The sequence below is a fragment of the Spea bombifrons genome, chromosome 5, assembly GCF_027358695.1.
Source record: "Spea bombifrons isolate aSpeBom1 chromosome 5, aSpeBom1.2.pri, whole genome shotgun sequence".
Classification (NCBI taxonomy): domain Eukaryota; kingdom Metazoa; phylum Chordata; class Amphibia; order Anura; family Pelobatidae; genus Spea; species Spea bombifrons.
The window spans coordinates 104,158,081-104,219,028 of record NC_071091.1 but is presented as its reverse complement, the minus strand read 5'-3'; the positions used below and the strand labels follow the sequence as shown (position 1 = coordinate 104,219,028).

General features: G+C 40.4%; 2 protein-coding genes across 5 annotated transcripts in view; both read right to left on the bottom strand.

The window, feature by feature from the left end:
* Window positions 1-259: 259 nt before the first annotated feature.
* PHF20L1 (PHD finger protein 20 like 1) lies at window positions 260-34,400 on the bottom strand. Of its 3 annotated transcripts, XM_053466209.1 has the most exons (21): window positions 34,243-34,400; window positions 32,841-32,952; window positions 29,486-29,657; window positions 28,300-28,384; window positions 27,122-27,210; window positions 26,291-26,489; window positions 25,349-25,474; window positions 23,402-23,484; window positions 14,803-15,004; window positions 13,464-13,610; window positions 12,298-12,492; window positions 8,862-9,071; window positions 7,507-7,557; window positions 7,080-7,178; window positions 6,027-6,191; window positions 5,390-5,571; window positions 4,649-4,748; window positions 3,244-3,439; window positions 2,590-2,935; window positions 1,921-2,074; window positions 260-1,244 (listed from the first exon to the last, which is right to left on the bottom strand). In XM_053466209.1, the coding sequence occupies exons 2-21, from the start codon at window positions 32,921-32,923 to the stop codon at window positions 1,102-1,104; spliced, it is 3,027 nt and encodes a 1,008-aa protein (XP_053322184.1). In that variant the 5' UTR covers window positions 32,924-32,952; window positions 34,243-34,400; the 3' UTR covers window positions 260-1,101. The 3 variants fall into 3 exon arrangements, with proteins under 3 accessions (XP_053322184.1, XP_053322185.1, XP_053322186.1); XM_053466210.1 differs by lacking the exons at window positions 260-1,244; window positions 1,921-2,074; window positions 2,590-2,935; ... (2 more) ...; window positions 5,390-5,571; window positions 6,027-6,191 and having other exon boundaries at window positions 7,100-7,178; window positions 8,866-9,071; XM_053466211.1 differs by lacking the exons at window positions 260-1,244; window positions 1,921-2,074; window positions 2,590-2,935; ... (8 more) ...; window positions 13,464-13,610; window positions 14,803-15,004 and having other exon boundaries at window positions 23,396-23,484.
* Window positions 34,401-47,747: 13,347 nt separating this feature from the next.
* The window catches only part of TMEM71 (transmembrane protein 71), a 14,297-nt gene continuing 1,096 nt past the window's right edge, over window positions 47,748-60,948 (bottom strand). Inside the window, exons 2-10 of one of the 2 annotated variants that reach the window (XM_053467191.1) lie at window positions 59,192-59,261; window positions 58,104-58,161; window positions 57,226-57,438; window positions 49,876-50,000; window positions 49,674-49,787; window positions 49,132-49,207; window positions 48,780-48,841; window positions 47,975-48,027; window positions 47,748-47,898 (exon numbers count right to left, since the gene is read on the bottom strand). In XM_053467191.1, the coding sequence (XP_053323166.1) occupies window positions 47,818-47,898; window positions 47,975-48,027; window positions 48,780-48,841; window positions 49,132-49,207; window positions 49,674-49,787; window positions 49,876-50,000; window positions 57,226-57,438; window positions 58,104-58,161; window positions 59,192-59,237 (828 nt within the window). In that variant the 5' untranslated portion in view covers window positions 59,238-59,261 and the 3' untranslated portion in view covers window positions 47,748-47,817. The remainder of the gene's footprint in view (window positions 47,899-47,974; window positions 48,028-48,779; window positions 48,842-49,131; window positions 49,208-49,673; window positions 49,788-49,875; window positions 50,001-57,225; window positions 57,439-58,103; window positions 58,162-59,191; window positions 59,262-60,948) is intronic. The other variant, XM_053467192.1, reaches the window with a different exon arrangement.

Sequence of the window (60,948 nt, the reverse complement as noted above, 5' to 3'; positions counted from 1 at the left end):
TATATACCAATAGGGAAATTACAAGAAAAAGTACAAAAAAAATACCAATAAACAATCAAAACTCTATTTTCATGGCTAAAAGGTTAGTGGTTGCACGGTTAGAATGTCCGTCTTCCTCATACCTGCTGAGGTTGCTACACGCGCACATGAAAAGTGAGGATCCCGTGCTGAATTACTGCGGGCAAATTAACAAACACATATATACACGTCTATTTAAACACTGCAAAGTGGCTATAAAAACAAAAAATATATATATATATTTTTAAAGATCAGCCAGTATTTTGGGTGCGCTGAAAGCACCGTAGCAGGGGATATTTCGGTTGCCTACAGTAGTCCATTTGGCACATTCATTTTCTATACCACATGCCTCCATATTAAAATATAAATGCTCCATAAAGCAGTTTTATTTCAGCTGCATCGAGTCTACAATATTTATATATTTCTTTAAGTTCGTGTCCTTTTGTGCAGTAGAGACAATATGCATTTTTTGGTGTTTGCAGGTAAAATACTCAGGAATACGCCGACTTCAGGTATACGGAGAACACTTTTTTTTTTGTTGCATCAATTGAATGAAAAAAAAAAAGAAAAGAAAAAAAAATACCTTGTGTTGCCCGACTTTTTTTAAAAAGCTGGTAATCCGAATATAATTAATGTCACCTCTTTCTGTTTTAAAAAACTTACTTCTTTTTATTGGTTGCAAAAGAATTCTAGAAACATTAACAGGGTTTCTCTGCGGTGTCGCTTTAATATGGTTTTATTAGCATATGGTTTGTTACAAAGGGAAGCTGGTGTGTTCTGGAGAGAGTATCAGTGTCAGTAGATGCGTTTAAGGAGTTGCTTCAGGAATCGCGGCTGTCCTCTGTCCGGAGCGTGTGTACTTCTACCGGCTAAAAGGTCACGATCTACTAAACCTGGCTTCACCAAGTAACAGAGGCCTCATATTCTCTTCAATGGTTTGAAGGATTTATTAATAATCCTTTCAAAGGATCAATGCTAATAATATATATATTATATATATATATATATACACATAAAACCTGTACATATGTTCTTTTCTTTGTATCCTAAGTAACAAAATATTGCCGCCAATCTTCTTTTTTGTCATACGGAGCACAGGGTAGCTATTTGCTGCACTTTGCCCATGTCCACTAAAAGCTGTTTGATCCGTCTCTTAAGCTGGGGCAATCGCGCAAGGGGGTCTGGGGGCTCCAGTTCTCCTGTGAAATCCAGCCAGCTCTCTAGGACTTGGGAAGAGACAAATAATAAAAAAAAATATTAGAAGAAAAAAATATATATATAATATTTCAATAAAATGAACAGATTTACAATAACGTGGGACTAAGGAAGCCAATAATTAATCATCAAGCGTATAGGTCCCTTAGGTCTGTGTGGCAAAATAGAATAAGTCGGTAAAACCTTAAATATAGATTTACACGTTACCCTTGTCAAATTCTAGGCTCTTGTGACTACTGGAGCGATACTACAGAAAGAATGCATTCGTTTGACTTTTTGGTCTCTTCTGATCTCACCAGTGCACATCGTAGCTTTAATTACACTGTTACAAATGTTTAAATTTTCCTTCAAATAAGGGTAAAAAATAATAAGACAAAAAAAAAAATTTGAGTTACTTTCTTGTGTCCTGAACCTGCAGTATTTTGGTAGGAGGTAACAAAATTGATATTGGCACATTGCAGTCTTGCGCTCTCCACCTAATGTATCGGTTTGTCTTAGTCTGTCAATTCCCGTCTTGTCAGACCCCTTGAATATATGTATTGTATTAAGCACCGCATACATTGTTGGCGCTATATAAATAACAAATAATAATAAAATTGCAAAGTAAGACCACTGAAACAGCTTCCGCTGGCGTCAAGAGTTTTCGGAACCCAACAACAGGTACATGATTGGATAATGTTGCCATACCATCGACTTCCTTTTCGATGAGGTCCATCCTGCTGGTCACTTCGTTTTGGACATTCTCTACATGGGTCAGGAGATTTAGCTGCCATTGTAGATGAGGCTCCATCTGCTCTTCGGTCCCGATTTTCTCGTGGATTGGATTCTCTTCCACTGGATTCTAAGACAAAAGACAAGATATATAATGAAAAAAAGTACAAGGGCAGTGTTAGGCATAATACAAGGAGAATTTACGGACAGAAAATCATTTAAAGTTCTATCGTAAGCCACCAATCACTTAAGCTTTTCTTATAAAAAGTGAAAATATATGTCACTTGTAGGCATCCTGGAAATCTCTGAGGAGTCCAGTTCGTTAAGAAATCTTTGTCTAACAGATTAGAAGTATCACAGAAACACGATGATAGCCGTCTTACGTTTTCCAACGCAAAAAACGTACTTGAACATTGTCTATATTCTAGACATTTGAGATGCTCCTTCAATATATTTAAGGTATAGCTGAGTGCCTGCCATGTACTTTACTGTACAAGAACAGAAATCATTAGTCCGTATTCATATACTTTATATAAAAATGAAGTATGACACTGGAAATGAAGGTTTGAAGGGATGAAGTCTACTCCGTCCACTAACCAGTTGCTTTGTACAGTAATAATGAGGCCATACAGTAATTCGGCTCACCTGCTCGTTCCTCCGAACCATGCTTGCTGGATCCAATGCGCTTTTCCTACTGACCGTCTGGAGTTCATGTTTCCCAGTGTCGACGCACATGCCATCGTCGTCGTCTGAGACAGCGGCGTTGTTTAACAACCTGCATCCACTTTCGTAGGCCTGGGGTTTCTGGTAACTGTGCTCACTAGTTATGTACGTGTCTTCTGTCTTACCAGGGACATTAGCAGGAGCTTTGTTTTTCACACATGGTCTCTCGGATGGATTCACAGAGTCGCCCGAAGGCAGTGCTCGCTTGTCCACTTCTTTTGGCATCCCTGAACGCGCCCACAGAGGAAGGTCTGGGTGGTCTTTGTTCCTTCAAATTACAGAAAAACAGTGTTAAAAATAAATAAAAAGGTGTAAGTAGGAACTCATGGGGTTCACTTACAAAGAACGTGTCTGTCCATAATCAGTTGGTGGACCGTCATAATTGTATTATAATCAAGTGCTGTGTAAGCAAAATAAATAGTATGGCTAAGCTGAAATAGTAAAGGTCTATATAGCCATTGAAGAGATCTGAAACAAGAAGCATCCCCCTAAAGCATCTCTTAGCTTATCAAGCAGTCCGATTTTTTTTAACGCACACTTTAGTAAATAAATTACTAACTGGAAATATCGGCTTACTTTAAAATGCCGATCTTGAGCTGAAGTCCGTGCAGAATTTCCGTCACCCCGTACACATCGGCTAGTAGATGGTGAGTGGATACAATCTTTTTGGCGTTAATATAAGAGTAGTTTTCGTTTATAAAGGACAGACCACACAAGTGGCCCTTATTAAACCAATCTTTATCATATCTGTACTTTGCGCTCCACCTCTGACCTGTAAAAGGTAAACCAGTACATTAACAACAATGGAGCAGACCCTGGTGTAATAAGTAAAATAAACTGGCTGGGCGAACCCTTCCCAATTGTAGTGTGAGCGGTCGGCATCCGTTCCAAGCCGGAAAACAAACTAAAGCTGAGGAAAACCTCAGATGACCAGAATCACACGTGCCAGGGTTTAAATCCATTCCAAGAGTCCTTCTTCATTCATTCATGAGTAAGAGCTAAGGCTCGAGATGCCTACTTGTATACTATTTCCCCAAACTTAGCATGGAGTTATTACACAATAAATGGAATTAATGAAGGTCTCTTGGATTTGATTTAAACAATGGGAAGTGTGAGTAAAAACGGATGCTTACACACACTTTGAAATCCGGTTTGGACTACATCACCCATAGTGCTCACCGGTTTGCAGCTAGTGTGCCAGATATCGGCCAGCCGTGTGTTCCATTTTCATTAAGAATAGATATACCGTATTTCCCCATGAGTAAATTAATATGTGTGTGTGTGATATTGAATGGATGTGTAAGTAGGAGGGGGGGCAGGGCACAGGGAGGCTGAAAGTGATGTGCATGTACTGGCTGTCTGGGCATGATATGAGTGTGATTGATGTTAGCTGCTAGCAATTGTTAGCAATCACACTCCTATCATGCTCAGGCAGCCAGTACATGCTAGACTCTGGGCATGATAGGAGCGTTCTGTTCATGAACCTTTCTTGGAAGCTCTAGATTGCTTCTGGGATAGGATCACCCTCCTATCATGCCCAGGTTGCAGCATGTACTGATTGCCTGAGCATGATAGGAGTGTAATTGCTAACAATTGCTAGCAGCTAACACCAATCACACTCATATCATGCCCAGGAAGCCAGTACAATAACTTTATGCAATACAAATTTAAAGTGCGTCTTATACATGGGGAAATACGGTATATCATAGTGCACCACCTTCTGTGTTGCAAGGTACGAAATCTTAACACTTTGTCATTGATTTCTAAAAAACATGACGGCTGTCCCTTTAATTCACTTATTTTGCAATTCTAACATTGTATTTTACAGATCTGCCAATTAACATATCAGCCTCAGCCCCCTAATGAAAGTCCTGGCATTCTCTTTCCAGAAAGACAAGAGTTTAAGCACTAAGAGGACCTTTAAGATACCTGCTCATGGTAAGTACACATAACACAGCTTCATTCTGCAGTCTGTGCTCACCTGGTGGGTTGCTGCAGACATAGCAGATATACTGCTCGGGGATACTGTCTTCCACAAGGCCCATACACGCACTGTGTTGCCAGCACAGACACTCTTCACACTGAAACACCAGAGAATTCAGCATCAGTATACACCATGAAAGCGAAAAGATGGAAAACACATTGACAAAAACCTGGTTTTCTCTCATTTTGTTCCAATAAACTCCCTTTATCTGCAGACCTGGAGGCCGCTATTGTTGTCAGTCATGTGATATTTTGGGTGACTTTCCCGGCTCAAACACCACACTGAGCTGATGTTTTACAGCAATGCTAATGAAGTCCACTCCTCCATAGACTTTCATTAGTCCATCTGGGATTAAGACTGAGTCATTCTATTGTTTCCCACAGGCAGTATGATAAGGAGTCGGGGTGTTTGTCTAGTAGATTGGGGATCAGATAACTCATACAAATGGCTACTACGCAGCTGCCTGAAAACATCATATTATTGGGCAAAAACTAAAGCTCCAGAACATTTTTGAAAACTACCAATAAACAAATGCAGATATTCCCCTTTAAAGCATCATATATTGATACACAAAGATAGTTTCTGGGCTACATTCTGAAGAGAATTCTTCAGGCAACAATAAAAAAAAAAACCAAAACCAAATATAAAACTTTGTGTGACATCAACAATATGATACATTAGTACTTATATTACTACAAGAGAGAATGAACATTCAAAACCCAAACTTGCGTCCCTCACCTGAATCATGAAACCATTCTCCTCATCCATTTCACAAATACATCTCACAATTTCATTGATGGCTTCTTCCTCATCCTGAGAGTCGTCAAAATTAATCGAATCAAAGTCCTGATGGTACTCATCGCCGCTAAGGATCAAACTTTCGGTTGAAGAGTCGCCTAGAAACTCCATGTCGGAAAGATCTAGACGAAGCAGGAACAGTAATAGGTTAGAGAAACCTGCCTTTTACTCACCCATCATGTTCCCTTCTGATCACTCAAGCTCTTAAACTGGCAAATACAGCTCCCACTGTGTTGCCATGGTTACCTACGTCCCACAACTAACGCACGTTATAGAGGGACACGTTTACTAAACACAACTTGTAAAGCTCTAGAAGGCTGAGTACATCAGGAGCCGTCTTTTGTCCTCAAAACCAAATGGACGGCTCTAGACAAATCCAGAGCTTAAAGCCTTATGTAAGGAGGCACCATGACACCTTTAAGTAGGGCTGAGCTCGTCCTGTTTAACGCATAGTAAATATTGGGAGATTTCTTGAATTGGGTAATGCTTAATAAAGCCAAGGAAGCTCCCACTGCTTTAGTGAATAAACTGGTTGGTATATTCTTAGTGTAGAAAAAAGACGTAGAATCACACTTACTTTCTCCAGTCAAATCGATAGACAGGATGGCGCAGGGGAATTGGAACGTGCTATTTTTTACGGTTAGCGGATTCCGCAAAGATAAAGCGCCAGAGGACGACCGCGTTGACGGAGAGGTCCCATGATCCGGAAAGTCCAATGAGCTGTCTTCGTAATCTGAATAGTCTACAAGCCACATAAAGAAAGGATATTTGCAAAAGTTAATCAAAAATGTAAAAAAACAAAAAACAAAGATCACCCGTGCATTATTTATTCTGGTGGATTAACCCCTTAGCATTTAATCCATGCTACCAAGATGACCGGAGGGGAGTATTGGATGCAGGTAGAAGTACTCGACCAGGCACATCTCCTGCAAGGCATTTAGCTAAGGGGTTCGGAAAAGGACAAATGCATATGGAGCGCTTCCGCAGAACCCCTCTATGCGTTTGGTCCCTGGAAATGTTCATGTTATCCGGTTACACACAGCTATCATGTGTGTTAAAGATCATGTGATGGCCAGAGAGTCCCTTTAAGGCTATGAACATGTGTGCAAATTTCTGCCAGAGCGCATCTAATGAGATCCCCTGGGTTGTCTGCTATACACACATTATATATATATGCACACTTTTGATAAGTTTTTATTTATGATTTTATATTTTTAAAGCATTTTGTATACTCTTGCAACTTTGTAGGTATTTTTAACGTTCTATCGGTGGGTACAAAATTTACTGATAGAGTCTGATTAAGTGAATGAGGAGATTTAGGAAGCCGTGAAAGACTTGAGAAGGTATTACTTTGGTCTGTTATTGCACGGAGCTCATTATGTATTTGTATCTTGATACGCAGCACTTAGAAATGGAACTGTTTAGCTCATCTAAGGAAATGGGCCACATTGGGCCCTCTTTATTTTGTTTGTTAGTCCAAATTGTTGTGTCCCAGTTACCCATTGCACAGCACTGACGAATATGATGGTGCTATATGAACCAAGAAAATTGAGGGTCGATACAAATAACATTCTGCTCTATTCTCAAGCCAGACACGTAGGAGAAAGCCAACAACTTATGAACACATTACCTTGCTGTCTGCTCTTCTTCTTTTTCTTCTTCTTCTTTTTTTGCTTGGCTTTGGAGTGGTCTTTCTCTTTTCGATCTTTATCCCGTTCTTTCTTCTTGCCTAGGAATAAATCTGACGATTTCATTTTTGCTCCCAGTAAAACATAAAAGTAGCTATTGTTATTTAATAAAGTCTTAGCGCCAGATAAAGACATTGCAATATGGTTTACTCTACAATATAGGCAGTGTTCCTCGAGTGCCCTGCTTTAGCAGGTACCTTAGAATGTATCCCACGTTGCCTTGTGGTTAATTCTAGTACAGCAATCAGGTATTAGGGGGGATGAATACACTTGCGCTTCCCAAAGACACTTGTCTAAAACCCCCCAACCCCCCCCACCAAAAAAACCAACACAAAGTGAACTCCACTTCTCAGGAATTCCTTTCCATACCCAAAGATGATGTTTTCTCTTCCTTTATTTTCTTTTCTGGTTTTACAACTCCTGTTAATTATAAAGAAAAAGAAAAAAGAAACAATAAATCTTTTATCACAGAGATATCATGGCTCCCATACACTACACCAGCTACTTTTAATAATACCGCATGTGCTCGATTATAAGACGACCCCCCAAAATGTGAACATTAATTTAGGGGAAAAAAAAGAAAAAGCCTGTACATAAGAATACTCTTATGGAAAATAGGAAAATAGTTTTATTAGTAAATATGAATTCACATGTAAAATTTTTTTTATATTTAATAAAAACTATTATTGACAAAAAAATTTTTTGGTTTTTATTTCCTTTTATTTGCCATCTTGCCCCCATTTATGCACATCTGCCCCCCAGATATGCCTTATACCCCCCTATACACCACCCTGCCTTCCCCCCCCGATGTGCCACTCTGCCTCTCTGATATGCCTTTTAACCCCCTATATGCCACTCTGCCTCCAGAAATCCCTTATATCCCCCATATGCCACTCTTACCACCTCCCCCAGACTTACCAGTGCTTCTCTAGACTTGTGTCCCCTGTGCTTCAGATTCCTTGGTATCTAGTGGGGGCAGCCGGTGGAGGTCTACGCGATGCACACAGACAACCTCCGCTGCTGCTGGCCGGTACTTCCACCGGGCTTCTAAGACTGACCACCGGAAGGTCACGTGCCGGCAGCAGCGGAGGTCGTCTGTACACATCCTGCAAACGTTCACTGGCTGCCAGAGAGGAGGATCCAGGTCCCCTGCGGCGCTGCAGGGATCTGGATCTTAGTCCTGTAGTCAGGATTTTTTTGTCCCTCCCCCACATGGCTTTATCATTCCGTTGAGCACAACACTGAAGGGCATGCTAGACTTTATACTTTACTCAAAACCCAAACTTCTAAGCAGTTTTATTTCGAGGGGTAGTACACCCAGTGCAGCCAGCATGGCCCCTGTTGGGGTGGTACAGCACAGAAACATGGAATTTGCCAGCAGATAATACCCATTCGGCCCGCTTCTCCTGCTCAAAGCTCAATCAATCATTAGTCGCGTGTTTAGATGCCCTCACTGTAGGCTTTGCCACTTCCGCGGGGAGGTTGTTCCACTTATCTGCCACCCCCGGAAGCTGGGCTGTTATGTGAGGTAGCACCCTGCCTGCGCGTAATGAAGAGCATGCACAACAAAACAGTGAACGGAAGCTGGGCCAAGCGAGCGCCAATGTGAGAAGCTGGGAAAGCATACAGATTGCTAGGACTGGGCGAGAAACACACTGCCATCGGCAGCTGCTGGTCGGGAGTCACAAACAGCAGAGAAAGGAAAAAAAAGCAAGGTAGTTTACCAACTTCTGAATGCTTGTCCTTCTCATTGACTTTCTGTATTATTTTTTCCTGCACATTATCAGAGAGTCTGTCTATTCCTAATACAGGAGGCAACGTCTCTGTCCCTTCTGAACTTAAAGAAACAGAAGATTTCTTCTTTTTACTCCCCTTAGCCATCTTCTGGCTGTTTGGCAGCGCCATGTCCACGGGTAAGGCATGGGTCAATGGAGCTGTAACGAGAAGGCAGAGAACCCATTAACACATTACAGGAAATCGTGTTAAGATAACTAGTTCTTTTTTAATTTTTTTTGTATTTTTTTTTATTTCAATACAACCAATGTTAAATCAATTGTTAGTTTGTATGTAAACAAAAAAAAAGTAATCAATACTGTATGATTTTTGTTTTTGCCACATCCAAAACCGTTGATTCGCATGTAACCCACAGTATTAAAAAAAAAAAAAAAAAAAAAAAAAAAAGAAGCAGCACACACCCTCAAACACTAATCTGCAAAAAAAAACCATCTAAAAAAAAATCAGATATGACCCAGAAAAAAAAAAATAAAAAATACTGTTTCATCATAAGTGTCCACATAACAGATAAAAAAAAAAAAAACGATTTACATTAGGAATGACATCATTTCTTGTTTCTAATGGTTTAACTCGGCCCTGGAGAAGCACACAGATTTGTACCTGAAGAAGCAATGTCCTGTGATCTGGGGCGGGTGATCTCCAGAAATACTCCATGGGGATACTTGCTACTCAAAAGGCTGCCTGGATTGTCAGGGTCTATGAAGCCCGAGGTACCCCCCACATATTCCCCATGCTCCTAATGGATTTCACTTTGCCTGGTATAAGAACACCGCAGCGATCGCTTGTATTCCTCCTCCGCTCCGGCATATCCAGGCAACAGCCGACCGCAGTCATCGCCCCTCCTCACCATTTGCTATGAAGCTCAGTTGGAATAAGAGCTATGATTTTAAACGGTCACCGACAAATCATAAAAGGACATTATGTTTCCCTTCGATAACCATTTGTTTGGAAATCTTTGCATTACACGGAATACATCTGCTGCGAAACTACAACTTCCATCACTCCCTAGTTTGATCCAACAAGATAAAGCGTGAGGATAGGGCTAGCCAGGCTTCATGGGGGTTTTCACAATAACAGATAGCGGGCCGACGTGGCTCTGAAAGAGGTTCAGTGGAACCCCAGCGCCAAGAAATCGCCGCACAGCCCTTTCCACAAGGACTTCGTGTATTAAGTCAGAAATGCCTTTCGAACGTCCCTTTGGAGCCTCGGGTGCTCCGACTTCAATCTGATGGCAAAGATCAAAAGCTTAGCAGAGCTGGCCCAAATCACACAAACTGCCCCACCAAAAAATAAAGGCCTTATTACCGACATCATCACGTAGCCAGCCTGTACACTGAATAAACCTACATGGGGGAAACTGGTCATTATTTAGTAGACCTCCCATATTACTCCATGAAGGCCCTGCATCTGATATGTTTAAGAATAAACGATTGCAGCGCTGTACAAACACAGCTCTAAACAATTTTGTGACTTTCGTCATATGCTTTCATATGGTTGACCCTTTAAAAGCGCTCTTGGCACATGAAACGTGGGGGGGGGCAGCAGTGACATCACTACAGGGGAAGAATGGGCACATTTACAATACCACTGGAACTGTGGGTCTTGGAAGAGCAAAGTAAACTTGTCAGGCACATAACAGGTTAACCATCTGGCCACCGATCACTTTGTTGCTAAGCTATTTGTTTCCAAGCAGCCAATAAGATTTCTGGGAGCTGCGTGTCTCATAATTCCATGAATACCCTAGCAACCGGCAGGTAAGGACATTACTTTCTTTCTCTGCATAGGGGGGGGGGGATTAATAATAATAAATACACAGGAAAATAATTTAATATATTAAATGAGGGAGGGGGCAACATGAAATACTATATTTAAATGTACATCAAAATAAATTCAGCTAAGGGATCACAACAATCGGCAGCGAGACGTGTTACAGCAGGACACGTTTATAAGGCCCTAAAGAGGAACTCGCACCATACTTTCACCTCCTTTTGTTATTTCTCTATTGTTGTAAAGAATACATATGTAATATTTCTCACAAAATGTCATATGGTGCTGTTGAAAAAGTATTTGCCCCTTACTGATTTCTTCTATTTTTGCACACTTGCCATATTTAAATATTTCAACTCATTTTAAAAAACAGGACAACAAAAACACAAAATTAAGTTTTTAAACGTAGAGAGAACCCCCCCCAAAAAAACACTATCCAACCCTACCTGGCCCCTATGTGGAAAAAAATATTGCCCCCTTAGTTTATAAGTCAACAAATTAACCAAATGTAATTGATCATCAGGGTAAATTTCAGTAGACGCACCCAGGCCCTGCTGAATCTAAACATCAGTTAAATAGAACGCGTCTCACAGAGAGAAACAGGCCAAAATGTCTCAAAAAGCAGCGCATGATGCCGCGATCTAAAGAAATTCAAGAACAGACGAGAAACAAACTCATTAATATCTATCAGTCTGGAAAGGGTTACAGAGACATTTCTACGGCTCTGGGGCGCCAGCGAGCCGCAGTTATCTACAAATAGAGAAGACGTGGAGACCCTTCCGAGGGGGAACCAAAATTCCTCCCAGAGCGAATAGACGACTCATCCAGGAGGTCACAAAAGAATCCCAGACCAACATGTAAGGAACTTTAAAAGCCTCACTCGCCTCGCTTCAGGTCACTGTTAAGATGAGAGACTGCGCAAAAATGGCATCCATGGGAGAGCCGCAAAACAAATACCACTTTTGGGATAATATTCTAGGAACTGATGAGTCAGAACCTTATGGAAGACACGGGTCCCGTCTCATCTGGCATAAAACCAACACAGCATTCCACAATAAGAACATCATACCAACAGTCACACACGGCGGCGCTGCTCGCGGGATGGTCTGGGGCTGTTTTGCTGCTTCAGGATCTGGGCGATTTGCCATAATTGACGGAACCATAAAGTCCGTAATGGTTGAAAACTAACAGGAATCACAGGGGAAGAAACTGCTCCAATGCCAGAAGCACATGGGTTGTAGCGGCCTAATGGAAGGAAAGCGGGTGTCCCTTGTACTATAGAAGTGACTGAGGATGTCATCATACCCCGAGGATGACATCATATCCTGGAATATTTAACAGCCTCAAGGATGAGAAGGAGACAGATCTCCTTGCTACCTTCTTATCCAAGGAGTCGCAGCCAGTCCCACAGCGAGCTAACCAGCAGCCTAATGGATGCAACCCTCACGCAATGAATGTTACTGTCTGGAAGAAGCCAAAACGACCACTTACAGCACTCGCCTTGCTACGGAAGCATTAAGTAACTACATTTAATTTGTGAGACCTGAGACAAGGGTCAAACTGGGTACCAAAGCAAAACCACAGCTTGTGTTTTTTTACCTGCAGACGTTGAAGCCGTTCTGCCGTCAGCTATGGCTTTGGAAGAATAGGTTATCGTTTGTATGTTTTCCTTCTCTTTACTGGGACAGTCGACGGGGACAGAGGGTTCTGGGATTAAAGGTACTGTCCGTTCCGCGCCGTGACTTAGGTCAAGAGGTTCATGCTTCTCTGGAGACGTATAGGCAACAGCGGGTACTAAACAAAACGGGAGAAACATTACAACGTCACGTTCAGGAGACCAGACACAGAAGACATTTATCTGTTTATGTGGCAACGTTAGGTCAACTAACCAGGGTTTCCTCGGAATCAAAAGGTCAGTCCCTGCTTAACTAAAATCAACAAAATAACCAGATATTTACACACTTCTAAGTATACTCATTGGGTGCAACAGTTTTTATCTCTAAAATTTAAAACAAAATTCTGTCTATAAACAAACCTTTAAGTATGCTTGTTTTCCCCTTAAATAGTTAAAATACAGAGATTAATATTATCGTGAATAATCATGTAAACATGATTGTTTTGAGCTTCTAAGGAGATTGAATACAGGCCGTGGGTGTCGGGTCGATGGTGTTCAGTCATAACATTAGCAGGATTCTTGTTCAGGGTGGGGTGGGGGGGCTAACTTCTAGCTGTAACATAATTGCAAAATGGTTTTCTAACCATCAGTTAGCCTTTTAAACTTAAACTTGGATCAGCGAACACAACGTGCCATTGGAAACACAGGAGTGATGGGAGTGATAAAGGGCCATTGGAACACAGGAGTGATGGGAGTGATAAAGGGCCATTGGAACACAGGAGTGATGGGAGTGATAAAGGGCCTCTGTACGCCTATGAAGAGATTCCATTCAAAATCAGCAGTTTCCAGCTACAATAGTCATTTATAGCATTAACCCCGTGTGTGCTGGATTTCGGATCCATATCATGTTATTTTAATGGACAAAACGTGCCTTTCTTTCAAAAAACGAATTCCCAAGCGACCCTAAACTTTTGAACTGTTAATGCGCGATGCAGCTAGCCACTAGGGTTTGGGTTTATAAGGTGAAACTAGTCGATAGAATATTAATGTGGTCACTGCACAAAATCCAATTGCATCGAGCTCACATCTGGAAGTATTTGGGTTAAGCGGAGACTCCTCCATGTGCCAGACAGGAAGCTCATTTACCTACCCTTGGCTACTGTTACGTCTTGCTCCGGATAGATTTGCATTCCTTTCCCATCACTCAGCGAAGAACAAGGGATCTCGAGACGTTGGGATCTTCTTCGTCGATGATTACGCCCAACAGATCTAGAGGGATTATCGAGGGGCGCCGTACCTATAAAAGAAGATCTTTCAATGATTAAAAAAAAAAAACGCAGCACGCGATTGGCTAAAACGTTAAACCCTTATAGAACGCAAGGGATCGAGTACGAGGAGACAAAATACCTTTTAATGCGTAAATAAACGCAGAACTGGTTGTGTAATTCAGAACCCGGTGTAGTAAAAATCACATTGACCCCCCCCGGCCTAAATTATAATTACCATTCCAAGGTAACTAAATTAAGTGTGGTTAAAGTTAAATAAATCTGGCAGGATTTGGCACTCGGACTGAAGTTGACGTTTTCTAGTAAAACCAGCCAATTACATTCAGACGGATCTTCATTAGGTCGGTGATACTATGGCAACGGGGCTGTTTGGAAATAATATAGTAGGCCTAATGAGCCTGGAAGAACCAAGCGACCCCATTATACATTGATCATTCATTATTATTGCTTGAAAAGTCCCCGTTATACATTATTATTATTATAATTGATTGAAATGGTTCAAATGTTTTTAGATAGGGACCTACTTACCAGCATTGGAGTATTAATGTTACTACCAACACCACTTAATCCTAGCTGGTCGCTCAACTCTAATACGAATGTGTCTAACAGGTTAAGGGGAAAAAGTGGAGCACTAGAATTAAGAATAAGCTGTTGAACTAAAAAGGCATAACGTTTAAAATGTATTAATTATCTTTAAAAACTAGTTAAATTAATTCTAGGATTTCAGCCCACAAAAAGAAAATTTGTTTTACAAGATAATTAATCTTCTTACAGACATCGCATAAAAAGAAAAGAAAGAAAAACGAAAAAAGAAAAGAAAAAGAATGGTTCGCGTTGATTGGTTAGCCAGTTTCTCACTCTCGCTAAAATTATTTTTTGATTGGTGTTAAATCCAGGAAGATTGGAGCGGGAAGGGTGAATATCCAGAAAGTCAGAACACGTGTTTACAAGATTATGAATATTTTGCTGAACCATTCGTAAAAATCACATAAAATACAGAACATTGTATGAAGTGTACCCCCCCTCCCCCGACAGAAGATAGGATCTCAAATTGTGTCGTTCTGAAATTAATTTGGATTTGTTTTGGGTTTCATTTTGGTAATATTACAGATTAGAATACATATCTCATTTTTATTCCCAAAGCCTCACTATATCTACTGATCAGAGGAGAAATAAAACTGGGCACAAGCGTCCGATCCTCGCCTTGCATTAAGTCTGGAGACACACGGGGTATGGGGGGTTTTTTACACCCTGGGACGTCTCCAGGTTCGCGTCTGTCTTTCTTGCTGCGAGCCTTCCCTGACGAGGGCAGCGCTGTCGGGAACAGCGTGGGTTTCAGTGTGATGCCAGAACGGCACATGTCAGCTTCATTGTGTTTCTGACTCTGAGGTTTGGGAGAAATCGCCTGAATGAAAGAAAATAATTTTATTGGCATTATTCCGCTTTTCTGCAAAAAAAAAAAAAAAAAAAAAAAAAAAACAGAACATGATTTCCTTTGAAGCACACAGATTAAATTTAAGGGGGTCAATATGGTTCATGTCAGGACACTTAATAACGATCTTAAAGAAAAGACCCCCGTTTGTATTTGTATAGTGTATTCGTACAAGAATGGTAACAATGGTTCCCTCTCAATGAATGTAACCATCTGAGAGGGAAGGGTCATCAATCTGAACTCTGAATTAAATCACTGGAACATAAAAAAAAATATTTCTATATTATATAGTCACATTTTAAACAGTTGAAAATGTATATAATGGATATACAGGAGAAAATGCAAAGCAATAAAAAAAATATAAAATTAAGCTAATCATCCTTCAAGATATTTTTAGTTATTGTAACACAATACTTTCCACTGAATAATGTAAAATTAGAAAAGTTTCCAAACGAGTCTTCTGAAGATTTTTGTGAAATAGGGTGACCCCAGCAACCATGTTTTCCAGGACATACAGTTTTCACATTTTGCTGAAAAGTTTAAGTGCTTCCCTGAAAAATACGGTGGACGTGATCACCCTAATTGGATAAAATAGATAAATAAAAGCAGAAGCAACGGATCAATATTTCTCTAACGGTATGTACTGGATTTTCTAAATAAGGCTTAATAACGGATAACCCGAGATTCCTGCTGTAATAGAAAAACACATCTGGATTTGATATTTTATATAGTTTAACTGAATTAGTTTAAGACTACCACACACTTTTGTGTTAATTCACTCTGGTCACAATCCTCCATTGTACAACTCTATACACCGTTCAAAGGTTTAGGGTCACTATTTCTGTCTGTCACATAATTGCAGTTTTCTAACCATCAATTGGCCTTTCATGAATAAACTCGGATAAGCAAACACAACGAGCCGTTGGAACACAAGAGTGATGGGTGGGATAAAGGCCCATTGGAACACAGGAGTGATGGGCGGGATAAAGGCCCATTGGAACACAGGAGTGATGGGCGGGATAAAGGCCCATTGGAACACAGGAGTGATGGGCAGGATAAAGGCCCATTGGAACACAGGAGTGATGGGAGGGATAAAGGCCCATTGGAACATAGGAGTGATGGGAGGGATAAAGGCCCATTGGAACACAGGAGTGATGGGAGGGATAAAGGCCCATTGGAACACAGGAGTGATGGGAGGGATAAAGGCCCACTGGAACACAGGAGTGATGGGAGGGATAAAGGCCCACTGGAACACAGGAGTGATGGGAGGGATAAAGGCCCACTGGAATACAGGAGTGATGGGAGTGATAAAGGGCCATTGGAAAACAGGAGTGATAAAGGCCCATTGGAAAACAGGAGTGATGGGAGGGATAAAGGCCCATTGGAACACAGGAGTGATGGGAGGGATAAAGGCCCATTGGAACACAGGAGTGATGGGAGGGATAAAGGCCCATTGGAACACAGGAGTGATGGGAGTGATAAAGGCCCATTGGAAAACAGGAGTGATGGGCGGGATAAAGGCCCATTGGAACACAGGAGTGATGGGAGGGATAAAGGCCCATTGGAACACAGGAGTGATGGGAGGGATAAAGGCCCACTGGAACACAGGAGTGATGGGAGGGATAAAGGCCCACTGGAACACAGGAGTGATGGGAGGGATAAAGGCCCACTGGAACACAGGAGTGATGGGAGGGATAAAGGCCCATTGGAACACAGGAGTGATGGGAGGGATAAAGGCCCACTGGAAACACAGGAGTGATAAAGGCCCATTGGAACACAGGAGTGATGGGAGGGATAAAGGCCCATTGGAACACAGGAGCGATGGGAGGGATAAAGGCCCATTGGAACACAGGAGTGATGGGAGGGATAAAGGCCCATTGGAACACAGGAGTGATGGGAGGGATAAAGGCCCATTGGAACACAGGAGTGATGGGAGGGATAAAGGCCCATTGGAACACAGGAGTGATGGGAGGGATAAAGGCCCATTGGAACACAGGAGTGATGGGAGGGATAAAGGCCCATTGGAACACAGGAGTGATGGGAGGGATAAAGGCCCATTGGAACACAGGAGTGATAAAGGCCCATTGGAAAACAGGAGTGATGGGAGGGATAAAGGCCCATTGGAACACAGGAGTGATGGGAGGGATAAAGGGCCTCTGTCCACCTATGAAGATATTCTATTAAAAATCAAATGTTTCCAGCTACAATAGTCATTTACAACATTAACCTCATCTGTGCTGGATTTCTGATCCACTTCATGTTATTTTCTTTCAAAAACTAGGATATTTCTAAGCCACCCCAAACTTTTGAACGGTACATAGCATCATCATGTTCTGCAGAGATGTACAATGGAGAAGAGTATAACAACTATAAAAAGCAGCTTGAGTGAAATTATGTAAATAAACTGGAAAAAATTTGTTTCCAAAGTGGATGCTGTATTTCAGTGGTAAATCTATCAGTAAAATAATCAAATTTTGAACTAACAAAACAAAAAATCCTAATAGTAAGAGTTGGTGGTGTTGGAAATCCATTATTTGTGCCGTAGTAGCTAATAAAAGAAGAAAAAAAACACGGATGCTGGCTTTTGAAGGGCAACTTGGCGGTATGAAGTAGCAACGGCTAAAAGAAAGGAGTTCAGGCATCCTGAGCACTAAAATTAAATACAGATACATATGGTGCATACATGTTCCGTCCACATGCCCACATGCTTTTATATTCTGAATGGCCACCGATACTTGTAGTCTATACGTTCGTGATGTATACTGTTACTTTAACAAAAAAAAAATTAGTAGCGGAACACCAAACTTTAAAGGGGGGGAATTTTTTTTTTTTTTTTTTTTTTTGGTAATTTTTTTTGTAGAATGAATTACAAAAAAGATATAAAAAGATCAGCATATTTAAAATAAAAATAAATAAATATGCCTTTGTAAAAAAAAAAAAAAAAAAAAAAACATTTAAATGAGAATATAAAAATAAAGAATAAAATAGAATTTTATGTTATAATCACATTCTAAATATGGAAAGTTGGCCAAACCTCTGAATTATAGGCGACTATACTGATAACAATAAAGTAATTCAAGTTGAAATGGTACAACATATTATACAAAAAGGCAGCGAAAAAAAAACCCAAAAACGTAGTATTTCACCCCAAAAAAACTGGTGTATTATGCGCGTGAGTGATCGAAATCTTCAGTACAGATAAGTTTGGAAACTTGGCACGTAACTTTCTGGCCTCCTCCGAGTAAGGCATTCTTCTATACACAGCGCAGCAAGTCTGTTCCCATTCCATCATGACTTCCAGCCGACCATAAAGTTTATCGATTTCCCAAGGAAACATCCGGCACGTTGATTATCGACTTTAAGTATCGTAGAAAACGATTGCACTCGCGAGGCGGATTTAAAGCTATAAGCTCACAAAAATTATAGCCACAACTCTTATACAAATTCATTTTATTGCACGTTTTCACACTAGTGAAAGGCATTAACTACAACAACTCAATCGCTGCTTACATTTTCAGCTCCATTATTGTTTCAGACAGAAAAACAGAACCAAAAGTCATTTTTTCCTTACGTCAGACGACACTCACAAGAAATATCCACCGGTTAACCACATATGCAGGTTAGCTCCCCCCAACCCCCCCCAATAAAAAAAAACAACACAGAATGCACATTGAGTGACCCTGTTTACAGTATGTTACAAATTTGTATTAAATGGGAAACATTAACCACAATAGAATAGTAATTGCGGTCTCTAAAAAGGAATTTAAAAAATGTGATTTTTAAAATTATTATTTTTTTCCATCCCATCACAATTTTTTTTTTTTTTTTTAAATAATAATAATAAAAAATGAACGAGACGTAACTGAGTCAGCGGCAAAGTGATTTCTCGCAGGAACCCGTGTCCCATTTTACAAAATAAAAATAGGAAAAGTGCAGTTTTGTTTAAAAATCAGTAAAAAGAGACAAATGGCTTGAGTCGTTGGTTTGTACGCATTGTGTTTGGATTACTGACCCACAGGTTTCTCTGTATATCACGAAAGCCGTGTCAAGTCCTTCAACGACTTGAAAGCTGAGGTTTGTGTTGCAAAGTTCCCTTTTTTTTGTAAGAAACACAATTTTTTTTATTTTATTACTTTTTAGCCCTACACGAGTTCCCATGTAAAACAATCACAATACTAATCAGCACATACAGAAACATTACATATGGCTCAAAGGGCACGGCAGGATTGGGATCCTGCCGGTAGATACCTGATGTTTCTTTTTTTTTTTCCCCCTTGCACAAGTTTGTTTTAAAAACTCACATAAAACTTCTCTGCTTATACAGCCGGGAAAGGAGGGGGGAGGGGCACGAATAAATCCCAGGGTTAGCAGACGGACATCTTGTAAGAGAGGCAAAACAACAAAACGAGGCAATATGTTGGCATTCTCTAGCAGATGTAATAACCAAGGAACCCGGTCATATAAAAACGACACAGTCCCAACAGAACGATTTCCCAAATATATACACCGTGCAAGAAAAGAATAACGGAAAACGGGAACGGGCTCTAATTTATACAGGAGCCCATATAATATGTTCATGTAAACATCAGTATATGTCACTGGCATGACACAGAATGGTCCGTGATAGTCACAATCACAAAGACACTGGATGTCCTGAACGCTTGTGTGATTTTACATTGTTTTTTCTACATTGTCCCCAAATAAAAAACGTTATAACCGTGAAGACTCCATCCTCTATATATCAGATAGATTGACAAATCCCGGGGGCCAGAAATCACCCCCAGTGCCCAGGAGGTATGCCTGGTAGGGCACCTAGGAACCCAATAACCAAGGCAGCCAGCGAGGTCACGTAACCGGCCTCATGTGACCCCATGATAGGGGGGCAGCGGTAGCAAGAGACAGGTCTCTGAGGTAAGAGGGATGGGGGTGTAGTGTGTGTGATTTAGTGTTAGAGTCAGTGTGCGTGTGTATAGTGTTAGAGTCAGTGTGTGAGTGTGTGCATGTATGTTTATGTGCATAAGTGTGGTGGAAATATGTGACTAAGGTGCTCGTGTGTTACTGTATCGTGTTAGAGTGTGTGAGTATGTTAAATATTAAAATTTAACACACGCTTATTATAAATTAACTTATTTAACTTACCAATTTATTAAATAGATGATATATATATGCCAAATATTGAATCTCATGATCAATATCAATTGAAAAAAAACATATGATAGGACATATTTAATATTTATAATATATTATATATAGGGACATAGGATGTTGGACCATCATTTAGAAGAGAGAGGGGAGATGTGAGCAAAATATTAAAATATGAAAGTAAGCATGAATGTGGGAAAGGAAAAATTGTCCCATACTTTTGAAGCTGGGCTCCTGAACCCAAACCAAATGTGTCAATCCCTGGCAGAGGCCATCCTAGTCATGCCAGTGTGCTCTTTGAGGGTAGAAGAGGAAAAGGTACTTAATATACACTATACATCACATATACGGGAACACACATACAAAAACGTCCTACCTACTTAAACACAGTGCACAGACCATTGTAGGAAATCATCTGTATAGGACTGTGTCTTCTTCGCATTACAGAGCACCTAGGTCAGGTTCCTACTGCTCCTATATGAATCCCAGACGCGACCAAGCTCTAGAATTAGTAAGACTGGAGTATGTCGAACGTTGTTTGTCCAACAATTAAACATGGAAAGAGCTATATTTCGATAAGTAGCTTGACCCTAAAGATCAAGGATTTAAATTAGTTGTTGGATCTTGGGCAATGATTTGGCCATCTATGTACCAGCGAGCTTCTGCCGGTGGGAGAGAAGGCCGTGTATAATGTATAATTAAAATCAGTGAGATTTCTCCAGTCTCCTCATAAATTGAACTTTACTCAATACAGGGCCAGCTCAGTTTTTCTTTGCTGGAGAAACCTGCTAGCATTGGTCCTTCATAATGAATAGCGAAGCGAAGGAGTTAAAGCACAACTCTCCAGTTGCAATAGTTTTATACAGTAGGACGTAAAAAGTTCCGCTGGCCATTGGGTTTGTTCCCAATGCCAGCACTAAACATGTCTACCTTCTAAGTGGTGCAAAATGAAGGTATTGAGAACCACTGTATACGATACTTTCATACCAAACCCCCGTGGGCTAAAATGAGTCTAGCCGTGTACAATGCCCTTTGCCTTGAAAGGGGCATTGGGAGCGACACCTTGGCAACCTATAGCATCAATCTGTTGATCAAATACAGATGTTATTGTCTATCGGTGGAGTCCACATCCCCACCAAGACTAATAGTTTAGAGACCGTCTGTCATTCCTTTTAGAGACCATTTTACCAGAGGAAAGACTGTTACTAATTTGTATTATGTAGAAGCCATTAGAGGAAAGGAGTTTGAAGTGTGAATCTGATGAAGGGAAAAAACAGTTTTTTTTTTCCCTGAGCTAGCCACATGCACATATATTGAAGAATAAATAAGATTTAAATTATGTTCTTCTACACAGTGATTTATTCTGGCACAGGCGGCTTGGGGCGGCTGCTCAAGGACCTTTAACAGGGGAGATCTTTGATCTTCTCAACCGGCTCAATTACACTACGGAGGCCGTGCCGGCTCATAGTCTGGATCCTTTAAGAAACTGAGCGCCTGGATGAGGTCATATCCCTGCGCTCTGTGTCTTAAAGGCACGGCGTGCCTTTTAAGGCAGTACAGACGAGGAGATGGCAGCTGGGGACACTGTCCTAGAGCAGGGCAGAGGGGTAAATGCATTGCTGCTCCTACATATTCTGATAAATATAGAATCATAGAAAGTGCCCCCATCTAGTCTGCCTGTTTCTCCAGATATAAATACTGTATTAACCTCTACCATTTTCTTGGGGGCAGTTTCCTTTATTTACCTCTCGGTAATGTAAAACGTCCATACATCAAACCGACCCTCTACACTAAACAAAGAGTTAAAAGGAACAGATAAGTAATTCTTCCATCTCTGAATCAAACAGAACTCCCCCTCCACCAGAGTCGCAATGTAGAGCAAAGGGGTGATAGAATTGGGTGCTTGGCTCGGCCACCTTAGACTTGATGCTGTGTTAGCCTGCTTAATAAGCAGCAGGGATCAGAACGCGTGCGTGTGCATGTGCATCTTCATGCCGACCCGGTCAGTACCCTGAATTTACAAAGCTTGTTGTATCCTGCATTGTGCACGTAGGTTTACTGAAGTCTATTCTGTAAGCTCTGTACAGCAGCACGCGTCTTATAGAGATATGTGAAAGTTATTAGTACATTAAACAATTTTTAATATCGTTACTAGGGATTTCAATGAATCTGACCCCGGAAAGGGGAGAGCTTGGAGACGTCCAGGCTCCATATGGGAGCACAAGCCATAAATTAAAGTCTGGCATCCCGCATTCACTAAGATCTGTCACAGATATGAGGACAGAGCAATTAAATAAATCACACCAATAAACCAGCATCTTACCCACGCTACACAGAATTCACTGGACACACCGGTTACTCTACAATGCAAACCTAAAGAGATCAAACACGTTTTTGCCTTTGCATGATGTCAGACACGTTGGGTTTTAAAAATCCAATTCACTCATTTTTTTTGTGACATAAGATCACAATTCACATTTCAAGCATAAAAGGTATAGGATGGAGAGCATTTTTCGACTTGTTTAAAATAATTAGCATATTAGAAATCAGCACAGATAAAGGTGACAGTGTTAAACAGACTCATAAAGGCCTGCTCAGAAGAGCTTACAATCTAATTTTGGTGCCAAGAGCATATCACAATAAAAACTTGTCAAAGTTCACAAGAGGACACTCACCGACAATGGGTTTTTCCCTCAGACCCTGAAGCTACTCATCAAAAGAAGCCGTTTGCTTAAAACATATTATACCTCTGATATTCTCAGTTTTATTATTAGTAGTATTATACTAATATGGGTTTAACCCCCGAGTCCCTGCCACAGTGAGTTTGACAGCATGATCCCAATGGGTTAAAAAAAAAAAAACCCAGATAATGTCAAAACTCATCAACAGGCACTACAATGGTAAGAAACTAGCTGGAGGATTACAGGATGAGTAACCTGCCTCCATGTTGCTGGAGACTAAATCCACTCCGTGTTTTCCCACTGCTGGTCCATGGCGCGTACCAAGTTCCAGCAGCTTGGAAAACCAGGAGCGGATTCCAGCCCCGACAAGATGGAGGGCGGTCGGCAACAGCAAAAGTGTAAACCAGGCTTACGACATCTGCAGCTTGAAAGCTTTGCACCAGAATCAGGCACTGACTTTAGGGATCTGCGATTAGGTGGAGTAAGTTACAGCCCTGTCCAGGGTCCCTGCTGAGATCTTGCAAAAGAATCACACCCCATTTCATACCTCCTCCAGCCTCGATGCCTTTTCAGTGGGGTGTTCCTTCTTTTCTGTGTCATCCAACACAACTGCTTTAGATGCCAACAAACCTTAAACAGAAGAAAAAAAGGGGCAACTACGTAAAGAGGAAAAAAAAAAAGAAAAAGCCTCCAGGCTACAAGGGCATTTGAATTCAGTTTTAAATAAAAATATAGGACCATTACATAATATTTATAAAGCACCATAATACTTCAGAAGCTCTGTTCGAGAGAGTAGAAATTTTTATTAAAAAGCGACAACTCAAATTATATGTAAATTATGAAAAATAAAAGGGACAATACTTAATTAAATGATAAATTGTATACAGGGCCGGCCCGACAATGGAGCCAAGTGGGGCAACCGCTCCAGGCGGCACTTTGCCGCCCCAAGCCCTTTTTTTTTTTTATTTATTTTTTTTTAAAGCGAAAGAGAGGGGCGCTGAGTGGTTTTTGCTTACCAAGCTGTCAGTAACTGCTCGGCGCCCCTCTCTCCTCTGCGGCGAGTCTCCCTGTTCGTTCTCGGTGCCGGCTTGTAATGCTGAGTGCCGGAAGATTTCCGGCGCTCAGCATTACAAGCCGGCACCGAGAACTGCTGAAAGGTAAGTACAAGGGGGCGGGGGGGCGGCAGGGACGGAGGGAGAGGAAGGGTAGATAAGGGAAGGGGGGGGGCGGCATTTTAAAATTCGCCCCAGGCGGCATTTTGCCTTGGGCCGGCCCTGATTGTATAGCATAATTAAAAAAGCATTAATACAAATTAAGACATGGAGTACAGAAGAAGATGGTTCTAAATAAACCAGTATTTGGGAACACATTTAAAGATGAATACAAAAAAAAAAAAAATAGTCTCCCAGTTAAACCAGTCTATAAAGTTAAGCAATTATTTAGAATGCTAATAAAGCTAAGTTAAAGAGGAAATGGTTAAAACAAGTATGAAGTGAGAAAACAGGTTCTTATCTGCTGACTGTTTCAATCATTATATAGGTTTAGGGAAAAACATACCAGCTTATTGTATTAACCTTTAAATGTGTCTTAAGAGTCCAATCGGACGCGTTCATATCAAAGCCGCGCAACTCCGGCCCTCAAGGGCCCCAAACAGGCCACACATTTTGGATACCCCAGCTTCAGCTGAAACATCTCAATTCAAAGTCAGTCCGGGATACACAGAATTCCTGTTTGTTGTCCCCCGAAGGCTAGAGTTGTTTCAAGCGCTTTAATTGGAAAGCCATATATTGCAGGGATGCACAAGAAGACCGAATACAACTAAAACCACGATACGGACTAAAGCGGATTGGACCCGGCGTTCAAAGAGGTTGGAGGAGCATCCTTTGAGGGCCACCAGCTGGACAAGACTGCATAGAACAGGCATTGAGAGTGGCACTAAACACAAAGCACCATGTGTGAAGATGGAACCAAGTTCGAGGGTATTAAAATATAGAAATTATTTTTAATACAAATTTAATATTGCTTAATTCCATGGCTAGTACTCAACTAGTAGCGGTAAAAGCCGTTTTAAAGGATTAACTGTACATACGGTGTTCTTAAAGTGTGACCAAGTATCCCTAATAGGGGCACTCAGTCATGGTTGTAATACTTGCTGTGTTCCAGCCACAAAATAAAGTTCTAAGATTCAATTCATGAATGATTTCTTAAGATATTATACTTTTTATAGCTCTGTAACTAGAATTTTCAGGGTATTTTCTCCTCTCGGGACACGCTCCTGACTCTCCTTGCAAGAGCATCTACATACAACATATACATTATTATTATTGATTGTTTTATATAGCACCATCTAATTCCATAGCGCTGTACTACACATAAGCATGCAGAGAGAAGGACTTGAAAGTAATGCGCTCTTAATGCTTTAAACTACGTGTAGGTGCCGTTGTACCGGAGGCAGAACGCAGTGACAGACCGGGCCGGATGGATTTCCCGTTACCTGTAATTTTGTTCAGACGGGCCCGCTTTGCTTGGAAAGAACTTGCTTGACTAATTTTCCTCTTTAATAAAATTTCATCGTCTTGCTGCTGTTGAGGAGTCATTGGAACTTCATCCACCGCAATTTCTAGTTTGAACCAAAAAATAAATAAATATATAATTATATATAAAATTAAATTCACAAAACTGAATCACATCAGTTTGACGATTTATTCAACAGCAATTTGGAATTATTTCTCTACTTCCAATAAAGTACACATTCTGCACATGCTCAGTAGCGCCCCAATCACAGGCAATCACGTTAGCGGAAAAATGATACGAGTATAAGTAGAATGCATAGGATTGGCTGCTGATACTCCCACTTCCTGGTTTCCGCAGAGGCAGCTGGGGAGGAGGAAAACCAGACAAAAGTCTAATTTTCATTCTCCAACAAGTAAAGAACACCTGCACCAATATCCACTGAAATCCCTTCAAAATGAACTCCAGTATGCATTAAAAACTGACTTTTGGAGACCTTACTGTCCCTTTAGGAGTGATATAAATTGCCTCTGTTGTGCTGTATGTGAGCCGCTCTATCATGTTTTACTAGGCTTGCCCCAAGATACTGTACAGGTATTTACAGGGATGCTAATATCCCCGGTACTAGACAATCATGTGCAAGTAGAATTGATAGAGGTTATATCAACAGTGGGATCGTGGGAAAGAATTGTGCATAAAAAACGCCCTGGCTAGGTCTTTGATGGTTGTCAGGGCAACAAAACGGAACTTTGAAGAACTTGATCGCTAACCATTAAATAAATATAAAATTCCGTAACCGATATATTTAAGCAGACCCAGAGCTGTGTGTATCGGATAGTACAATTATTTCAAAGAGCTGTAATCCACAGACCATGCATGTGGCAGCAGCTACCTGAACCAAAGAGATGGGAGAAGGATTTCATACCGAGGTTTCTACTGGAGGTTGGTTCTTCCTCGTGGAAAAGGTCGATGGATTTACTTGGGTAAGGTTCTTCTTTCTTGGATGACATTCTACTCCACTTTCTTTCCTCCTTGTCTTTATTGCTGTTTGCGCTTGTCCTGGGTTTGTTGGCAGGTTTATTCTTCGCAGCAGCCGCTGCAGCTTTTACCAGCGCTATCCAATCCTTAAAAAAAAAAAACATGTATGTAGAACTAAACAACATTTCTCACCAAGGTTAACTATTTGGGCAAAAAAAAAATGCATTCTTTGTTCAGTGGTCATAACGTAAAAAAACAAACAAACAAAAAAAACAGGGTCAGAGACTAAGACATAATAGCAAGGAAGTTTTACTTTGCTGAGAGACTGCTAGATAAGTAGAACAGCCTCCCAGCAGAAGTGGTATCAGAGTGAGGGGAAGTTAAACATGCATGATATAAATGTTTGACTCCTGAATCTAAGACGAGACAAACGACTGCTTAAGGTCCAAGTCTTTCACGGCAAAATAAAATGATGCTTCTTATCTGCCATGAAATTCTGTCATACACACAGATATCTGTGTGAATGTATGTGTGTGAATGTATGTGTGTGAATGTATGTGTGTGAATGTATATATATGCTTGCCTTTCCGCATCAATACTAACCCAGCAAAGTCAAGCTTAAAACCGATTTTGGAATGAAGAATATTTTGCCCGTTGTATCGAACATTTACCACCTTATGGTTTTCGTTGTCGCATTAACGGGGTTATGCATCGGAATGAATTTCATGGACATGCCAGCCAGCAAGACTTATGAATTGCGCCCCTTGTCTTTTCTTACCTGGCCTTTTGCATCTTCCGGCATGTATTTGATGTGCGTTTTTTTCAGGCACCTTATGACTCCGTCGTAAAACTGCACAGTGTACGTTCCTGAAAGGGACCGAAGCACGAACACTGAATAAATAATACACAGGCGGTACGGAGGAGACATGTCATGGATTAAACACCGATGGTTTCATGTATAATCGTTAACTACATTAAGATTGTTTATCACTTTAACGTGAAAATGTTGACCGTCCTCAATACACAATGCGAAACACCTATGACCTAAAAAGTCAAATCAACCATATATATATAGCCAGCAAGTCGCCTTACAACTAAAAAGATTTGATTATTTGCACTGCTGTCCTGGTAAAAAGAAACCTATTTTTTTTCTTTACCAAATGTTCTCTTTTTAAGGCTCACCAATTACCGTTCTGACACACGGTGGCCTTAAAAGTCATCACTATGTTGTTTTAAAAATCTTATAGTCGTACTGTCATACGCACCTTGTCTACCATCATCACCACCGATAAGAGGAAATACCAGTTGTATAGCGTTACTGCGTACGACCCGACTGGTTTTGCTATAGTAATTCTGCTGTCTGTGATTGGATTTAAACTATTGAAAACATAGCATTTCATCTTCTATGGGTTTTTATGCTCACGTGCGATTCCGTCACCTAAAATAGGCTTTCAGAGTTTCTGTGGAATATCGTGCCCCCCCAACTGTCCCGCTTTGTGCAGGACAGTCCTAACTTTGCCACTTTATCCTCTGAGCTCCGTGGGACAGCCGTATTTGGGACCAATCTCATGCATAATTGTGCCCTCTACCCCCGACACCACGGTTTGCTTGGGTGGAAGCGCATTTCCTCCCCGAGGCGTATCGGATGGATATATATATCTATATGTTGTATATTGTTCTTCTTCTAGCTTTTGTTGAATCACACTTTTCAACCCCAAATATGCAGAGCTTGAAAACTGAACAGCTTAGGGGCTCTATTCACTTAGACTGAAGCTGGCCAAAGCGAACCCAAAAGGGTATCGTTTGGGCACAGACTAGATGGGCTACAAAAAAAAAAAAAAAAACTTTTTATAGGCTGACAAATTCTGTTTCTATAGGAACTGCATAAAATTTAAGAGCAAGAAACATAAAGCTCAGACTTTTCCCAGGAAATGAAACGACCGAGCAGACGCATACCTTCATTGTTTATAGCCTCTATCTTAGCAGGATAATAACGGCAGTCAGTCCAACGAGCCAGCACCTCCTCTCCTTCCTTGAAATCCTGTTCCCCAAAAAAAGATTCAAAAAAATATATATATTGAAACCGATTAATAAATAATAATACATACATAATAATAAATACATAAATATCTACGTATATGGCACAGTTTGATTCATTTTGCGGCATTACCGATACCATTAAAAACAATACATGGATGTAGATGGTGTCGCCTATTGACCTTTTAATCTCTATTTGTAAAAAGTCAGGTATCAACAAATTGTTGGTCTATTGAACTCAATAAAAAAAAATGATTTTCAGCAAAAAAAAAAGTTTATTAAATATATAAATATTAATAACAGTCTGTTCCCAAGAACATTTATACTGGCGCCCCAGGTAATCTTCAGCTATTTCTGGGTTCATAATTCAACATGTTGAGAAAGCAAGAAGGAGATGAAATGGTCGAAGTGGACCACAGACCATACTGGCAGATACCGAGATATCTCAGGAGGAACTTGACCCGAACCTGTTCCAGTGAGGATCGCCCTGCTCTGACACAGGTGAGTTTACTCAATCCCGTGATCATTCGTATCACAAAGTGTGTGCAAGCAGCATCAGTTTAGCCACAAAGTTATACAAATGTATCATTATGCATCTCCTCCCAAGAAATACAATTTGAATATAACCGTGTAAAAGTGTAATTGGAAGAAAAACAAAACAAAAAAACAAACAAAAACACTATCGAATTATAGACTGACGAAGAAACTAATGATATCGCACTTAGAAACCCAGAGATGTGAATGGCGTCAAGTCCTTTTTAACATAGCAGCCGGTGTTCTGGGTCAGCGGATGTAAGCACTATATAAGATTGTAAATATGCTATATAATCAAAATGCCGACTAAATGTCCTCTCATGCTTGCCTAAGAAGTTAATATCTAAAAGAAAAAAAGCTTAATTATACTAGGAAAATGTTTGTTAGCAACCAGGTGACCTCATTTATTATGCAAGATCCATTTAATTTACATACAGGAACCGCTAATGACTTTAATCCAAAGACGTTCCACCAGCCAATGGGTTTCTTTAGACACCATAGCGGTCTTGCGCATCCCAACTGAGGACTTTGCTCACGCGCTAAGTAATAACCGATTTGGTAACAGACTCACATATATTTCTTCGTCTTCATTCGGGGCTTCTTTCCTTAACGCAGGCTTCTCTAAAGGACGGATCCGGGTGCTGTCCCAGGGTATCCACTCGTCGTAACGACTACTCCATCGCTCAAAATGGATTAGTATTTTCCCTTCTTCATAATCAATCTTCTCTATCTTTGATGGATACCTGCATTCAGAAACCACAGAGACGATTAGAACGCACATTCAGCCATCGCGTGGGTCCGACATTCAAAACATAAAACATTATTCGCTGACTGGGGAGAACGGTTTTAAGGATAAAACATACTATAATAAAACACTTAAAGGTGCTGTTCCATCTACTCAGCTGAATTTACCATTTTAATAACTAAATGCATTATAAGTAACATAATTCTTCATTTATGATTTTTGCTGTGGATTTTTCACACAAAGTTGGGTACTACCAGGCCCCTGCCATAGAAACCAAAGGTTAGATCAGTGCTCTTTTAACAAACATTTAAGAGAGAAAAAAAAATGGTTTTGTTTGCATGTCTATTTATCAAGCGCTTTTTAAAATGTATTTATTTTAAACCACATTAAGGATCACGGCTAAAAACACTTTTTGATTACTGGAATTACCCTGAAAACCACAAAAAAAAATATTACTTGTAAAACACGACCAGAAATATTACCAGGAACAAAAGAAAGGCACAGAGTCAGTGTTTTGCGTATAAGGATGTTTAAATTAACGCATTAAGCGCCCGGCTTTCTGGGCCAAACCATTACAGCGACTTCGTGGAAGCAGAAACTTAGAACCATTCCACAGTCCTTAATTTTAATAGAGGGTCACATAATTCATTTTGTAGGACCAAAGAAAATCTGTCACGTTAATGAGTAATTTCTACTAATGAATTGCTTCTAAAGATTAAAGTGTATTTAGCCACCGGTTCTAGCTAAAGAAGCGGACGTGTTAATTGTTAAGCCACGCTGCACGTTTATTTGTAGTACGCAATCATTTAAAGCCAGTAAATGTCTTTAGATGTTTTTTACATTTACAGGAGGACTAATTTCTCTACAATCTATAAGAAGTAGAGCAATGTTTGACATCTCCCTGGTCTGCTGCTCCTAACCTCTATACTGCGCCCAATAGTTACTGCGCTTCAGTCTGTCACAAGGAAACATCAATTAGCCTTATAAATGTAAACTTGGATCAGCGAACACCACGTGCCATTGGAACACAGGAGTGATGGGAGTGATAAGGGGCCATTGGAACACAGGAGTGATGGGAGTGATAAAGGGCCATTGGAACACAGGAGTGATGAGTGATAAAGGGCCATTGGAACACAGGAGTGATGGGAGTGATAAAGGGCCATTGGAACACAGGAGTGATGGGAGTGATAAAGGGCCTCTGTACGCCTATGAAGAGATTCCATTAAAAATCCGGCTACAATAGTCACTTACAACATTAACCCCGTCTGCCCTGTATTCCGGATCCATTCCATGGCATTTTAATAGACAAAATGTGCTTTTCCTTTTAAAAACCAGACAAACCAGTCACCCTAGATGTTTGAACAGTATATATATATTCTTTCCATCAAGAAAAAACAAATACAATACAGTACTGTGGCAGTTGTAGTCTACGAAAGCTGCGACGGAACACACACATGGAACACAATGCACACGGATCATGTATAACTCAATGATCAAAACACCCAGTGCATGGGATAGCAGGGAGCGGGAATTATTATTTTTCTATCACACGGTGACGGGATATATGGGTTTCGGACTGCGCCGCCTTAGTGTTAGGGTTGCCTCATTTTTACGTTAAATAGAAATGACCTGCAGACCCGAGATTTGGTGAAAGCAACGTTAAAATCCAGGTACAAGTGCATTTTTGTGATCTTGCTTCTAGGTTTGGTGAAGCTGAGCTGCCGTGGCTAACCTAAAACCCATTATTGGATCCAGCACTGAATACTATGTTATCAGTCTAATGTCCCAGCTTTAGGTTATTCATAATGTATATTTCTGAGCTATGACAGTACATCAGACATCCTCCGAAGGCATAGCTAAGAAATATGATGCAAGGATTGCTTAATTTCCTTAGATCATTCAGTAAAAGTTGGACTGGAAGTTCAAGTACGATGGTGTAACTCGGCTTGCATGACTGGAAGAGCATCTGGTGATAATCACATAACATCTTAGGACAAGGCAGCAGTTAAAAATGTGATGTAGCACGAGTTGATGTTTTAGCTCAAACTTCACTAAGAAAATAAAAAATGTAGTCCAGGGTAACAAGTTGGTGGGGGGGATTAGGAACGCAGCAACCCAAGAATAAAGCGAGGATGAGATAGGGGTAGACTCGCGGTATTAATGAGCTTCGCCTATAGTGTTATGAGGCATATGCTCAGAAACGAAAACGGTGTTTTCTCCAGTTTTCTAGCGTTTCTCCTACGAGATGCATGTAATATAGCTGCATTCTAACATGGTTAACAGAAGGCCAAAACTAGTCATACTAACTGTCCTGCGTCGTCATCGCGGAACTCGTCTGGCCTAATATAAAAAGTGGAAAGGAATGAGCAGACCTAGAGCGCAAATAAAAATAACAGCATAAACGAAAGGAAAAAAGCGAGAGAAAGCGCTAGTACAAAATAAAACAAAAAAAACAAGGAAACATATTATTGATACCAAATGTTTGGTCCTTTTTAGGCATATATTGAATTCCAATACCAAAATTGTATTAATGAGCAATGAAAGTGAAAATATAATTGCTTTTTAAACTTCTGCTGAAAATCTAATGACCATTATTAACCCCTTAAGGACAATGGGCAGTGCCAAAACCCATTGAAAACAATGCATTTTGAGCCCGTACATGTACAGGCTTTGTCATTAAGGGGTTAATTTTCTTTTGGATATTCAGGATAATAGCCACATGTTCACTGCTAAATGCAAGTACTTAAATAAAAATGACCCTTGCTATTTGTAGTTGCTGCTTTAGTATGTTTCAGTCTGCTGTCTCGGTCTTAGGTATTTGTGATAGTAGCTTTATAGATAAAATGCAGAGTTGCAGATGATCTTTAGCACTACAGATTCACGTACATTCGGCTAAAAGAATGCATATAGAGCTTAGAAGGTAGGTTACGTCTTGTGCCGAGTAGGATTCTTATAAGGGGGGGCATTAACATTAAACGTCCTGGCTGTGCTTCTGGAGTAAGTCTGAACTGAAAAATATCAATCAGATGGGTTTAAAATGAAAAAAAACAGATGTGACAGTTGGTTCTCAGTGCTGGTCCAGTTGCGCTTTTGTCTTAGGACAGACGCATGAAATCCAGTAGTATGTAAACGGTTTATTTAATGTGACACGTAAAAAAAAATAATCGATTAACATGAATACCATTTCTGTAAGTAATCTTGTGCTTCCAACCGTGCGCCAATCTCAAAAGCAATTCCAGGGCGATTCGGAGGCTTCTTACTCATCGTAGCCCCTTTCTCTAGGATTCAACTTCCTAGGGCATAAAAACACAAGTATTTACATGTTTGTAATGTAGGGAACACAATAAACATGACACGTAATGGTAACATTTTGAGGAGCATGTGCTCTACCAGCTCATTAATAAAAATGCACACAAAAAAAAAAGTGTCAGAATAAACCTTTGATCACAAATGTTCTAGATGTTATTGGAAAGGTTTTCGCCTCCAGCCAAGGACGCTCAATGGACGGAAACCTCGTTTGCACTGAAATCACGGTGTGCCGGGTACTCATCTGAGAGTTTACTGAGCCTACTGCACACCCCTTTCCAAGGTCGCTCGGTCACGGCGTTCTATGTAGACGTAGCAGCGGTCTGAGCCCTTTTCTAGCCCAGACATCCACGGCCCACAAATTCAGCAGTCTTCACGTTGCAATACAAGCCTTTGGTCAACATCGTTTTGGGGGAGGGGGGTCACTCGCCACGCAATAACTATGAATAGCTGCTCCCAACCGACCAATAAACATCCAAGCGGGACTTTGCTAAAGCAGCCTTTTTGGATTCCCCCAAATACAGACACTTACTCGTAGAAGACGAGTCGCCCCCTAGAATCGCAAATTACAGAAGGCTTAACTTGTAACAGCGCAGATCAGACAGCCTCCCTTAACGTTCCAGGATATTACCAGGTGTAACTATTGTATTTTATGAATGGGCAGAGGTTGCCTGCCAGACACCTTGGGAATAGGTTCTTGCTGTCATCATTATCCTTGGTGACAGTTATATCAGTTATATAACGATATATTTACCGTTTAACACTTTAAGACTCTCCGCTTGGAGAGAAGCACTGGCACCTGCAAATTAACCCTTTGCTTACTGCCTTGTATTTAATATTGATGTTACTTGTTTTGTGTCAAAGTACTTAATGATCCCAGTAAACAATCGGAGCTCAGACTGGACATATATACTTAACAGCCATCAATGGTTCTATACATAGAGATATAGGAAGCACTGAAGGGTATGGACGTGCGTTAAAAGTGAGTTAGTGCCGGGGCTGGACTTCCCAAACTAACACAGAGAGACCCCCAACTCATCCTCCCAGTCCAGATGCCAGAGACCCCTCCCTTCTGCGCTCATCGCCCGAGTTGCCCCAGCCTCTCCAGTAAAGGCCACAGATAAATGTGCCCCTGCGGCCCTGTCATATCTTATTACCAGTTCAAGCCAACTGCGGACCCATGCTGTCCCTAGCAAAACCTGCACCTTTCCCACGTCTCCCGTTACAGGCTCCGTGTCCCGTTTCTCGCTCGCAAAGCCCCTTCTACTTGTTCTCACCCCGGCTCTGCTGTGCTCCCGACCCCGGGACTGCTTGCTCCCCGCAGGGTACTCTTTGGTCCCCAGTCTCGGTTCGGGGGGGACGGCTTAATCTCCAGAGAACCTCATCCTTCCAGGAGCGCCTCAGTCTTACCCCCGTAGCTCCCAGAGATCCCTCTGACCACCCGCTAGCCAATCACATACTGAAACGTCACTGCGCGGGGACCCAAAACTTCCGGGTTAGCGAGTCAAATACAGACACACATCGCCGTCGCCTAGGTGAGTGTCACGTGACTTCCTGATGACACAGCCCCGCCCACATAGGGGCGGAATGTCGGTCATGTGACGCATTACGTATGGTGGAGACGTTTTATAGGCGGCTTGTACCAGTCGCGGCGAGTAACGGTCTGTGGAGGCTCGCGGACTGTGTGTAATTTCTGCGCTTGTGGGGTTTCAAAAAAGTTTTCGTGATTCAAAATATACGGATTTAGATTTAACAGGCCTGGCTTTAGGCTGATTTATAAACTGTAACTGGGGTCTGACCCGGGAAATCTATCGGGTTACTTCACGGTGCTGACGCTTTCGTTCTCAGTAGTAAATATTACGGAATATGCGCTTTAGAATAGTTTTGTGAGAGAAACTCCGCAGTTCTGCCTTAAACGCCACTCGAAGGGTAGCAGTGCTATGGAATATGCTGGCGCTATGAAAAGCAATCGATTTGTGAGGCGAGCATTGTGTACTTCAGAAAGGGAGGTTACTAGCGAGAAGTTAACCCTTCCTCTACCCTAATGCCATGCCTAGAATATCCCCTGAATCTTTAAAAGGGAGAATATCGTATGGGCTCAGCTAAACCAATTTCAGAATACAATGATGCTATATAAGTCAATAAAATGTGAGGTAAACAGTAATTACCCCCCAAGGGGGTAAAACTAAGATGAAGTAGTTCCTTGTTGCTCTATCCAAAGCTTGTTTCTAAGTTGTTGCGGCTTCTGCTGTCTAAAATTAAGTTTAGACATACTAGAAAAGACTTAAAGGCAGGTGTTTAATCTTCTGAAAGCCAATATACGAGAACTTTATAACCTGAAGGCTAGCCTGCTACGTTACCCCACTGCGAGAAACGACAATAAAACAAACTGCAGATTTGAAAACCGAATTTTGTATAAATTTAATTTTTTAAATTGCAAATAAATGACCGACCGACAAATGTGAGGAAAATCGTAGGGAAGATAATTCTGTGAAAAATGAGGCGTCGAAAATAGTGCTAAAAATGCAAACAAATTCAACAAAATCAAATCACTGCAGTGCAAAGCATGAAACTTAACCCCAAAATAATAGTCTCAACGTTATTGGTTATTCGCACACAATGAAGAATTCCCTGAATCTTAGAGATGCTAAACTAATTACAGAATATGGTGGTGCTATATAAATCTACAATCTGTGCGGTATAATGGTAATTACCCCAAAAAGGGGTATATCCAAGCTGTTTCAATTACCGATACTATTCCCTTAGATTGTAAACTCACGACTGGGGCCCTCAAAAGCCAGGACCTTTAGGTAAAAGCACCATACGGCTAGCTGGTAGCTTATGGGCAGGCTTCTCAACTCCTGATGTCTGTATAGATTAGTGTATATTTGTAAAATTTTGTAGTAGTTTCTTGTTATTTATGCCCTGCTTGGCATATTTTCACAAAAATAAGTCCTTATTAGGAACCGATTGCTACGATGCTGGTTTTAAAAAGAAAAGAAATAAGATGTAGAGGCTTGTGTTTAATGTTAAGAGTCTACTTTTTTACTCATTATACTTAAGCTTCAAATGATGTACAAAAACACTAGCCTGCAGAAACAGAATTGTGCAAAGCATATTTAATTATGTATTAAGTTATAAATTTTCAAATGGACAATGACCCTGTGGGACAGACTATAGGCCTGTTGTTGGATTGCATGGAACACGGAATAGGTCTCTAGAATATGGGACTTTTCCTGGCAATATTAAAGGGAAACTCACTGGGACTAACACCCGTAATACATAATGAAATCATGAAATGTTCACCTCCCCTTGAAACTTTAGTATGCACACTGGAATAGTAGCTGTATACATAATACGCATAAATAAAAAGTATGAGGTCCCAAACCCCATTACCATTTGTCCCCACGGAGTTAAGGGATCTAAAAGTGAGTTCTTTCCCTCGTAAACCCAGAGTGAAAGTGTCCCCTGTGTAACTTTCACAATGCTTGGAAAGTTTATACTGCCTAAAAATTAGCCTTCATTTGTGCTTCATGGCATCGCCCACTGATGCAGTTATTCTACTGTAGGGGGTAGACCTCCCTGAATGTTAGTAAGTTGGCCTATTTTATTAAGCCTTTCATATGAATGGTCAGGTCTATCAGAGCACACGTTTTGAGAGAAATGGGGAAAAAACTGTTCAAAATTAAAAAAAATCTATCGCTATTCATTACTGCAGGCAACATAGAGGTGGCCAGTGTGTAGGTTTTACTCCTTCTTATCAGGAAGTTCAAACCGAAAAATCTATTACTATTCCTTAATGCCGGGAAAAAATATAGGTGGTCAGGGTGAAGGATTTTCTCCTACTTAATAGGAGGTTTAGGGCAATATATTTAATTTCTCCCTGGTCAGTGGGATTCCATGAATGGCTCTTGGCATAACATGAGCCTGCATGTTCTAGATACTGACTGGCAAACACATTTCTTGTGAGCTACTAGTGCCAACAAGCAGTGTGTAAGAGATTAAAAAATGCTGTGGCTCACGAAATGCATCAGTATCAAATGACGTTGCTGTAAAAGGTGGTAAATCTAGTACCGCCATGTTGGCAGGAACCTACAGGACTTACGCATTTTGTGGCCACATAAAAAGAATATAATGCAAAGCATGTTTTTTTTTGGAGGGGGGGGCAAATTTTTATACCCTTCTGGACTATTGGTAACAATGTTTTTACTACCTGTAAAATGTGAGGTTTTTTTTAAGAATTGTATCTTGTAAAAGTCTGAACAATAGCTTGTCACAAACATCTATTCCTGGGCCTGTTTCTAATGACATGGTGAGGGTGATTGCCATTGGCATGTAAAATTGTGCTGCCAGCAATTTACTTATGAAACCGTTACTATGGATTTATTGTCTAATACAATTCTTAAGGATAACTCAAGAAAGGTAATAGTCTAACATTGTACCTCATGTGAACCATCAAGTCATTAATGTTAATATATGAAAAAAATGCGATCAAGCCTTTGGCTACTGATAGAGAGAATCAAGTTAGAGGGTTTGAGAATTAACTCACTGGAATGTAAGATTTGCTTACACGCGGACGATGTCCTATGTTCCTAGAACAACCCAAGTCCAAGAGGTATATAAAAACTAATTTTGCCTCGGCTAAGGAAGATATTTTTTACCTTTATTAAAATTTATATATAAATCTCTGAGAGACTGGGAAAGAAGAGATCTTTTGGACTGGCAGGATAAACACTGTTAGGATGATGTTACCCAAGTGGAATTACCTGTTCCAAATGATACCTATGCAAGTCCCCAAAGTGTGGCTGCGCATGATCCCGATGGCTACCAATAAGTTTATCTGGCAGTGAAAGAAACCAAGGATAAGCTTGACTCTCCTATCTAGGAAAACCAGAGAAAGGGGTCTTGGGGTTCCAAGTATAATTGAGTATCACAATGCATGCTTGCACATGTAATGGCTTCCCAGACAAAGGAAGCAAGGAAAGAATTATGGTATCGGAAAAATTATTGGATGTGCAGACTTGGCATCCCTACCATGGCTTATACGAGGTGGGAGCAGGGATTGGGCTGGTAAAGATGGATCTCTGGGGTTGAGTATTTTGGGGGCATGGGATAAGGCCAGGAAAAGGCTGGGTATATGTAATAGGATGTGATTTTCTCCCATTGGAAGTAATTCAATTTAATATAGATAATTTGAATTTAAAGCCCTGGAAATTCAAACTATACAAGATTTTTTTTTGTTGACACGGAACTTAAGCCTTTTCTCCAGTTGCAGGAAGAATTTTTACTCCCTTCTAAAGAGATGTTTTCCTATTTAAGCATTAAATGGTTTCTGTGGAAATACCAATTATTGAGTGAGGGTGAAGGGCTGAAACAACTCAAAACGGTACATAGTATGGGAAATACTAAGGGAATGATTACTAGATGCTTTGCCTGTATAAGAAATGACAATGGCCATATGCCTTTTCGGGTGATCGAGACTTGGGGGAGCTAAAGAGGACTTTTTTTTTTTTTTTTTGGAAAATTGGATTGCAGATTTGTTTGGGTCAGCCATCTCCAGACTCATCCCGAGGTGTGTAAATGTTTGCACTGTAATTTGAGTCGTTTATTTGTATTTTATGCAACAATAGGTTTGAAATATTGATATAAAAAAAACAGACCCCCGGCAAATCATCAATATAACCAAAATAAACTTTTTTTTTAAAGGAATTAGATTCCATAAATATAATGTTATTGCCAAAAGGCCCATATACAAATTTGCATTCCCCATGGCAGTCCAACGGATTTGCAGGTAAATTCACTTCCTCAAACGTAAACTACATCAGTCAGTAAAAGGTCTATGACCAAAACCAAAAATTGTGCTAGTGTGCAATTACTAGACTTGTGCATTCATATTTGGAAGAACATGAAAACTAACACAAAATTTTAGCCTAGTAGTAGAAGAGACTGATAGATCAGTCTTGCTCTTAGGCCCGTGTAAATTTAATATATAAAATGCTAGTAGTTTTTTATTATAGTTATCAGATTTTTAAATGTATATACTACTTACCCTGGTAACCTACTTTTAAACGCAACACACACGATAAAATGTGTAATGGATCCTGCTTTTGGAACTTAGAAAAAGGAAGGAGGGGATAGGCTCCATCTACCACCACTACCAACATTTCTTATACGGCGCAGCCTTTGAGACAGTCTAGTTGGACAAGAAGGCCAAGCTCTCAGATGTTGAGGAATCTTTGAAGGATCACTGTCATCCAATAGAGCAGTGGTTCTCAACCCGTGTATCCTCAGGACCCACATTTGTCTTTGGTCATTAAGTTGCGACCCAAAAATAATTTCATTTCCGAAACATATTTTATTCCATAAAACTTGTGCAGTTTAATATATATATCTCACAGCATTAGTGAAAATTAATTGTGCAATAATCACAGTGCTAGTGAAAATTAATTGTGCAATAATCACAGCGCTAGTGAATTGAGTGCCATTTAGGCAAAAACCCAATAAATAAACAAGCAGTCATTGAAACATATGAGGTAGAACTAATGGGATGCTTTTTGGTTTTGAGGAGTGTCTCAAAGTCTGGGGTGATGGTAGACAAAGCAACTCTGAGGTCATGTTCAATGTCCATTCTGTTTCAATGCTTTGTCTTTAACTGAACCAGAGTTGCGAAAGCTACTCTCACAAAGATAAATTGTGCTGAATGGTAGTAAAACTTTGATGGCATGGGTTGAGATGGAAGGCTATTCAGCCATAACATTACACCAAAACTGGGAGAGGGTTAGCTCGGTAAAAAAAAAAAAATTTGCATCTAATCGCATGAAAGCTCTACAAGCTGACTCTTCCTTGCTTGGCAACATGACGCTTTCCAAATCAGTTCCAAATGGATTGCGTATCCAGCTGTCATCCCTGTGCTGCTCTGGGAAGTAGTCTTTAAAACGTTCCTGCAGCTTTGTGAGATGTGCTACTATAGTGTTCTTCAGTTCATTTCTGCTCGTGAAGTCCAGGTGTGTAGGCTCATGACTAGCATTGGGGAACATATCAAATATCTCTTTGGAAACATGACTTGTCCACAATGCCATTTTCTTTTTAAAAGCCTTGATTTTTTTCTGTGCAAAAATATTGTCCCTTTCCTTGCATAGACACATTTTGAATTCTCTTCACCACCCCTGAGTGTTTTCCAGTCATGCAGGCTGCACCATCGGTTGTGATTCCGACACGCATATCCCATATCAGGCACACAGAACCCAAGTATGAATCCAAAGTGTGGGCTTTCTTGCATTTTACAATACGATGAGCTATGTGGTAAGATGCTCGGAGTGCCTGCTCTTGCTTTGAGCAAGAAGATGTTAGGCACTTTTGTGATGCCCTCAGCTCTTGTAGCTTTCGTTGAAAATACTCAACAGGTTTTTCTGCAAAGGCCGGGTGTTTTGTGTCTAAATGGCACTTTAGCTTTGATGGCTTCATGCTTTCGTTAGCCAATGTTTCGCTACACAAAACATGGTTTCTGTTCATCACGTCTATCTTCAACATATGAAAAGCTAAATTTAATATAATTTGTATCATATTTATGTTTTGAAGCCATGTTGACTGAGGAGCAATGCTTTCGGTGTACTTCAGCAAACTTAGATAAAATCCTGTAAGGATATCCAATTTACTCCTCCAGAGATGGTGTATTCTCCATAGCGTTCGAATTCCTGAATGTAATGGGAAGTATCCAGTGACAGTGAGGGGATAGGGGAAGTAGTGAGGGCAGTGGTGGGGTATATGGGCTGTAATGGGGGGTAAGATTTATGGTGAGGGGATATGGGCAGTGGTGGGGAACAGTGGTTGTGGTGATGGAAACAAAGGCTCTAGTGAGGGAAACTAGCTGCAATGCTGGACAGGAGCTGTGGTGGGGATAGTGGTTATGATGGAGAATAGGGGCTGTAATAGAGTTCAGTGGCTGTAATGGGGGGAGCAGGGATTATGGTGGGGGATAGGGGCTGTAGTGGGGAGACGGGTTGTGGTGGGGGTAACTGGCGCTGTGGTGGGGAATAGGGCTGAGATGGTGCATAAGGGCTGAAGTGGGGTAACGGGCTGTGGTGGGGGACGGGTTGTGTCTGGGTAACGGGCTGAGATGGTGCATAGGGGCTGTGGTGGGGAGTAGGGGACGGGGACTGGTGGTGGTAACTGGGGCTGTAGTGGGGGCAATAAGGGATTTGGTGGGGTAACGGGCTGTGTCCTAGTGGAGGACAGGGGCAATAGGGACAGCAGGGCAGGATATATATATATATATATATATATATATATATATATATATATATATATATATATATATATATATATATATATATATATATATATATATATATATATATATATATATATATATATATATATATATTATAGTTAATCGCGACCCATGAGTTGAGAACCACTGCAATAAAGGAAGGGCTCTAATAGTAAACAGTATTGCTAGACCCAACAGCACTATGGTTTTCTACAGAGCTTGAAAGCATAAGAACCAGCTTCAAAGTTAAAGGATAACACAACTAGTACTGCTACTAGTGCTAGCCCAGTGAGTAAAAAGTACCTGTTGCCCCCAGCAGCATCTTCTTCTTCCACAAGCAGCGATGCAAGGTGCAAAGCATGTTAGGCCAAATGTTTAGCAGAGAGTCTAGAGACGGAGAGTGTAACTAACGTCCCAGCGTTCGCAGCACTAGTACCGCTGCTGCTCATCCACCCAGAGCAGTAGAAGCAGCACCCAAAAGGGAAGTCCAAGGCTCTCTACACACCAATTTGGGAAGACTTTGAAAGTGTAGAAGGGCGCTATGGAAAGTACAAACATGAAAGCAAATCAACACAGGGAAACCGTCCAGACGTTTTACCGGTGCTGTGATGAATGACCTCATCACAATGCTGTGTTATTGGGGAAAGAGGAAATCGTAGAGCAGGCACATAGCTGATGGTACTACAACAACTAGTACCATCTCAACAAAGAGTGGAAAAAAAAAACCCAACAGCTGTTTCGGAGCCAATAGGAGCCACAGCTACTGCTGGCAGCCCAAGACCAAGGCAGGCTGGGGCACTGCAATACGTCCAGCCAATGCAAAATGAAGATGTGGAGAAAATAATCCAACGCTGCAAAACAGAGACCCCAAACCAAATTCATATTAAAATAACTCCACCAAAATCTATACTTAAGCACCTTTATTAGGTAGCTATAAACATGGGGGGGGCAAGAGTCAAGGAATAGGAAATTAGAATGTGTTTCAAGCCTTATGGCTTTTAATCATAGGCCTGGAAGAATTTTGGGCATACCACTCCAGGAGGTCAATGTCCAAAGAGCAGGCCAATAAAATAACCTGACTTATTGTGCAATTCATTGCTGTTGGAGGTACATCCTTTTCCATGATTGAAGGGGGGAGCCTTTCAAACAATTTATGGCGGCTGTGGCCTCACAATATGCCTAACGGGCAGCATGCCTTTCTTTCCTTGACAGCACACTGGTGGCAGCTGCTGCAGCAGGCTTTCGATCATTCCTTCACCATGCAGAAGTGATAAATGATAAGCACACTTCACAAAATATACTGCATGCAATAAGGAAAATGTTGCCTTTGGGTGGAAGCAGAGGCAGGCACCAATGTGGAAGTGTGGTTTGTGGTAACTGACGGAGATGCAAACATGGTGAAAGCGCTGCGAGATGTTTATATTTGTCCGCTGTGCAGCACATCCAACTTTTATTAAAGGCAGCAGTGGCAGAAGGAAATTTAGTGGCAATAGTTCTGTCACGTTACATGATGATTGTTGGGTACGTCCACCACAGTGTGAAGGCTAACCAACTTTTGAGGGAGGAGCAAGACAGGGGAGCTCTTCCCATACACTGTTACATCTTACAAGATGTGAGTACGCGATAGAACTCCACTTTAGAAATGCTCGAGAGGATTTTGGAGCAACAGAAAGCAAACCATAATCTTGCATCAGATCACAATATTGGGTTTACATCTCTCGTGAAAAGGGAGGATTGGACAGGGATTGCTCAGCTAGTGGCAGTCCATAAAACATTTAGGGATGCCACTGAAAATGTAAGATCGAACACTGCCAGTCTGAGCCAGGTAATCCCAGTTTCCCCCCCCATCCAGGCAGCAAGATGGATGTTTTCCTTGAAAACCTTGACGCTGTTCAAGGTGGCATTCTACATCCTTACATAGCAGCTGTAGTCAGGAAGTTGAAGTATTTGTTTAAATTTTTCACCTTCGCAAACGAATGGGGGAAAAATCCTGAAATTATACTAGCGTGCCTTTGTGATCCAAGGATTAAGGGAAAGCTGGCACTTACATTGAATGTTCTTGGCTACTGTGAGCAATTGATACAAAGTGTGACTGGCAGCAGAAAAGGGGAATGCTGTCCAAGGAAGAAGTGATGTCTGCTACTCCTAGCATCACCAACAGTGCCTCAAGCAGCACCAGACAGCTGAGTGAAGGAGCTGCATTTTAGGAAAAGGCGCTTCAGAGTACAGTTGGACCCACTGATAGAGCCAGCAGTATGGTGCTGCTGAATGGCCTGCCCCCTGCTGGCAACTAATAGTCGCACTCTTCATGTTCGCTTTCATGTTTGCCTGAAGACGAAGGCAAAAGCAGTAAATTTTTACACAATCATACATTTTTGTCTCTCAGATCGCAGTATAAAAGGCAAGGTCTACCAATACACTAACCGTAATCAGTTTATTTTTTGAATTTCAAAAGAAAATTAATCATTTAACCCCTTAAGGACCGGGCTTTTTTATTTTTGTACCCTGTGTGACTGAGGCTGTTAACACTTTTGCGGTGCTTGTGTTAAGCTGTAATTTTCTCCTCACCCATTTAGTGTACCCACACGTTGGTTTTTTTTTTTTTCAGCACAAGATGGACTTTCTTCAGATACCATTATTTTGATCATATCTTATTTACTATAAAAATAATAATGTGAAAAATTGAAGAAAAAATCTTTTACTTGCCTACAATAGCAAGTAAAACAAAAAACTAGCTAAATAGATCCTACTATTTGTCCTGAGTTTAGAAATACCCAATGTTTTTGTTTTTTTGCTGTTTTTTTTTGTTATAGAGCAATAAGTACAAGCAGAGTTTTATGATTTCCAAACCTTTTTTTCCGAATCTGGTCATTCTGCCTCCATCTCCTCTTTTTGGAATATCTTTGAAGCCGGTTAACTCAATTTAACCCATTCAAACCATATATTTTGGAAAATTAGACACCCCAGGGTATTTCAAATGCTGTTATTTTAACCCTTTCCATGCACCAATTATACAACCACACTTTGTCAAACTAGTAATAGTAAAACTAAATTGTACTTTAGTTATAAATATACAGGTCCTGGTATGTCACTGTCAAACACCCCAATATGCATGGGTTTGGCAGGTTGTGTGGGGGCTAAACTGTAACATTTGTGACATACGTAAGGCACTGTTTCAATTTGGAATTTTGACATCCAGTCAGATGGCGCAGGATACGGGAGAGCCTGGCCTTTCTCCAAGAAGGGATTTGATATAGCACTGTTAAGCGAACCCTTAGCCACAGAATAGACACCGGGGACACTTTAGTGCAAATAGGGGCTTATAAAAATGGTGCAGCATAAAACATCTAAAAATAAGTAAATGGAAAAAAAAATACAAAAGTGGAGCAGGAACAAAAAAAAAATAAAAAAATGGACAGCTGTGTGGTACAGCTTAAAGCAGTTACCAACGCAGAGTGTATGTTCTCCAGGGCAATCTGGACAGTAGAATGGGGTGTCCTTTCTTTGTCCCCTGCTGTAGCATACCCTGTATGTTTTGGGGGGGGATTCTGCTTCTTCTCTGTAGGAGGAATTTTAAAAATAAAATGGGTAGACCCAATTCTGCTACACTCCATCACCGCCAGGGACCAGGTGCATCTTGGTACAAGATATCCGAAATTACTTGAAGCTGAAATTGCAAAAAAGACATTCCAGGGTTTGCTTTTTCGTAAGCATCTGATAAATTTCAACCTTCTTGTACCAGGCCTTTGTCTAACTCAAAATGAGGTAGGGCTGTAGGAGTTGATCTGACAGACTCCACCCATGTTCTTGTTAAGGCCCTGATGCACACTGGCTTTCTTACAACCTCAGCTCTGCCACGGACAGAAACCTCCACAGTTCTCTCATAGTAGATGGTGCTCGGCATGCACACCTCTCTTCTGTCCATGAACTTCAATGCCAAAAGCTCCTCTTGATGTAGCCGGGTTTGTGCCAGATGTTGGGGGGGGGGACCCACGCGGTTCTTTTTTAATAGTACCGCAAGCTACCGTGTCGAAACAATACAGCACCTTGAACAAAGGGGCGCTTGTATAAAAGTTGTCAACATACACGTGGTAGCCTTTGTTCATAAGTGGGAATGTTAGGTCCCAAACAATCTTGGCACTGCACTGGTGCCCAGATGTTTTGGGCAACCTGGAGGGTCAAGGTGGCTATCCCTACCCTTGTATACCCGGAAGGCCTGAGTATAACTAGTCTCGCTCTCGCAGAGCTTATACAATTTTATTCCATACCTGGAATGCTTGGAAGGAATATACTGCTTTAATCCCAACCTTCCTTTATACTTCATCAGGGATTCATCCACACAAATAATACCTGCAGCCTGTCAAACTGTGGGTGCTCCTTAGGGGGGAACAGGCTGTTATCGCTAAAATGCACGAAATTAAGTCATTTCATACCTTCTACTGCGCATTGACTGTAAATGGGGCTACTAAAGATGGGGCTGGTGCTCCAGTAGGAGCGGATGGAGGTTTTTTTTTTTTTTTTTTATAATTTCCATTAGCATAGTTAATGCCCAGAATTTAAGAAATTCTGGCACGTCTATGGGGGTCCATGGCTGCTTTGCAAAATAGGAGTCAGGGCTAGCAGCACGGCACTGCTGGGCATAGATGTTGGATTGGGGGACAATGTCTCCCAAGACATCTTCTCCCAAAAAATATCTGCACAAACGAAAATGGGGTAAATCCTGTAACATCAATACTGATGCCAGGAATTGCAGTAAAATGAGGGATAGCTGGTTTATACCTATTAGGCGCTACCCACTCCTCGGGTGCAATGCCACTATTTGTGGCAGCAGACTCAACAGCCACAGATGCATCACTAGATGTATCTGTGTACTGACCAACATCAAAATCTGATGCTGTGTAAGTGGCCTCAGAATCTGAGGACAAAAATTCATACGCTTCCTCAGCAGTATAGATGCGTTGCATCATAACATAATTAACCCCTAGCGGGGGGGGGGGGAATCCGTAAGATAAAAGGTGCTGCTGCTATGGGATCACTCCGTAAGGACTGATTTACAGCAAAGGAGGGGTTAATGGTACCTAAAAATATGAAATTTAAAATATAAAGTGTAAACGTGGATAAAAAGTGCACAAACGGCAAAAAAAAAGTGCTGAGGTGCAATATCACTGCCTATGCAGTGATCAACTGTAAGGAAGGGGTTAACATAAAAAGGGTCTCTTATAAGAGCCTTTGTGGATTTTTTTTTTAATATTTTGTAAAAGTATACCTTTATCACGATCTGTCTCTCCCTCACTAAAAGCAAGTGATGGAGGAAGGGAGATCTTTACCAGGCAAATGTTTATAAACATTGCCTTTGACTGGGCAAATCAAGATCACTCTCCTGATCGCTTCCTAAACGCTTTTACCGGCGGCATGGCACTGCCATATTTTAAAGACCTGCCGTCCCCGATGTTGAGGCATTACAGCAACACAATCTGCGCGAAGAAAGCAATCTTTCATTGCTTTCTGAACTGATTTAACCCCATGACGGTTCAGGACCGTCAAAGGTCGTTAAGGGGTTAAGAGTGAAATATTGATTAGCATAATTCCCTAAGACTAAAGTATAAAATAAGGGTTTTTGTTTTTACAAAAGTTTATTTGTGACTAAAAATACAGAAATGTGCAAATTGAACCATTTCCAAATTTTTTAAATTTTAATATTTGAGTGCTCAACAATTGAAATTTACCATTTATATTGTGATTCGAGAGAAAATAATTTGAGTGGGGAAAAAAAATCAGACGCTTTAATTATCAATACCATGATAAATCCCTTGATCAAGAATAGGTGTGTTGAAAAATCTTAATGGGATTTACATTTAATTTCTTATGTGTCAGTATCAGATAAGACGCATCACTTCCTGTACTTAAAGACATCTTCTATTACAATAAGCCAGTCTTTCAGCATTTAGAATAACAATATTCAAATTCCTGAAGGTAACATTCAGGATGCCTTTCCTCCCGCTGAAGCTCAGTAGAAATTGGGTGATGCAGCAGGATAATACCCTTAACATGAAGGCAAATCTACAGAATGTCTTAAAGAAATAAGGCACTCCAGCAACACCAGCTGATCTAACCCCTTGACGAGCCAGGACATAAATTACAAATACTTATATAAATATATATATTACATTTATTTATATAGCGCCAGCAGATTCTGTAGCACTATTACAATCGTTGGGATAATTTAAAGTCACACAAATAACAAACTGGTACAAAGGAAGAGAGCCTTGCAAGCTTACAATCTAGTCACTTGACAAATATCACTTGTGACATGCATCATAGATTTATTAGTTTTCAATATCTGTTTAATACATCTAATGATCATCTAAAAGATAACAAAAATGGATGTGGCTGTATTAGTCCAAGAAAAATCCAAAAAATTAAATGATACCTTTTTAGGCCAACATAGAAAAAATGTTAAATTACATAAATTCTCTGGTACTGAAAGCGTATAATTTTTTTTTTTCTCAGTCCTTGGAAAGAATAACAGAAGCAGGAATTTGACAGAAGATATATATGAAGAATTGGTAAATAATCCCATTCATTAGGTCTTTAGTTTGGAGCTTGATGATGTCATGAATCCCATATGAATGTCAGGTGCAGGAGGCAGCATTTCATGGTTGACCTGGAAGTGGAAACAACATTTATTCACTGGCATAATTCTTTCTATAGCATCTGTTAAATGCCGGGAATACACTTACATTTTGGTTAATTTGAGATGGCCTTTTATGTCCTGGATGTGGAAATGCAAAACCTATAAAAAAGAAAAAAAAATTCTATTGGAGGTGTGGGTTGCCGGGTGGGTCCGTCCACCATATTTGATGGGACTGTCCCCTTAATGGTTTGTAATGTGAGATGATCGTCCTCAACTGTGACTGGTCGAACCTATGCAAGAACCCGGATGAACCTGCAAAGATGACACGATCGCATGTCAGCTCCACCGGACGGGAGGGTTTTCTGCGCCTACAGCGTGCATTTGGTTTATCTTCGCCTACCTCGGAGCCGCAACAGCTGGTTGTGACACTCTTTGCTCAGCTGCAGTTCTCTGCGGTATTTACATAAAAGTTTGTTTGGCGAAAGCTTTGACATGCCCCCGAGAACCAGAGAAAAAAAGCCAGCGGTTGCCGCACCAAACAGGCCCGGGGCATCACAAAACTGCACGGCCAATAAGATGCCAAATAGTGTGCGATTCACTTAATGATCACACCATTAATTACAGCCACCTGTGACATTCAGGAACAGCGATCGTACCGCCTGATGCGCTTCGGACGGTGTCCAGCAGCAGGCTGGGAAAATCGCCCCCTATATATCATATGTTTTGCATGCATGGACGTCCATAATCAATATAACACCTTAAGAGTGTTAAGACACACTGCTGCCATTCCGTGTGCGTGTAGCTTCTATAGGTCTATAATCAATACAACACCTTAAGAGAGCTTCTATAGTTCTATAAGTCTTAATGGCCCTCAAATATGTGATGCTACTGATACAATAAATATTACTTACAGATAATACTGAGGACCATAACAGACGTCAGCAGATTAGCAAGTAGTTTAGTCAACCAGGACCTAAAATAATGGACACGCACATACGTTATTTGCGAGACAGTAATTGTGGGAAATGCCTCTAATACTTATATCTTAAAAATATGTCACAGAATGATAACCGGGAACCATGTTATTACAAATACTTAGTAACCCACTGAACGTAACAGTTTATATTTTATATTCCGGTGTATTTGGTCTTTAAAACGTTCCTAGTATTGTGTATCTGCTGTGCTAGGGAGGATGAAACATGCCAGCCTCTTCAACTTCAAATATTAAATGGCTTTTTTAATCTCGGAGATTTGTTTAAATACCTGGCCCACATGGAGATCGAGAAGCACAAGAAAAATAATGTCACCGTTTGGATATAACTCTTCCAACTGCTAGGTTCTAAGAAGAAGAAAAAACGGAAAATACAGATCAACATTTGGAATACAATCTGGACTATACACAAAAAATGACATACATGTATGTGTTTTAGTGATCTATCTTTCAATTCAAAAACCTTAATGCCTGTATTACCTAACTAATCCCAATCCAACCATAATTCCTGTGAGATTAGTTTTTCATAGATATACCCTTAATTTTCCAAACAATAATTCCTGTCCAAAATGCAGGTTTCCCAAGCTTACTCTTTGATCCCCCTCCACAGACGGTCCTACTATGCGTGCTACACAATTTCTTATTCTTAGATATAATCCACATCTTTCCCCCCAAAAGGTATTACCCATTCCTTAACTATTCTTACCTAGCCATCATCCCACTCGCTTGTCACAGTTCCTTGTTTCCTTATGTCATCTCACTTCCAACTTTACCCCCCCTTAACTGCTTACACAAATCTGTTTCGTGTTCTTACCTTTGTTTCCACAAACAGCATCTGCAGCTGAGAAGTGCACAGGTGGTCCCTGGGATTGGTTGTCTTTCTCAACATTGTCAGCTGTATATTTTAAACAGCATGGTTTTGCAATTTCTAAATAATGGAAACAAAAAATGCACATCCTGAATGTGGAAATACAAAACCTATAAAAACCTATTACTTACATACAGAGTTTATCTACCCGTACCAGAGTTCTTGTGTTCAGAGTCATCTTCTTGCTGTAGATCCACACATTGCAAAGATTTCTCTGCTTCTTGGGTGTCATAAAACCTCAAGTCCATTCTTCTCCTCCTCTTCGGAAAAATTCTATATTAAGATGTATTTGCGATTGGCATTAATTTTGAAATTCACACCAAAAGGTTTTTGATCATTTCATTATTTCATGTTTTTGGTTATGTTACAAAATAGAAAATGTTTAAAATTATGGGTACAGAATCATGAAAACTTGGGGAATATTTATTTCATGGCTCACCATTTTCGCAGATAATGTATTGATAATGGATCAATGTCTCAAGAAGGGGGCTACAGTTTAAAAAGCCAGACATTAATTTGGGATTTCAAACCTCCAGATTAATGTTTCTCTTCCAAATAGGAGAAAAGTATAGTTAAAATTATACCATTTATTGGCCAACAGTTTAATTGCAAGATTTCACGACCAAGTTGTTAGGTCCTTTCCTCAGGCATTAATGAAGCTAAAACAGAATTTTCTAAATATAAAAGCACAGTTCACAGGTTAAAGTTAAAATAATCACAAAGGTATTGGAGTTTGCTCAGCAGTAAATTAGCCTAGCGGAAATCTGATATGGTTCAGTCAGAGCATCTTTGGTCAGTTTACTCCCTGGTTAGAGGGGCTATAAAACCATTTGACACATACCAGATCTGCAAATGTTTGAGCGGATTAATGGTTTGTAATGTGAGATGACTTCTATGTCTCTATTGAGGCCAGTGAGTAGGGTATTAAATCGGCTGATTAGTTTGACCTCCAATATTTTTCTCTCCCTTTGGGTGCGGAACGATCCCATCAGTACTGACCGCTTCATATCCTGAATGCTGTGTCCAGGCTGACAGAAATGCCCTCCAACAGGTGTATCTATTTTTGTTCTGGTTGATGGTCTGTCTGTGAGAATTAAACTATTTGTGCAATGCTTGGCCTGTTTCCCCCACATACATCGGTGTTGGACGTTTAGCACACTTGATGAGGTACACCACGTTGGAGGATTTGCATGTGAAACAACCATTGATGAAAAAACCCTGTGCAAATAGCACAGGGTTACATGTGGTTGTTGGGGAGAGCTGTTGTGTGGAAAGTGTTAACTTGCCAGGGGTCAAGTAAAGGACAGCCTGGTTTGGGTTTTGCATGCGCTCACGCCGCTTAGTTTTGCCCGCCTTTTTTGTAAAGAAGGTTCTGGGGGCGGCTCGCGCCGCTTAGTTTGCCTCGCGCTGCGGCTAATATGTTGCGCTCGCGGACAGCTCGCGCTAGGATTTGGGCGGGATTTTGCGCTATATAAGCGCGTCCCTGAGGCGTTCGTCACACTACCCCAAGCAGCATTAACCGACTGCACTGACCTTAATTGCGTCTGGTGAGCGGCGGTTTTCAGCAAGGCTTCGGGGTGGCAGCATGGAAGAGCTGCTGAATTGCCTTCGAGAGCGAGCAGGGAGAAGAAGCTTTGAAGAGTGGCTGCAGTCCTGTCTGTCGTCTGCTCCTGGCACAGATGAAGTTTCTCCGGTTGCGGTCATGGCTGAAGCTGGAGACGTCGCGGAGGAGGAGTCTACGGCTGGTGTTGATGTCGCGGCTGCTGCTCGTCTGGGCCAGGTATCGCGAGATAGAAGACTGTCATCGCGGGATCATGAGGACGCGTCTATGTCATTGCAAGGCGCCGAACCCGGAAGTAGACCGGTTAAAGGATCATCTCGGCGTTCCCAAGCTGCTAGGGCTGTTAGAGGAAAACAGCCCTGCAAGAAGAGAAGGTACCAGCAAGAAGAGGAGGGAGACGGCCGTCAGAGTCAGCTGGACTCCGGATGCAGGCGTCATTCTCTGGCTGCATCTGTTCCTGCTCATCGGGAGGAGCTGGATCAACCAGGACCTTCCGCTGGACCTGTCAATACGGCTGTGGGTGAGTGCCCAAGAGGCGATATTGACAAATTAAATGCGGTGGTGGGCTCTTTAGTGGATATCCTTAAGGGATGGCAGGGCCCTAATCCAGCGCAGGCGTGGGGGTCTAATGTTGTGACCAGTCAGAGAGGTTTGGTTAATGAGGTTAACATGAAAGAGGCTCTATCTTGTGAAATGTCACCTCTGGGCTTTCATTTGTCTAAAGCTTTAAAAGAAAAGATTTGGAGCAACGAATACATTTGATATTTTGTCGCTGCTTCCAGCATCTAAAGAATTTCTGGTTAAACAGGATAAAGAGGAGGACAGGAGAAGACCTGTCCCTCGGTCATTTAATAACTGGTTGCAGGCATTTTGTATTTTTTCTAGCGTATACTGTGAAAAACATAAAGACAGCAGTTCAGGTTTATTTCAGCACCTTGAGTCTGTCCTTGAAGCATATAAAAATTTCGGGGGAATGTCATGGTTCAATTATGACGAGATTTTTCGGAAGTTGGCGGTACATAAAAATCTAAAATTTGGGATGAAAGACGTGGGGACATGGGTGAGCATAATGCTTCCGCAGCGTTATAATTATACGAACAGATTTCAGTCAGCCCATGTTAACCAGTTACGGCAATGTTATGAATGCCTGTAAATTTAAGCACGAGTGTGCTGTTTGTGGAGGTAATCACCCTGGTTCCAGGTGTTTTCGGAGGAACAGTGCAGTTTCAAACGGGAGGGATTCAATTTCAAAAAGCAGTGACGCCGGTGAGGGTGGAAAGACTGCGCCTTTGTTTAAGCAGCTACCCAGACAAGCGGATGGCTGAGTTATTATTTCGTGGTTTTAATAGTGGTTTTAAGATTCCGTTGTATGATGTGGATAAGTTTGTCTGGGTGGATAATCTTAAATCTGTTAATAGGAATGTTCAAATTGTTCGAGATAAGATTGAGAAGGAGATAGCATTGGGTAGGGTTGAGGGTCCTTTTAGGTCTCCGCCATTTGAAAAATTTAGGTTGTCACCTTTGGGGCTGGTGCCTAAGAAGGAGTCGGGTTCTTTTCGTCTGATCCATCATTTATCATTCCCGAAGGGAGGTTCATTGAATGACCAAATTAATGTGGAAGATTTTCCGGTCAAATATGCATCGTTTGAGGATGCCTTGTTGTGGGTTAGGCGTTGTGGTAAGGATGCTGTTTTAGCAAAAGTTGACATAGAGGCAGCATTTAGGTTGTTGCCCATTCATCCGGTTTGTTTTAGTTCTTTAGGTTTTCAATTTGAGGATAAGTTTTATTTTGATAAGTGTCTGCCGATGGGGTGTGCGATTTCATGTTTTTATTTTGAAGCTTTCTCTAGTTTTTTAGAATGGTTAGTTAAAACGGTTTCGGGGTGTAGTTCAGTAGTTCATTATCTAGACGATTTTCTGTTTATAGGGAAAAGAGGTTCGGGTGAGTGTACTATGCTGTTAAATTCTTTTATGGAAATTGCAGAGTTTTTGGGTATTCCTTTAGCCAAGGATAAGACTGTTTTTCCTACAACATCGCTGCAATTTTTGGGTATCATCATAGATACGGTTAGAATGGAATTTAGGCTGCCTTTGGATAAAATTAGTAGGTTAAGAAGGGTGATTGATGAAGTTTTATTGGCTAAGAAAGTTACGGTTAAAAAGTTTCAGTCATTGTTAGGACAGCTTTACTTTGCAGCTAGGATTATGCCCATGGGCAGAATTTTTTCACGGTTTATGGCTAGGAGTATTGCTGGGAAAAAGGTTGGTTATCATAGGGTGAGGGTTAATAAGCAAGTCAAGGAGGATTTAAAGGTTTGGAAGTTTTTTCTTGAAAAATTTAATGGTTCTACTGTTTTTCAGAGTGAGTTTGTCAATACTAATGATTTGGAATTGTATACTGATGCTGCGGGTTCCGTTGGATTTGGTATCTACTGGCAAGGGTTGTGGGCTGCTGAGAAATGGCCTTTATCTTGGTTTGCAGCGGGATGGACAAAGAATTTGGTTTTGCTGGAACTTTTTCCGGTCGTGGTGGCTTTTTATTTGTGGGGTGAGCATTGGGTTAATAAAAGGATTTTATTACATTGTGATAATATGGGTGTAGTATGGGTGGTGAATACGTTAAGAGCAAAGTCAGTACCAGTTATCAATTTACTTACGCATCTGGTGTTTTTATGTTTAAAATATAATATTTGGTTGAAAGCTAAGCACATTGAAGGGGTTAATAATGGTATTGCTGACGCTTTATCCCGGTTTGATTTTAAGGTTTTCAGGAGTTTGGCGCCCATGGCCAGCAAGGAGGGAATAACAGTTCCAGGGGATGTTTGGCGGTTAACATCGCCAAGTTAAGTTTTTATTTATACAATTCTCTTGCTAAGGCTACATGGGATAGCTATTCTAGAGCATGGCAGGAATGGATTCTGTTTATGAAGAATAAAGGGTTAAATGAGTTTGATAATTTAGAGTTAACGTTAGAGTTTGTTTTAAGATTGATTAATTTGGGTTTTTCGCGTTCTAGGATTGATGGTTATTTATTAGGGGTTTCTTTTTTCATGAAGCTAGCAGGGAAACAAGCGGTAGGAAAAGAATTTTTAGTTAAGCAAGTATTAAAAGGTTTCGCGCGGAAGAAGAGGAGTGTAGATGTTAGAAAACCTATTTCTTTTAGTTTACTGCAAAAGCTAGTGGCTGTCGTGCATAACAATTGCTGGGACGAATATGAAACCATATTATTTAAGACAGCTTTTATCATAGCTTTCTTTGGCGCCTTTCGCATATGCGAATTGGTGGCAGCTAATAGTAAAGGTGGTTCGGGTATTCAATTTGAGGATGTTTTATGCAGGGATAAATTGCTAATATATTTAAGATCTTCTAAGACAGATAAATCGGGTAAAGGATGCTGGGTTACATTGAATGAAGTAAGCAATTGTGATGTTTGTCCAGTAAGAACAGCAGATATTTTCAATAGCAATAGGCCTGAGTTCAGCGGCAATTGGTTAATACATCGCTCAGGGTTGCCGTTAACCCAATTTCAATTTAGAAAAATTTTAAATTGTTTAGCAAGTTTGGGTTTAGGTTCCGAAAAAATTTCTTCGCATTCTTTTCGTATTGGGGCTGCTACAGAAGCGGCCCTGTTAGGGTTGGATAACTCTGTCATTAAGAGGTTGGGTAGGTGGGACTCTAACCGTTTTAAAACTTATGTCAGACCGCATTTGATGTAATTTGTATGTTATGTTAACATTGATTTCTTTTCAGGAAAGCGTCCAATAGTGGTTTGGATAATAGGCCATTCTTTTGTATTCTGGGCACATCGGAGAGCTGCGGAACGATGCTATGGAGAAAATTTGGGGTTTGACCCTGCATCAATCGTTATCTACTGGATGGGTATAAGGGGTTTAAGTATCTATAAACTAAAAGATAATATTTTGGGTTTTATGAAATTGTTTCCATGGCCTGATGTTTTGATAATACATTGTGGGGGTAATGATATTGGGAAGGTAAGGTCTGTACAGTTATTAATGGATTTTAAAGATGTTATTGAACAGTTAAAAGATGTTTTTGTAGGCACTAAGTTAGTTTGGTCTGAAATCGTTCCTCGTTTAATTTGGTTAAATCATAGAGAGTTACGCGCCTTGGACAGAGTAAGGCGCAAATTAAATAGAGCGATGGAAAAATTTATGGTTATGGAGGGAGGTTTAAGTTTCAGACATTCGGAATTAGAAGGTGGATGTGAAGGCTTGTACAGAAATGATGGTGTTCACTTATCATTTATTGGTTGTGACATTTTTAATTCAAATCTTCAGAGCATGGTTGAGAAGGCCGTGGTTTTTGTGGAATGGGCCACAAATGGGTTTTAGTATCCATTTGTGGCGGTTGGGGTTGTTTCAGTGGTAGGCCGACCGGCTTTGGGGCAGTCGGCCTTGTTTTTTAATTTATTAACTCTGTGGTTTGGCCCAAGAGTTGTGGTTATTTATGAAGTTGATACTAAGTTATTGGTTGAGTGTTTATATGGTAATTTTGTTATAAGCTAAATAAAAGACCACGGCCTTTGTTCATCCAAAAAAATTGTGTCTGTGTTTATTTATTATCTGGTTACATTGTAATACACCATACAACCACATGTTGTGGTGTAAGTGTGAGCCTGGTATTGGTATTTTATCTGTGGTGTGGATATGTACACAGGTCTCGCATCTCTTGTTGGCAGGGAGCGGTACCATTTGCCGTTTGCCTGTGAAGGGTACTCTTCACCATCTATTGTTTGAGGTCGGAAAGCTTTTTGAATGAAAGTAGTAGGGGATGTGAGAATATTGTCTGTCTTTCAGTGTGCAAGATTGCTTGTTCCTTAAAGATCTTGCGTAGGGCTTCCATTTGTGGATTGTAGGTTACCACTGATGGTACTTTTTTTGTGGCTGCTGGTATCTCAGGAGGTTTTCTCTGGGGATATTGATGGCTTTCTGTATTTGGAAGTATGCGATTTTTTTTCTTATACTGAACCCATGGTTGTTGAATTCCTTCCTGAGATTCTGGAGATGTTTATCTCGGTCCATAGAATCAAACCAGGCTGGTTGGAGAATGAAAGGCGTTAAGGTAAAATGTTTCTGTACCCATATAGAGAGAAAAGTATGGCTTCTAATGGTCTGACCTCTGAAGAATTTTTATCACATTCCGCAAGAATCTAGGCAACCTTCATACACTCGTTCTGCCAGAAGTGTGGCACATTTTGGGACCTTTCATTTGGCGTATTTGTCGATCACTCTTATAAATGTCTGATCAAACACCTGGACTGTACAGATCTTCTGTCCCAATGCAATTGCAATGTTTTTTGTAAGGAAAATTTTCAATTTCAGCTTTATTTTGGAACAAGCATAATAAAGAGCCTTCCGTTGACCAACAAAAATATCATGCAACTTCTCCAAATATGAACATGCAAGTTTACATACAGTTGGGTCACCTAAGATATTTCGTATTACACTGTATTTAGAGAATTTAGGGGTCCAGTTTCCCTTTGGACTTTTTTAGGAATTGCTTATTACATTCAAAAAACGAAAAACAGATTCCTACAGCCCGCTGAAAAACAAATCTGCATGTACTTTTGTTTCAAGTTTCTCTAAGCAGAAAAGACATTGTAACTAGGACATTCCTTTAACCAAATATTTATATATATTTTTTTTAAAATGCTAAATAGTAAAAAAAAATAAACTTAAATGCATTTCTTTTCTTATGTATAACCAGAATGAGGAATCTGCACACCACAAGGGAACCCAGGTTCTTAACTGAGCCAGAAAGGGCCAACTCACCAGTAAATCCAGAAGGTAAATAAAGGCTCCAGACACTCAAGAGTTCCAGTGTCAGGCAGATTTATTGAGACAAAAAAAACGTTTTGACCTCAGAATGAGGTCTTTTTCTTATGTGTCAAGTCAGAAAACATCTGCATTAATTTACCTTACTAATGTTTCTTTATAAGGCACCTTCAGCTTTGCAGGGCTGATGGAGACGTTGGCATCTGTATTACACAAGCAGCTACCTTCGTTCCAAATATAATAGCCATTGGTGAGTAAACGTGGACTGTGCCGACACTCCGAGAAGAGTTCACATGAAGTGCTTCTGTTGGTGGTCTCACGAGAAACATCCATATCCAAAAACTGACAGAAGTTGCTAAAAATAGGCAATTTTTTTTTGTTAAATAAGTAGATGAGGTATTAATACCTTAACTTTCTACATCAACACCTACTTTCAAGTTATATTTATTTCCAATGGACACAGCGTGGGGTCATGTGGTTGTATGGTGTAATGCTTGTAACCAATGGTATCAAGATAATAAATGACAACTGAAACAACTTTTGGATGAACAAAGGCCGTGGTCTTTTATTTAGCGCATAACAAATTTATTTAACAATAACCAATCAAAACAAGTTTGCATCAACAACTTGTGACTAAATATCAAATACAGAACTCTTGGCCCAAACCAGTTATCAAATAATTTATTCAAGGTCAGCCTGACACGTAACAAAAACCCCAATTGTTCACTCTCTTTACAGAGAGCAACTTAATCCCAATAAAAGACACGACAGAAATATAAAATTCACTTTAAAAAAAAAAAAAAAATCTATGCCAGTAACTAAACTACTTCTAATTCCCAAGAAAATCTATTGGCCAGGGGAATAAAAATCCCAAATTTATGCATTTAAGCCAGCAATTCAAAGTTTGAATTAGAGTGAAGACGACTCTCAGCCAGTTGAAATCCCAATATAGTTTCACTAACGGTAATAGGAAACCTAGAGATAGCAAACGGGGGAAAAAATACAAAAATAAGTGTTTACCTGGTGGAATCATCAAATTTAGATTGCGGATGTGTAAATTCCCAGAAAAATGTCAAATCTGCTAAGAAAAGAGAGGAAATCAGTTTATAATTTTTTTCAAAACTTCATTACTATTATTACGTGTGCATTATATTTTTTGACAAATACAATGTAACATCTACTGTACAAGGAAATTATGCCAGTTTTATCAGGACAAACTACTCCTATTTTTACAAAATGTTATTTCTGATTATCTATGCTTCCCTAAACAGTCCAGAAGAATTGTGTGCTGAACAACACTATGTATTTTCAACTTTATATTTAATTTGTGTACTAATCTTACACCCACTGTGAATTTTGGATTATTCAAATATAGATTCACATATGATTACTAAGTAAGGGACATTCAAGTTGTGGATGTATCAGCTCATGTGATATAATAAACTAGGACACTTTCTATGCACATTTAGAGAAGACACACAATATGGATACAGCCTTAAATAATGACCATGCAATAAAAACTGTATAATTGCAAACAATTTACTAAAATTCAAAAAAGCCATGTGTTCTGTTCCACCATTATCTGTTTTTGTAACAATGCAGATAAACTCCAAAAGCATTTGGTCTGACGCTGAAGTCCATGCTACGTCTTAAGCGGTTATTTTTTTCTTGGTTTGCAGATTTTATTTCCCCCCACCAACCTTTACCATGAAACTAATGACTTTTTAATAACTGCTGATCACTCTAATATAATCATACTTATTCACTGAAGACAGAGTTTGCACTCTCGCTTTACTGTTCATAATGATGGTCTAGCAACAAGAGTTCGTCTTTCATAATAAATTGTGTAATTTGACAAAATCTCACTGATTTCATTACATTATACATGACCAGCAAAGGTTTTTCTGCAGCAGAATCTCACTGAGGTAGGGCCTTCTTTATATAGTGACGTCAAGGAGCTGATATGCAACCCTCCTTCAAACTGTCCTTTCAAGTCTCTTGTAACAAATGAAGCCCAAGAACACTGAAGATGCCTACTGACTACCAAATGCTTCCTACAGGCTAATGTGCAGTCATCACCATAATAACGGTCACAATAACACACATACGTCTCTCTGATTTGGGCGTTGACATCATGAGTGACACAGGATCCATCTTGAAACTTGGCTTCTGTCGAGGCTGTAAAACAAAAATATTGTGAATCTGTAAAAAAAAAAAAAAAAAGCATCTCACAAATTTGGGTGTTTGAAAGAAAAAAAAAATCGCAATTTGCATTCAATAATATCCCTCAGTCATATATTAGAAAAGGTCTCTTTTTCAGATGCAAAAGTCTGCAACAGCATAGACCATTCCTGGGGGGTGAAGCCAAATGATTTAAGTAAAAAGAAGAATGATCGAAAGAGCAAAAGCTGTAGTTGAAAAATGTAAAAGAATGCACTTGAGATGTAAAGGGATCTACAAGAGGGAAGTTTATTTTAAAGGGGGATAAGTGCTAGACAAAGATGGTCATGATCTTAATGTAGAGGGTCAGAGGCTAAGATGTAATATACAGAAATTTTACTTTAAAAAGAACAGTAGAATTAGTAGAGGTTAATACAGTGAGGGAATTTAAACATGCATGGGATAGGCATACGGCTCGCTTCTGAATCGAAGACTGAGTCATTACATGAAAAATGATGAGCACCACCTCCTGTCACACAGGGGCCTCATTAATGGTGTCCAGAGAAGGCTTTGCTTAAGAGTCTCGGTGGTTAAAGGGCAGTGCAGTCTGCTTATTCAGCTCCTTAGTAAGCAATATGGCCATGAAAAAAGATGGGACTTGCCAAACTTGGGTTACTTTGAAGTAGCGGCGTGCTAACTAATATATTGTGATAGTGTGACAGAATCGGCAATATTTATGCCGCAGATAGGTGTGATTTGATTGGCATTTGCTAGTTTGGAGTATGCTCTTATCTAGCTTTATCAAGAAAAATGGGCATACAAAATGTGCCAAATGGTTCTTATCAGCCATCAAATTCTGTGTGATTGACCTTCAGTGTTCACTTTGCCAACCACGTAACCACAGCATTCAGATAATATAAATATAGTATGTATGTAGAGCCTACCTGGTATAGGTGTAGGTGTATTACAATGACTAATGACCCAAACTGTATGGGGCTAACAAAGTCGCTCCTAGTGATTACCTATAAAACACCTTCAGCTATGCTTAATTTACTTAATGAAAAATGGGACCCTGTCACTGTGTCTTAGAACTTGCAGAGCCATCAAAATAACTGGCAGTGATACCTGTGTGCAAGTATTTGTCTTTTGGTGTTGGTCATTGGAGCATTGAACGGGTTAAAATCCAGGAATGCTTAAGTGGCTTCTCTATTTTTAAATAGAGCGTTACAGCAGTCATCCACATGGTTATTGGTAATTTGACAGAGCTGTGGTTATCTTGCTTGTTAAGTTGTTTCGTCATAAGGAAGAAGAAAATAACTTATTTTATACTCTAGAAATTTGGCTTACAAAGTAACACAATTCCCTTAATGCTCTGCCAGGTTTATGATTGTGTGAGCATAATGTGCATTGTAGTTTACACTAGTTATGACTTCTATAAGGACCACTTTAAGAGCGTTTGGTTGCTACTACAAACTGTAGTGTAATTCTACTGTGCTCCGCTATTTAAAAAAAAAAAAAGTTACAACATTGTGTCAAACTGCAGTAAAACCGTTCCAAATGATGTATTTATTACAATTAAGACATGTTTGTTACAACCCACAGCAAGATATTTGTATTTATTGTAAAATAGTCATTTTCCAGTTAATAAATCTTGAGTTTCCTAATAGGAATTTGTATTAGAAATATGAAAGCATAATGTACATAT

Bases quoted from the DNA above. Each gene is read 5' to 3' on its own strand.
- PHF20L1 (XM_053466209.1), bottom strand. From the start codon at position 32,923: ATGAGTAAGAAGCCTCCGAATCGCCCTGGAATTGCTTTTGAGATTGGC. The intron at 26,490-27,121 runs GTAAGAAAAGAC...TTTTTTTTTAAG, and splicing joins CGGAAGATGCAAAAGGCCAG to GATTGGATAGCGCTGGTAAA. The intron at 1,245-1,920 runs GTATGGCAACAT...TCTCTTCCCAAG, and splicing joins CATCGAAAAGGAAGTCGATG to TCCTAGAGAGCTGGCTGGAT.